We start from the raw sequence: 72,089 nt of genomic DNA, 5'->3' as shown, positions 1-72,089 counted from the left end.
GTGCGTACTGCCCGGGAAAAGCCCCGCCCTCAACTTTTAACTACGCGAAAACAGTTCGAGCTTGTTCGTTCTATATAAATACAGTGCTTACTGTATGTTTATTCACCCGTGGGGGTTGTTCAATGAATGGAGGGCGGGGAGCATAAGTGAACAATACTGTAGTACTACCAGTAGTAAGTAGGAGTCATACGGTAGTCACCTTAAATAGAGAGTTTCTTTTCTTTAATGCCACGTACACAAATTAAAACGCTTGTTGTGGAGAGAAAAAAGATAATCACTCCACTATATATGGACGCAGGGGCCTGAGCGCTTGCTTTACTAGGGTTGCTCTCTTCATTCTCTCATCCTCTCCAGATATAAACAAGACAGCGGTAGCGACATTTTCTCTCTGCTCACCGCTGGTCACAGATCCGGTCGGATCCCTTCGGCCAGTGTGTGTAGAGGACTAAAAGGTGCATCGTTCACGCGGTCATCGCCGCCGAGGGAGGAAACCCACAGCTGCCGGAGGGGCCCGATCCTCTGCCCGTGTCGTTCTCTCCGACACATGGCCAGCTCGGGAGGTCCTCTGACCCTTCTTCCTCCCTGCCGTATTGTCCGCAGATCCGACCTGCCGCCGCCGACATCCCGGCGACCCTCAAGTATAAGTTCTTCGAAAGCGGCCTTGCTCTACTGCCCCAGCTCCCCACGTCTCTGCATGTGCATCTTTTTCTACTCCCATCAGCTCTTCCAAAGCCACCTAAATTTTTAGTATTATTAGAGGTAAAGCTACTTCATGCATTCGAATCTAGGGCTTTGTTCAAACAACGAAGAAAGGGAGGAAAGTTGTAGCATGAATCTAGGACTTGATTCAAAGAGGAAATAATATGGTGAAAGTAGTAGAGACCGGATACCCAACCGGTCTTTTGGTTGAAAAGGGAAATAATGGGAAAACATAGTACAAACTGGATAAGGAACAGATCTATTATTGGTTGAAAAAAGGATAGAAAGTGGTGGCTGGTGGACAAGTCAACAGAGTATGTCTAGGATTAGATTTGCTACCATCACATAGTAGAAGGTCTCCTGGATTAGATTTGCTGCCCTCACATAGTAAAAGGTCTCAGGATTAGATTTGCTGCCCTCACATAGTAAAAGGTCTCCAGGATTAGATTTACTGCCCTCACATAGTACAATGGCACTCCTACTGTTTTCCCAGTATGATAAGTAAGTTCCTCCTTTACGCTGCTGAGTGTCCTGGTGTCCCCACGGTCCCATGCCCTTAAACCAACTCTTTAGCTGTTGTTGATTTACTGTGTCTGGTAAACAAGCAATGCCACCATTAAAGTAATCCCATATTTGAGGAATCTCATTGTTGATTGTAATGCTTCTTGTAACATGAAGCATCGCTGACGTTTTAAAATTTCTATTGTCCTTGCTTGATTGCCATGAACATAATTAAGATGCTTCTTTTCATTTTGTATATGTTTCGTATATTCTTATTGACCAGCAACTATTTACTTTCTATCTTTTTGTGCAGATAGGGATATCCATTTCACCTTATTGCTATTGTGACCTTTTGGTGAACTGCAGAAAACACTTTTTTGGAATGAGTGTCTTGTGCAGTTCAACTAAAATGTCACGTGGGCAACATCTCTCAATTTTGGTGGAACTGCACAAAATGGTGATTGGAGTTTCCAAAATCTCCGTCAAGTTCTGCTGGTAATCTCGTGCAACATTTTATTAGCCTTTGCAAGATGGAGCCGTCACTGTCACCACAATGGCACTTTATTTTAGTGGAACTGCACAAAAGGATAAGAAAATTATAGTTGCACCTTACATGAGCCGGACAGCCAACCTTAATGTTCCTCAATTCTAGTGCAACTACTAAAGAAGAACCTGCCAGCTCACAAGAGCAAGTACTTCTTGCTAGCTGAATGATGCAATCTTTGCTTCATTTCAGGTGAACTGCAGACAAAGGCGCATGAATTGAATCATGGAACTCCAGGCAGACCTCATCCAAGTAGAGCTGGAGGTTGAGTTCAAGGAGGCCGCTATTAAAGCGAAATCATGCTCTCCTGTCTCCTTGTTTGTGTTGTGCAAACATGTTGTGCAAACAAGAATACTCAACTACAGATGTTGTGACGGTCAAGAGCATTCGCCAAGTTCTTCGATTGTATGACATGGCTAGCCAAGATAGATTTAATCCCGATATTCACTTTATCAAAAGGCTCTAATGGGTTGGTTCTGAATCTTGCAAGCTGGGAATCAGTGAGATGTGTAGGCATCTTTGTTGTACTTATTATTTGGATCTTATTTGTTGGTTCTGAATCTTGCAAGCTGGGAATCAATGAGATGTGATTTGGATCTTATTTGTTGGTTCTGAATCTTGCAAGCTGGGAAACACGGCATGATGATGCAGAGGACAACAACCATAACAAACAGTTCAAACTCGATAGTATTATCTTTTGTGAAAGTGCGACAAATGTGATGATCGTGTGCATCCTGAGAATAATAATTCTAATTGTTGTGCATGTTGATCCTGTGGCACTGATAGAACGAGCGAATGCATTGCTTGTTTTAAGTACAAATTTCTATTAAAGCTAATTAAATTTAAGTAAAGTGACCGCTAACTCCTATTATTACAGTACCAATACAGACCCGCTCGTGAACCGACGTGTGGCCGAGGGTGCATCTTCTGCCGGGCATGCAGCGGATGAGGGAGGGGTAGTAACTGTTGTCGCCTGTACACACTCAGCTTACTGTTGAATCCAGTTCCCCAAGAGCTGAAAAACGAACTGCTGCCGCCGCCTACACACTCGTTCACTCGAAGAGACTTCAATGGTGATCCGAGGGGTGAGCCTGCTGGATATGGACTTTAGCAAGGAGTTCCCCTTTGAGTTCGCTGTTCAGTCCTATGGCTGCACCAAGTTGAATGTGATATACACCAACGATACGGACTCGGTGAAGCTCTGCCTCGCCTCAGTCCTATGGCTGCACCAGGTTCTGGAGCATTCGCCCATTTCATCGGCAGTGCCGACTGCACCTTCGCTATGGTGGAGAGAATGAAGAACGCGACGATTCGGCCATCTGGTGCAACAAGCTTGTCGACATCCAGAAGCAATACAAGATCATCAGCAACGGGCAGGAGAAGGACTCCGTGGTTGACCTCGCTGAGACCATCATCGACCCCTGATACGCCAACATGAAAGAAGACGACCTAAACACGTGGGAGGTACCTCTGAATCTAGCCTACATAACCTACGCGGCCAAGGGCGCATACGCATGCTACGACATGTACATGCAGATCTTGGACATGAGGGTGTGTCTGCTTCCCGTAACCGACGAGTACACGGACAGCCGCAGCGTCATGATCAAGCGTGCCAGGAAGGTCTAGATGTTATACTTTATCTGTTTATAAGCACCTTTATCATGTGAGTGTTTCATGCATTAGCATATGTGTCATAATTATCTGTTTTGTCCGAAATATTTCTTTTAAGAACCCATTAACCTGATTGCTGTTTTAGTGGCAATTTGCTTATGTATGTAAACTAGTTCACTTGTCCGTAAAAAAACTAGTTCACTCGGCTGCCGTGCTTTGAATCTCCTTCCTCCCAATATATTCCCCTCCTCAGGTGGACCCAGCAGGTCTCTGAATTTTCTCCCATTTTCTTTTTCGATGTAAACTGAGTTTTCTCCCAGTAATTTCCCCTAGAACCAACTCAATTGCCCACGTCTAGCCTAAAAATAATAATACCCCACGTACTATTAACTCATCAAATTAAAATGATATTTTATTTCGTAAGTTGAAAGTTCTTACAAAATAATAATAATAATTGTTTATATATAACTTGGCAAGTTAACTCCTAGTGATTGCGTACATAATCTTGCAAAGATTTTACTGACGTGCAATCATGTGTTTATGTTTTTATAACATTTCTCCGTCTAGCCCAACATGATATTTTCACCCAGCCCAGCAAGTCTGCGGCTTTCGAGAAAAATGCAAATAGGATTTAAATAGGCTGCATAGATGCTACATCATTGTTTCACCCAGCCCACCAAATGGACTAAAAAAACAAATGGACTGATAGCTGGGTCCACGGCCACAGCCCAGTTTTTTGTGATTTGCCAAGTAAGTCGCTTTGTGAGGCTTGTTGGGCTGCAAATCTTTCAGGATGAGGAGAGCTTTCATTCGGCTGGCCGAGAAAATGGCCCATCAGTAATGAGAAATGGGTTGTACATTTTTAAAATACATCAAATCGGAAATTAGTTTCAAATATCTTTTTTTCATTTTGAGATTTTAAATTACATTAATTTTTATGCGTGGAGAATTTGTTGGATTTTATATTGATATACATTTATTTTTAAAATCAGTTTGAATGTGAGTCGAAATTTCGGGATTAAAAACAGTTCGAACTGCACCGAAATATGCAAAAATTCGTATATTTTTTTAACCGTGGCCACAATATGGTTGTAATGCTAACAAAAAGAATATGGGCTCCAAAAAAACCTTAAGAATTAGCAAATGGGTTGTATGCTGTTTTCCACAGATTTGAGGCTTTCCTAAAAAAAGGTTGACGCACCAGCAGTGACTGTTGGATGGCATCCAACGGCCGTCATGCTTCTTCAATCTCTGCTCTTCTTGCTCCAGCCGCTCAAACGGGTGCCGGCGGGACTGCCTGCTCCCTCCTCCCCACGGCCGGCTCTGCTGCCGCGCAGGCCTCACCGCCCCATCGTACTCCCGTCGCTGGCCTAGCCATCCCTCTACTCACCCACACCTGTTGTTATTCTCCGGCGACGGCAGACGAACCAGTAAACCCTCGTACAGTCGTACTCCCCTCCGCGTGGGAAACAACTGCCGAGTCTTCCTTGCCTCTGTGTCGTTCCCTTCCTAGGCCTCGCCGTCGTCCACCTCCCTGGTGCTCTCGGTGCGGCCTGGTCAACGTGGTCAACGACCGACATGCATTTGAAGTGGACTTTACGTGAAGAGGCCGACAGCTGGGTCCACGGCTGCACGCAAGGAAATGCCTCCTTATTACACGCAAAATAATGATTCCTCCACCTGACATCAGGGACCCACCGAAAGGGCCTCTGTATTTCGTGAAAAAAACGTTACCGCCGCTGACAGCTCGGACCCACCAGCTATATCTTCGCACGCAAGGAAGCGCCTCCTTATTACGCACAAAAAATGAATACTCCCCTGTTAGCTAGGACCCGGTATAGTGGCAGGCTGACTTGTGGGCCTACTAAGTTGACGGGGACGGAGGGCTTTGTCAACTTAGTCAATATACACGATTCTAGCTCCAGTGACCGTACGATGTCCATCCAACGGCCGTAGTGCTTCTTCAACCTCTGGTCTTCTTGCTCCAGCCGCCCAAACCAGCGCCGGTCGTGCCTCGTGCTCCTGCCTCCCGTGGCCGGCTGCGATGCGGCGGAGGCCTCACCGCCCCCTACTACTCCCACCGCTGGCCAGGCCATCCCTCTACTCACCCACACCCCATGTTATTCTGCGGCGACGGCAGCCTCACACCGCAGCGAACCAGTGAACCCTCGTACTCCTCTACGCGTGGGCATCCACTTCCGCGTCTTCCCCGGCTCCGCGTCATCCCCTTCCCAGGCCTCGCCGTCGTCCACCGCCCTGGTGCTCTCGGCACGGCGTGGTCAATGTGGCCAAGGAACGGCTTCCATCGGACGTGGACTGTACGTGGAGAGACTGACAGCTGGGTCCACGGCCGCAGCAAGGAAGTTCCTCCTTATTACGTGCAAAATAATTATTCCTCCACCTGACAGCGGGACCCACCGGACGGGCCACCATATTTCATGAAAAAAACGTTTCCCCCTAACTGCTGGGACCCACCAGCTACATCTTCGCACGCAAGGAAGTGCGTCCGGGCAAAAAAAAACGATTCACCCCCTGACTGCTGGGACCCACCAGCTACATCTTCGCAGGCAAGGAAGTGCCGGACGGTCGGGACCCACCTGGTCGAAGCGTATGTAGCGTTGTCATTCTGGTCGCGAACGTGTACGTACATACTGGTCGATGTAGAGGCACACACGTGTCGTAGTAGAGGCGCGCACGTAGCATTTACACGTACGTACATCGGCCAGGGTGCAAGAAATAAAATACGGCCATGTATGTGTACATACGGGCGGGGTCTCGAACGCCTACTCGCGCATACGTACAGTCAAGGCTCGTGTACATGGCTGGGTCGGAACGGAGAAACAGCGTCATCGTCGTGTTCATGGGGAGGCAACGGAATGCGTCGTGTTCATCAGGAGGCAACGGAATGCGTCGTGTTCATCAGGAGGGCTTGGACGGAACAGGCGATGGAAACGAGGCCTGGCGTACCGCAGAACGGAGGAAACGGCCTTGTGTTCGACCGGCCACGTTCGAAACGGGATCCTGCTCATCGGGAGGGGTCTGGCGTACCGCAAAACAGAGGAAACGGACCTCCTACGGTCGAAACGGGGGTCCCGTTGATCGGGAGGGGTGTGGCGTACCGCAAAACGGACGAAACGGACTTGTGTTGGAGCGCTATGGTCGAAACGGGGGTCCTGTTCATCAGGAGGGGTGTGGCGTACCGCAAAAATGGACTCCACGGGATACTGTTCATCTCCACCGTCGACCTCCTCCAGCCTCCACGGGCTCCTGTTCATCCAGCCTCCACGGGCTCCTGTTCATCTAGCCTCCACCGTGCGCTACTCCACCGGCTACTGTTCAACCACCCCTCCACCATCTACTATTCATCCAGCCCTCCACACCACGGGGTCCTGTTCAACCACCCCTCCACGGGCACCCCTCCACCGTCTACTGTTCATCCAGCCCTCCACACGACGGGGTCCTGTTCAACCACACCTCCACCATCTACTGTTCATCCAGCCCTCCAGACCACGGGGTCCTGTTCATCCACCCCTCCACAGGCACCCCTCCACCGTCTACTGTTTATCCAGCCCTCCACCACACCACGGGGTCCTGTTCATCCAGAAGCAACGCCACCGCTCACTGTTCATCAACCCCCCCCCCCCCCGCAACGCTCACTGTTCATCCTGTCGATCGGCTTCAGTTAGCAGCAGTAGCGAAGGAATCGCTCAATCGGGTTCACTTAACAGCCATCGATCGATCGCTCGGGTTCAGTAACGCGTAGCCTGTAGTGCAATCGCTCAGGTTCATTTAGAGCCCAACGCCTCGCCCAGGTTCAGTTAGAGCCAACGCCTCGCACACACGCACGTACGTGTACGAGAGAAACGCGCATCGCTCGGCCCCCAACCTCCCACCGTAACCGGGAACTCCCTGAAATTTTCCTCGCCCTCGCTTCTACCACGGTTTTTTCCGTCATGGATGGCCCAAAGAATGTCATGCAGCTGCGTCTCTGGCCTGCCCAGGACGAAAAGCCCATTTTCTGTCATGATTTTTTGTCATAGAATTAGGAGACCACCACATCTATGATGATACCGGGTTTTCTCACAATTATCGTCATAGAAGTGTCATATGTATGACAGAAAAAAATTTTGTTCAGCCCAAAATGTCACGGATGTGTCTTTTTTTTAGTGTATAGACTTGCAAGATAGGATCAAGAACACACATATATTCATGAAAACATAATAGGTTCAGATCTGAAATCATGGCACTCGGGCCCTAGTGACAAGCATTAAGCATAGCAAAGTCATAGCAACATCAATCTCAGAACATAGTTGATACTAGGGATCAAACCCTAACAAAACTAACTCGATTACATGATAGATCTCATCCAACCCATCACCGTCCAGCAAGCCTACGATGGAATTACTCACGCACGGCAGTGAGCATCATGAAATTGGTGATGGAGGATGGTTGATGATGACGACGGCGATGAATCCCCCTCTCCGGAGCCCCGAACGGACTCCAAATCAGCCCTCTCGAGAGGTTTTAGGGCTTGGCGGTGGCTCCGTATCGTAAAACGCGATGATTTCTTCTCTCTGATTTTTTCTCCCCGAAAGCAAATATATAGAGTTGCAGTTGGCGTTGGAGGAGCTCCAGGGGGCCCACGAGGTAGGGGCGCGCCCTAGGGGGGGCCACCCGCGTGGACAGGGTGTGGGCCCCCTGGTCTTCATCTTTGGCAAGGATTTTTTATTATTTCTAACTAGATGTTCCGTGGAGTTTCAAGTCATTCCGAGAACTTTTGTTTTCTGCACATAAAACAACATCATGGTAATTCTGCTGAAAACAGTGTCAGTCCGGGTTAGTTCCATTTAGATCATGCAAGTTAGAGTCCAAAACAAGGGCAAAAGTGTTTGGAAAAGTAGATACAACGGAGACGTATCAGAGGCGGGCCGGCCCAAACCCTAGAAGCGCTGCCGAGGCTACCCAAATTTACCAAATTAAAAGAGCATTGTCGCTGAGGCCACCCCAAACCCTAGAAGTGTTGCCGAGGCCACTAATATGATTCCTTGTTTTGATTAGCTAGCTAGGTCTACGTTTGCCACTAATATATCCATCTGTCATGTTTGTATATTAATTGCCATGTTGTAATATTTGCAGAAACTATGGAGCACCGAGACTTGGAAGCAGAACAGGTGTTGGAGGACATAATCCTCGCTGGAGGTGATGTCTTGTCATATCTGAACGACACCGATGGTCTGGAAGGAGAAGGTGAAGCTGGCTATGGTGATCGAAGAATGGAGAATGAAGGACATGATTATGATCACTCCGGTCACCGAATGCCGGTGGAAGAAGGAGACCGTGATGACGGCTCCTGACCGAACGGAGTCCGGCCAGTTATATATTAATTAAGCCTGTGCTGACTAGCTAATTGATGCATTAGTTGTTTTGGTATGTACACATATTAAATCTCTTGAGCAAAACTTCGGTAACGAGACGAGGCCCGAAGAAAAAGTTGCGCCAGGATGAAAGGTTCACGGTCACAGCAATCGCGCGTGATGGCCAACCGATTGAACCCATCCGGACCAAGGAAGCATTTTCTACTCAGTGCAGAGTTCTTGTTAGGGACATGATCCCGATCAGCATCCACCAATGGTATAAGCCTAAGAACAAAGACTCTCAGGTGTCTTATGTCAACGATAGGCAGAAAGATGATCTTTGGACCGCGCGGAAGGCAAATTTGACCCTACCGCCAGAGGAGGATCCGGAGAAGCCAGCTATAGAAGCTATCTCGCCATCTCAGCGGAGAAGTAGCATGGCTTCCACCGAGCTCCTTCAGCATCCTGACTTCATGGCTCCTGCTAGCTACCCCGTGGATGCTATGACGGAGACTCAACATTGCCACCTTATGACGCAATGGCAGAATTTCAAAGTCAAGGCGGCTGTCGGCTCTGTTGCACCTCCTGAACCTGGCGCAACTTTTCACTGCCGTCTGATTCCAGATGGATATGTTGTTGTGATGGTGGATGAAATAACGGAGGGATTTGAGGACCTCGAGCTTGACCACCCTACCGGTGAAGGGGAGACTCGGTTGGGTCTTGATCTGAAGACTCCATGTCCATGGCGGAAGGAGCTCATCAACCTTCTGAACTGGACGCCTCCGCCTCCTCCTCCTCCGGCGAGTCAGGGAACTCCGCCTCCTCCTCCGGCGAGTGATCAGGGCACTCCGCCTCCTTCTCTGCCTGCTCCGGCGCGTGGCGGCACTCCACCTCCATCTTCGCCTATGCCGGCGCGTCCGAGCAGCCCACCTCCTCCTCCACCTTGTCAGCAAGGGCGGAAGAGAGCCGCCGCTACTCCGGCTGCTCCGGCGCGTCGTAGCACTCCGCCTCCTTCTCCGCCTTGTAAGCAACAAAGGAAGACAGCCGCCGCCGCTCCGGCGTCTAGCAATACAGCTAGAGGCGGGAGGCAATACAGATTCGGTCCATCTCTCAAGCCTCTAGAGAAGTTACCATATAAGAGGACCATGGAGGAAAACGTGAAGATCTGTCAAGCCTATGTGAAGGGCTTCTTTGAAACGCAAAGAGCTAAGAAACATCCACCTCCAGAGGAGAAGATAGATTCGGTGAAATTAAGCACACTTTGGATGCCCTAAAGCGACTGCCACCTCCTCCGCCGGATGACAACCATGTCCGCGCTCTTAAAAAGGCAGCGCAAGAAGCGCGCTGGTTGGGAACTACTTCAAGTGACAAAAGGTAAGAAGAATGAAGAAGTGGGAAAAAAATCCCCAGCTCGGTGAACAGGCAAACCAATCGTGCCCCCCGCTAAAGGTGTCTAGCAATATCGTTGCAAATCTGCTGCCCGATACCAATCCTGGTGATTACATGCCCGACAATGCACATTTTGATACAATTGAGGTGGACGAACACAAATACCGGTATGGGAAGCCTCTCGTCAAACCTGGAGCTCCTCCTCTAACAACGATGATGCGAAGATTCCATAAGTGGTACATGGACACCTACAAGTCTGGGAAGAATATTTTGACGCTGAGAGTTAAATAGGAGCATGACCTCGTTGGAATTGATCTGTTGTCTGTTCCATTTGAGGAGTTCTTCCAATTTTTCAATCAGAAGGCCCTCGATAAAATAATCATCACTTGCTAATGTCTGTAAGTACTACTTCTGTAATTAAGTCTCTATATATAGCTCAGCTCTTTCATTTCATGTATATATAATTATCCTCACTATAATATGCAGATTGAAGATCGTCAAATGCAAGAAAAGACAAATCTATGATATTGGGTTCATTAACACAAATATCATAGATGATTGGATGGTTAAACATGATCCCAAAGAAGTCGAGGCCAACTTGCTAAAATCGTTGCTTCAAAATCAAAACAAATATAAAATACTCTTTCCTTACAACTTCAAGTGAGTGTTATTGTCTTATGCATATTTGGTTTCCCTTATTACTCGAGGTTATAGTGATGTAATTGATGAGTTATGCATGCATGCGCAGCTTCCACTTTATTCTCCTAGAGATTGAGCTCGAGCAGGGACTAGTAACCGTCTTAGACTCAAGACGAAAAGATCCCAAGGAGCATGCGGCCATGACTGAAATGCTCGAGAAGTAAGTTCAATCGATCATTATCGACAACTTTGTTCATTTCCTGATATCAAGTAATAATTATTTTCTTTGTCTCGCAGGGTTTGGAAAGTGTTCACCATAGAAGCTCCGGGACTGCCGTGGGAGCTGCGATTTACACACCCGAAAGTAAGTACTACTAGCTAGTTCCGCGCATCTCCCATTGATTCTAGCTAGTTTCATCAATACCATTTATAATGCTTTATTATCAGTTTAATTGACCTATATTTCTCGTCAAGTGGTTGTGGCAGGAAGGCGGGAGTAATTTTTGTGGATACTACATTTGCGAGTACATCTACAACGCGACAACCTCTAAGCGGGGCTACTTTAAAGAAGATTTTGAAGTGTGTAAGCAATAATATTCACAATTTTATTTTATTACCATCATTTGTGTTAACTTTCATTCATATTAGCTTTGGGAGCTGCGGGAGAAACTACTACCACAAGATCGCATAATTATATATATGTATTGACCCCCTTCTTCAAATTAGCTTTGGGAGCTGCGGGAGAAACTACTATCACAAGATCGCATAAAAGAAATTCAAAAGGAATTGGCGGGATTATTTCTTCAACATGTCATAGATAAAGATGGAGAATACCATGTGGAAGTTGAGTTCAAATATTAGGGGACTGTAAGAGATCTTATATTGTATATGTGTAGCTAGTAGGGTCGGATAGATATACGAAAACTTGTTGTTCGACCAATCTCTCAGAGAAGGAGAGGTTGATCACCTCTCTCTGTATATATATGTTCATGACGATCTTCTATACTTACTGGTTTCCTTCATTTGCTTACTAGCTAGCGTGTCGAGTCCTTTCTATACGTATAGTACGTAGCGTCGACCAAGCACGGAGATAAGAGAGGACACTTCTCTCTATTAGCTAGCTAACACAATATATGAAACCCCTAAATTAAGAGAAAATTCCTTATTTGACACTATCTTAAAATCTGCTTCCTTATTTGACACTGGAAAAGTTTTTCTTCCTTATTTGACACAAGTTCTAAATTTTATTCCTTATATGACATTTCCTTCATTTTGAGCCTAAATGACACCTGAAAAGACTCTTTTGCCCCTCATGTGATATGTGTGTGGGGGGGCAATAGCGCACACACGCAGCATCAGTGCGAGGGCAGGAGCACACACGCAACAACACATACACATGCACCAACACACACGCACGCGCACACACACGCAACAACACGCACGTGCACACACACACGCACACATGCAACAACACACATGCACGCACACACACACGCAGCACACACACACATACACACACACACGCAGGCAGCACATAGGCACGCAACAGCGCACACACACACGCGCGCGCACGTACACACGCGGTAGCAAACACACACGCAGCAGCACACATGCAGCAGTAGCACACATGTGTGCGTGCACCCACACACGCAACAGCACACACGTGCGCACACACATACCGCATGAAGGGCAAAATCGTCTTTTCAGGTGTCATTTAGGTTCAAAATGGACGGAAGTGCCGTATAAGGAATAAAATTTAGGACTAGTGTCAAATAGGGAAGAAAAACTTTTCTAGTGTCAAATAAGGAACCTGATTTTAAGACAATGTCAAACAAGGAATTTTCTCCTAAATTAACCCTACAAAACCCCCCAACCCCCCCTCCCCCCCTTTTAAAAAAACAAAAACCCTAGCCCCTGAACTGCTGACGCGTAGACGCTTATTGGTCTCGGTTGGTGCTACCAATCGGGACAAAAGCCCCCCCCTCCCCCCCCCCCCCCCCCCCCCCCCCGCGCCGCCTAGGCAAGCCGCAGCGGCCACGTGAAGCCTCATCTGTCCCGGTTGGTATAAGAACCGAGACTAAAGGTATAGGGCTTTAGTACCGATCCTTTAGTCCCGATTCGCGAACCGGGACAAATGGGCCTTATGAACCGGGACAAATGGCCCTTTTTCTACTAGTGTCATCTTCAAGTACCTTGTATCAAACCGTAAATCGGGGTATCTTGCAGTAATGTTTCCCTGATTTGAATCGGTCCACCTAAATTGAGTCCCAAATTTGTCTGATCCCCTTCCAGGGCCTCATAACGGTATCAGGGCGCAGTCGTTTCTCGGCAGCGATGGATGATCGGTGGCGATTAGAGCAGAGGCGGAGCGGAGGTTGAGTTCACTCATAAAATCCTTCCCATCCCTCCCTGTTCGCGGTGACGGCGTGAGCTTCCACAACGGCAGCGTGTGGCAGCGGCGATTTCCAATTTGGGCACAGATCGACGAGACTGTAGAGGTTCTTAGAGAAAAGTTCTCTTGAGGTAAACTTCCTTCTACTGTCATTGCTTCGTGCGTTGTGGGTGGCGATCCAAGCGTGTTAGTTCGTCAGGTTGGTTCGCTGTAAAATTCATGTTGAATTACAGGAGCTCAGAGGAGTTGGATCTAGATCGGGAAGATGGCAGCAGACACGCGTGCTAAAGTGCAGATTACGGTGGACCGATTGGAAAGAGAGGTGTCTGAATTTCGGGAAGAATTATCTGAGTTGAAGGAAGTAAAAGAAAAAGTCACCAAACTACGCACAGAGATGGTAACAATGCCTCATGTAGAACAGAAGCTAGCCGAGATGAATGAGGGCATTCAACAAACATTGCAGTTGATCTTGCAAAATATATGAGGAGCTAGCTCAAGTGCACCTCCACCTTAGGTATCAACTCCCGCAGGCACTAGTGTTTCTATTGTTGGGTCACAATCTCCTATCATCATTCCTGAAATTGTTCCACCAGCTAATCATGTACCTATATCAACTGTACCTGCTAAAACTAAAGTTCTCACTCCTAGAGCAACACTTAAGGGTCCAGGCATACAAACAACTTTCTCTTCAGCGCCCTTGTTTACAGACATCACCATTTGTACTACTGAAACACTGAAACATGTGCAACATCAACAACCGTTCAGAATGTCTATGGCAAATACTACTGCACAGTTACAACATCATACACTGGGTTTTGCTGGTAACGGTGGTTATTTTGCCCCAGTTATTGCTCCTTTATATTCTCCACCACAGACATATAATACAATGACAGGGTAGTATATAAATGCCCCCCCTCCTGCAAATACCTTGCCTCATACAGCAAATCAAAAGGCTGTACATCAAGCTACTACTCACTTATTTGAAGCTTAGAGAAATTAAATTGCTACTCAGTTAGGAGGGCCATCTTACTTTGCAGAAGCAACTTTAAAAGGCCCAAGATTGCAAATACCTTTGTTCAGTGGTGAGGACCCAATTGGGTGGTTAATTGCTTGTGAAAGTTTTATGATATGGCAAGCACTCCATGTGAGCAGTGGGTGAACTTAGCTACTGGTCATTTCCAAGGAAGAGATGTTAACTAGTTAAAGAACATATGTGTACCTTGGCAAATGGTGACTTGGCAACAGTTTTGTAACATTGTGGCTGCTAGATTTTCTGAGGCTACTATGCATGATGAAGTGGAAATGTTAAAGAATATACAACAAACCTCTCTGTAGCACAATACATTGATAATTTGAACAGTGTGTTGCTTTGGTTAAGAGAGATCATCCATTTTGCAAGAAAATTTTCTCCTTGGCTGTTTCATTGGGGACTTGGGGGCTGATATTAAATATGATGCATGTGGCCAAAGGCCTGCTAGAATTATTGAGGCTTATTGGTTTGCAAAAAAATATGAAGAGATGCAAGTGCAAGGAAAGCTCAAAACTCATACCAATACAGATCTAGGCTCATCCCTTCAGTTCCTTTCAATACTTTAAAAATTGTGATGACAACTTGCCATGTACTTGCTCTCCCTGATTTTCAACATCCTTTCACCATTGAGGCAGATGCTTGTGGGACGGGAATTGGGGCAGTTCTCATGCAAAGCGGCAAACCGGTGGCATTTTTGAGCAAGAGTTTGGGGCCTAAAGCAACAAGCTCAATCGGTTTATGAGAAAGAAGTGATGATCATATTAGAAAGTTTAAAGAAATGGAGACATTACATCTTGGGAAATCCATTGATCATCAAAACAAATCAGCAAAGTCTGAAATACATGGCATCTCAAAGATTAACTGAGGGCATTCAGCACAAACTGTTAGTAAAATTACTAGAATTTTATTATCAAATTGAGTATAAGAAAGGAAAGAAGAACCTAGCTGCAGTTGCTTTGTCTAGAAGAGATGTGGTGGAACAAAATCATGGTCATCTTGCAACACAAGTAGTTCCAGAATGGTTACAAGAAGTAAATCTCAGTTATATAGGTGATACTTCTAGCTGATAACTCCTGCAAAAAGCGAATCATAATCCTAGATCAATTAAGGATATCTCATGTAGGGTAATATCTTGATCTCAACACCCTAGCACAAAGAGAATCATAATTGCCAATGAATTTCCAACATTACTTCACAAGCATAGCTAAGTCGAAACTATGGGTATCACGAAAACCCATTCTTCCTTTATCTTTGCGTACACACATCTTCCACCAAGCAAACCAGTGCATCCGGCGTTAGTTTTCACCATCACCCCACCAATACTGCGAAATTGTGTAAGTGATCCACTTGCAAACTTTCTTCAGGACGTAAGTAGGGATAGCTTGGGCCACCGCTTTCAACAAAGCTTCTTTACCTCTGCCATTACATTTCGGTTGGGAGCAAATACCCTACTTGATCTCGTAATTTTATACACGGACCAAAATGCCCTCGCTCTGCAACCCATGAGCTTTGCAGCCGATCCCTGGTCTCGCGAGTTCAATGAGCTCTGCTTCTCCCCGCCGCCGCCGCCTCCGGCCCCGTCCCTGGTTGCCTCCTACGCTGCTTTGCTTCTCCCGCCACCGCCACCTCCCCTGCTGCTTGGCTTCTCTCTCGGCTGTTGCATCCTCCTCTGCTGGCCCCAGCCGCGACCTCCCCTTTTTTTAGAAAAGGAGGATGACCCCCGGCCTCTGCATTTGGGCGATGCATACGGCCACTTTATTAATTATTATCACAAGACCTTATACAGTCATACAACAGTATGGCTAAAAGCCGCCGTCTAAGCAACAAACTGTCGCTACACCTCTCCAGTTGATGAAGGGGCGCAGATAGCCTAGGCCTAATACCAAACACACATCATAGCCAAAGCTAAACATCTAAGACCTAAGGTCCCAACCAGGACGCCTGCCGGGTCTGGGGCACCTACGAGTCCGGCGAACTCCTCAACCAGGACGCCTGCCGGGTATGAGGCCGCCGCAGCCACCTGCCACTAATCCATCTTCAGAGTCGTACTGTTGCATCAACCGTGCTAGGTCTCTCTGCCATCGACGCCACCACGACGCCAAACAGCGTCGTCCTCCTGCGCGAGTCCATCCTCGCACATCAAACTCCGAATCTGCACTGCGCCACGTCGTCGAGATCCGTCGCCATCAATGTGAAGGATGAAGCACCGCTCCACCAAAGATATCGTCCGCTAGTCCCGCGAAGCCGAGTGCACCTTCAAGAATGCCGCCCCCAAGGGGGGTAACGACACATGCTTGTCGCCAACATCCGATCAGCTGATCTAGGGTTTCCCCCGGAGGTATTGAGTGGAGTTGGGAGCTTCACCTCGATGATGCCTTCATGAAGGAAACGATGATAAGGATATCATCATCACCGGCTCCGACCATCGGCCGAAAACCAGGTTTTCACCCGGATCCGTCCCAAGAAATCCACCCGACAACATGTGCATCATCTCGACTGCCTTCAAAGCCCCAGATCCAGCCGCCTAGATCCGGCGGCCACCCGCAGCAACTGTGCCACCGTTGGAGCCCTGGCGCTCCGGCCACAGCCTGAGTATGCCACCACTGGAGCCTAGGAGGAGGGCTCTCACCCTGCCTCGCCAAGCCGCGAGTCACCGAGATGGATCCCGCGTGCTCGTCACCGTCTCTGATCCAAACCAATCCAAAGCAGATCGCCATCATAGATCCGCCTTGGACAGGGACTGCACCACGCCATGCCGCCGCGGGAAGCCCTAGCTTCACGAGCCGCCACCCTCTAGGGCTGCCGCCCCGGGATCCAGGCAGGACATCGCCGCTGCCACCGGCCATGTTCCGCCGCCGCCGAGCGGCCGAGACGCTGGCCACTACGACCTACGCCGCCATGACCAAGCACGCCCACCGAGCAGCCGGCACCACCAGATCTTCCACGAAGCCCGCCGCTCCGCCGCCTCCCCCCATCACCACACCGCCAAAGCACCGTCGGCGGTCAGATCGGTCGCGCCGCCGCGACGACGGCTTAGATCGGGGAGGAGGGCCCCTGCGCCCCGGGTCACCCGCCTCACCCAAAGGAACGTGGGAGGGAAGGGGGCCTCCACCGCCGCTGTCAGCCGCCCGGGGCTTTGCCCGGCGGCCTCCTCCAACGGCGGCGGAGGGGAGGGGAGGGAGGGGTTGGGAGTCCGGCGGTGGAGGGGCTGGGGTTCCGCCCGAGCCGCCCTAGCAGGGGGGGGGGGGCGACGCGGGGGACGGGACTAGCCGCGGCCTCCCTTGCCGCTGTGCTTCTCCCGGCTGCCGCCTGCACTGCTCCTGCCCTCCCCTCCCCTCCGCTTATCCCAACTCTCTCCGACCAGCCTCCCCAATTCTTCTACCTGAACCCCCACTGCTCTTCCTGGTTGCCTCTACGCCCATGCTGGTCCATTAACCTGGTGTCTAGCCCATTTTCTACCCTCCCATATTGCAATTTTAGCATGTTCGTACCAATCTTGTTTGACTGTCAACAGAGTTCAAATACTTCATCAATGAGTAATTTGCAGTTCAGAAGCATGACAAATGTTTAAAGTGTGAGCACATATATGATTCAGCTTTGGGAGAAATGATATTGTAGAGTGGAAATGCACAGCCAGATGTTCCTATTTGACCAACTGGTATTGGATATGTGGTCAGCTCTATATATATTATTTTTTACAAACACTAAATGCTAGGGCCTGATACGTACGGAGTAGTGTGATGTCTATCTTTTGAAATCTGTTCTACTTCAGAAAGTTTTAAATATGGAGTCCCGTTGTGTTTCATAGTTTTGGTGAATATCAACCAGCAGTTAACACTGGCATACACCATAGTTTGGTTTAAATATATCTGATGCATGGTTTTGGGTACCGGGCGGTAAATTCGGTTACCGCCCAGTAACCGCGTTTCCCGGTACCCTACGATAATTCTGTATCTCGAGCAAAAAAAATTGAACTTTTTGAATTTAACGTCTAGTTAAATATGTGCGTGCGAGGATCGAACTCGCGACCTGCATGTGTGTGAGTAGGGAAGACCTGTTTACCACTGCGCTAGTACCAGCGCACAGCATATTTAGTGTTCCAAACTTATGTATTCTGTTCTTAAAAAATTTGAATTCAAATTTGAATTCTAAATTGCGCTCGAATTTTTTTCGGTATTTCGTGGTTACCGTGGTAACCGAGTTTACCCCCCCCCCCCCCCCCCCCCCTCGAGAAAAATGTTCCATTCCAAATCCAAAACCTTGATCTGATGTATTAACTACTTTCTTACAATGCCATCGGAGTACGAGGATGATGCACTGAAAACCCAACGTAGTCTCGCCTACCTGAAATTTTGGCAAAGTGTTATATTTGGCTCGGCATTATCCACAGCAATGATTTTGAGATCATATGGTGTAATGGGTGGTGATCTGACTGTCTGTGAATTGGTAATTCTTTGTATCAACCATTTTTATTTCATTTCTTCTGAGGTTTCATTTCTTATTTTCTTCTGACACATTTTCATAGCAGCACGTGCACATCAAGCAGAAAATTTGCATCACTGGGAAATCTGTCCCCTTTGTGACCAAGAATCGAAGTCAATGTACCACATCCTAACTGAATATGTCTTTGCCAGGGGGCGTTGGCAAACGTGTCCTTAGCAAACGGTCGCTTCAGCCACTGCGTCCGCAGTAGGGAGACACCTTCAGTTTATGGTTTCTATCAGCTGAAGAGCAAGCCGGCGCTGGCAAGATCAAGGGTTTGCGCTCCCTGATCCTGCCTACCGTGTTGCGTCTTGGAGATTATGACACTGGTGGGCGAAATAACCATTGAAGAAGCTCTGGATGCTCGCTGGCGCAAAAGCAATACTCCGCTAGACTCTGCACGCGCGCCCTCCTGGTGCTTGATCGCAGGCGTGTATTGTCACTTACAGTCCATTTGTTTATTGAGTTTGCTAGGCTTTTTTGTTCTGGTTTTAGATCTTTTCAGCTTTATGTTCTTTGGTTGTAGAACCTGTGCAATGTGGTTGCTTTCTTGTAATAAAAGATACACACACTTCGGTGTGTGTTCAAGAGGGGGCAAAAGTATGCTAACGTTTGTATCATCCTGGGATCTTGTGATATTTAAGTAAACCATCTGTGTCATTTGTTTTATCATACACTTTGTGACAAGACTTGAATGTATGCAGCAAAGAGCCACGCACAATCTCACTGAAAAGTTGACGATTTTGCACTCTCACTATGAATGCCATCGATCAAAGAAAGTAAACCGAGTGCAGGTTTACTCTGAAATCTGGAGCCAGCTTCGTATTGTTTGTTCCATACTACTCCTACATCATATCTGTAGACTGTAGTTCGGTTACTTATATTTAGTGTGATTTTTTAGTGCACCATGCCCTGCTACTGCTTGACCTCGTGCAATGTGTGCAGTTATATGATTATCATTAAACTGATATTTCATCTACAGAAAATTGTGAGCATAGAACCTATGATGTTCTTAAAAACGATTCCTGATTGCGGTGTCATCTTGATGTCAACAGACTGAAACTTCTTATCATAAAACCTATGATGCCCGGATAATATTTTCGAAGCTTCTTACGATTCTATCATAAAATCACTGCATTTTCCAGTTATGCAAAATACATGATTTAAAGAAACTGAATGATCACCGAATCATTGCAAAAAAAAAACTAAGTTCAAATGTTTCGTCCACAACTCACATTACAGAGATGAATGTCAGAAGAGCGACTACGTCCAACGTCAACAGTTTCAGTAGTGCTGAATCATAGGACAGCGAGGCCAAAACACATGTTCTGCCGACGGAACGAAGCGAGTTTAATCGAGATCTACTGTTTGCATTTTTCTAGACCTATATCTATCTTTCCTATAGGCAAAAGTAGGCGTCCAGTTCTGCTGTCATTGTATCCAGTACTTGTGAAGAACTCCCATTCAGATCTTCCTCTACTCTGCGTCGACATCCGGGTATCGCAGCTCATCCTAGGCTGAATTAGAGGAAATTATAGGCATCAGACATAATCAATAACAAGATCAAGAAGGAAATATCTTAAAACAATATAATGCGCAAGGAACTAAGCTTTTATGCACTATTGTAAGAGACTACCTGAATTTAATTCAGACGTTTAGAAAATTGATATCTTATCTGCAAAGGTGAAATGAGATGACTGAACTTAATTTACCTATCTATCTATAGGCAAATGTTCCGAAACTGAATCAAGGACTGACCAAATCCAAAATGGCGCCCCGCACCTACTATGTTCATCCTACTACTTTTACTCAACAGACAATGGCAACAGTTTCAGACAACTACCAGATCCTAAGAGAACGTATCGTAATATCCTTTTTCCAAGCAAGATCAGATTAGCACACAAGTGAAGTAAAATCTACATATCAGAATTTTGTAAGAAAAAAAAAACAAGACCAAAGTTAGAGCTCATGTACAAAACCTGAAAACAGCTCATGTGCAGAAACCGGATTCATTTAATTTAGCATTGTTGGAATCTGAATTTTGTTCACATATTTATCTGAGGCAAGTAAAATGGGCTAAATCAAATGGATATCACCATCTTCTATGCAAAGGCCAAAAGGAGATGAATCAACTGATTTGGAGTTTTAAGTTCCATAATGATTTATCCCCCCAATAACACATATTCTTTTACTTATCTGCAAAATTAGAACAGTTGCAGACAATTCCCAACACGATCAGATTAGCACTCAACTAAAGTAAGATTCTAAATGTATTTTTATGCAGTAAAATAGTATCTACACTAACATCTGTACATTGTGCATAACAGATTGAAGACCAGGGGTACATTCTCACGAAAGAAGATCAGCAGGAGGCAGATGAACAATCTAAATCTCGGAATTTTGTGAAATAAAATAAAATAACAAGACCAAGATTACAGTTAATGTGCATAAATAAGATTCATTTAATTTTAATTGTTGGAACCTGAATTTTTTTCACAGAGTTATTCGGCGCAATTAAAATGAGCTAAATCAAACGAATATCACACTCTTCTATGTTAAAGCCGAATGGAGATGGGTCACCTGATTTGGAGTTTTAAGTTCCATGATGATTTATTCCCTGAATAACAGATCTTCTTTTACTTACCTACAATATTTACAACAGTTCCAGAAAATTTCCAATACCTATCAGACTACAAGGGTTCCAGTTAACTGTTTCTTTTTTTTCAGACTAGAGCATTTTCAGTAAACTGTTTATGCAACTATAACAGTTTCAGTAAACTGTTTCAGGTACCAAAATAAAGCCCAAAAGCTGAATGTGAGGCAGCAAATAGTATCTGCACCAAAATGTGAACATTGTGCATGACAAATTTAATCAAAGGACGCCATTAATTAGTACTAAATCACTCCCAACATAGAGTTCAGCAAGGAGCAGATCAACTAAATCACTGGAGTTTCTGAATGCAGGAATCAACACGAGCTACATGGACGAACACGATTACGCCACCGAATCCCGAATCTAACTACACAAGTATTTGCATAGAACGAACACGATTGCATCCCAAAATCTATTGCAAGTAGGAGTACAGCAGGAACATAGTTTCTCGATTAGTTGGCTTGAATCCCAAACGTACCTTCAGAAAGGCGAGGGAACCCAGCCGGCGCAGCACGGACACGAGATGCGGCGCTTGTAGCACGGGCGGCAGAGGAAGACGTGGCCGCACGGAAACGGCCGCTCCGCCGACCGGGCCTGGCAATCCCAACACGTGCTGCCGGCTTCGCCAACAGGCGGCGCAGGAGGATAGGTATGGTAGCCCTGCACGGCCGCCACCTGTGGGTGGAAGGACGGCAGCGGAAGCGTCGGAGCGTAGTCGTCGTACCTCTCGAAGGCGGCGTGTAGGAGTAGGCGCGTATGTCGACGAACAGCGACGGGCGCCCTGGCGCGTAGAGGTGGAACCTCATGTGCTGCGGCGGCGCCGCGAACTGCATCGGGCGCGTCGCGTTGCCATAGTGGGCGAGGCGCGGCGCCACGAACTGGGGCGGCGGCCCCTGGAGCGGAACCAGAGCCGTAGGCACCAGGCTGAGGTCGCGGGGCGGCGACGGCTGATAGCAGAGTTTTGGATTTCGTCCTAAAAAACGAAATTCCGGCGAAATTCGCCCGTTTCGTTCAGGCCCAGGAAAAAACTTTAAAGCCGTGTACCCAAAGAACTCGACTTATGTCGATATAAACTCGGTTTATATGTAAGCCGAGTCAAACTCCCGGCTTTTATAACACGGTTTACACTTGATCAGCTTATACACTATAAGCCGAGTGCCAGTGGGAAAACACTCGGTTTACATATAAGCCGTGTGTTTATACGAGGCTCTCGGCTTACTAAAGTAACATGACGGCAGCCGAGAGATAACGGCCACGTGTCACCGTTAGTATAAACCGAGTACCCTCAAACGCTACACGGTTTAAATATAAACCAAGTCCTAACTGAGCCGCACGGTTTAAATATAAACCAAGTGCCCGCACGGTTTAAATATAAACCGAGTGCCTAAGCGAGCCGCAAGGTTTAAATATAAACCTTGTGTCTGCACAAGCTGCACGGTTTAAATATAAGTTGGGTGCCTTTGTACACGGCTTATAAGACATCCACTCTTAAACACATCCTATAAGCCGGGTGCCTGCATCTGGAACACTCGGCTTATAAAGCTTCCCGTGGCATAATATGCCTATAAGCCGGGTGCCATGTCCCTGGGACACTCGGTTTATATGCCAAATAGCATTTTTTTCCTGCATGCTTCAGCGAGCAGCAGCAAGATGGCTTATATATCCAGCAATATATTGATCGATCCAGCAAGCAAAATGACCAACAATATATATCCAGCAATATATTGATCCAGCAAGCAAGATGACCAACAATATATATCCAGCAATATATTGATCCAGCAAGCAAAATGACCAACAATATATATATGCAGCAATATATAGATCCAGCAAGCAATATATATCCAACGAAAGTCCACACATGCGTACATATGCAACAATAGTTCGCAAACAAAAGGACCATAAGTTCCGAGTCCACACATGCGTACATATCCAACAAGGTTCACAAACAAAAGCACGAGTTCCAAGTTCACACAAAGCATGAAGCTCAAAGATGCAATGAGCTCCACTATAGCATGTATGCCCACCGTCAACGGCATCCACGATGCAAACCTATAAGTCCATTACCAAACGCATGAGTTTCCAAAGTCAAGTTTCAAATGATCGATAAGGCATAAGAGTCAACAAGCAACAACATATAAGGTTCAAATTGAAGCTAAGAAGTATGAACAATATAAGCATCAACACGTGTGGGCTCTACTATCAACAAGTAGGTAGAAAATGCGACTTGCCGCACCCGACAGCGGTGCTGTCGGGTATAGTCATATCCCACCCGATAATACAATCATTGAAGCATTGTAAATATAAAAAATAACATAATGCAGTTGTGTTTATCAATCTAAAACACGCATTCGCACGCGGTGCCTGGCTCAAGTAAACAAAGTACATATTGTTGCAAGAATAGTTGCCAAGAATAGATCATTTTAATGCATGAAAGCATGAAATTGCTTTTATAGATAACATAATTGTATCCAATATAGGGAGTTTGCCCTGTCCAACCCTATGTTTGAGCACACATATATAAAATTATGCATCTGTGACATAGCCACAGCAACGTAATACTACTTTGGGGCGCGCTGCCTGTCTCGGGCTGATCCAACATTTGATATTTTGTAATGAAAGAGGTAGGAACAAGCAGAATACATGCATCTCATAGAAAATGGTACCGTAGTACCAAGTCGATTACATATGGTGATAGGTTTTCTTCATCCAGTTCAAAAATACACTGATACACCAAAAGCAAGCCAATGGCAGTCCAGGATAACAGATTTATATGGTTCTTCTATGTCATATAGTGATAGCAGTACATTATATAGTAGACTAAATAAAAATATGGCTTTGTTTGAACGCCATGCCATCTGGCTCACCCTGCGTGTTGCGCTGCAAGGATCTGCTGATGGAGATTCATATAACACTGTGTTTAATTGGACAGCGAGGATATAATTTATGACCTCAAAACTTATGAATAGAATTTACGCACCACATGTCCTCATCACGGGTGTTATAAAATAAAATGTCTATCATGTAAGTTATTATTCCTAATTGAGCAATCGATTCAAAAGAAATTCACAGGATTCTGCCCTCATGAGTAAATCTACATACTTTTTAGCGCACATTCAATATTCTGCGAGCAAAAGTTTGATCTTAAACTGCAAATTTTGAGCTTTCTCAATAGAATCAGAAAACAGAACAACAAGTGCTGATTACTTACTCTTATGATAACTTCAATTAGAGCCAAGTCTGGTGGGATTTTGTCCTGAAAATAAGTAAGAAAAACATAGAAAATGGCATTAGATACAAACAGAATCATAAGACCATTGCTCTAAGAAAAAACTGGACAGCAAATGAGAAGGATGAGACATCACTGAAATTATAATTTATAAATTGCATGGAATCTCTAAAAGGCTTATATTCAAGAACGGAGTGAATATATCCACAAGCATGGCCCAAAAAACACAACATTACTAAAATGTCTTTCTAATTTTGATGGAGGTACTGCCAAAAGTACGGCAAGAAATCACAAATTAGAACACCAGGAAGCGAACCTTTAAAATGAATATTTATATTGGAACAGAGAAAATAACATAAAACAGACCTGATAAATAAGCCACTCGATGCAAGGGTGAAAAATAAAAAGGAAAAATATGCAACAAACATGTCTCAATAATGATCTGCGATCAAGTAATTTTAGAGATATCAGTTTGAAGAGAATATCTTAAGTAGAGCACCTATTTCTCATACTACGTGAAAAGAAAAGGCCATACTATGCAAACTACATATGGGCATATTTTTAGAAGGAAACTTTCTCAGGTTCAAGCAGACATAATTTCATTTTGTTCTTAAGACGACATATGGATATATTTTAGAAGTAAACTTTCTCAGGTTCGACCAGTCATAATTTCATTTTGTTCTTAAGACGACTTCCATTCCAGCAAAAAAATTGGCGACAAAAGAGACCTTATTTTGGTTCTAAAATACACACAGAAATATCAAGTATATAGCAGCTGAAGTGCTCCTTACCTCCTCCCAGTAGCTATTCAGAAATACATCGGCGGCGATTGCAGCTTCGAGTATCACAAGCAAACTATTATTAGGAGTCAACAGTTCCAGTTCAAAACTTAACTGCTAGAGACGTGACCCTCTTTTTGAAATATCATTTATATTTTTGAAATGGATATATCTGGGAAAAAGCACGCAAGGTTTGGTCTTTATGTGACAACGCAAAAGGCTTTGAGGAATTTTGTTAAACCAGTAGCAGCTGCCATGTAAGCACACTTAAATAGGCTAACGCAACTCCTAGTATCAGACGCTTCCAAGGATACACAAGACAGGCAGGGGCTGTTTGCAGTTTCAGCGGCGATGTGGCCAGAGCAGGTCAGCAAGCACATGATGATTCCCAGGCTAAGAAGAGTGTAGATAAAACTGCATAAAAATTGATCTCTTAATCAAAATGGCCATCCCATATTACATACAGTATATTCATAAGAAATCCCTAGAATACTCTTGGCATGGCAAAGAGGCATGAATTCTCTAGTTTCTCAGACCCAACATAAAAAACATGGTAATAGTATAAATCATCCGGTCCGTAGCCCCTCGTCGACATCTTAACAGCGAAGCAAGAGGAAGATGCTGATCACCACAAATATTTTTACCCCAGCCATAAGTTTTGTTCGACCTACACCATTTGGATTGGATAAACTATCTTCGGCTGTAAGCTAACTTGCTGGAATGCAACAACAGAAGATTGTCTTGAACACTAATTTGTAAAAGTAATAAGCAAGATACAATGAAAAATAAGATATCTAATTTAACTGCCCTGCCAGCAAGTTGCACCCAGATAGTAGTTATTCTGATTTCTGAACCAGTGTACTATTCTGATATCTGAAGCTAATTTACTCTGAGATAAGAGTCCAATTGCCAGCATCAACCAGCTTCTACGCCTACATGTTCTTCTATTGCCAATTTACCATCTTTCGTAGATTTCTTCTTACTCTTCCTTTTCGTATGAGCATCACATCACAGATGAGAAAAGGGGAATCAGGAAACATGCATAAATATGAAAAGAGCATTCAAGGAAAGGCAAAAGCTGATCTAAACCACAATGGATGAGCTCAGTGCACTTGACCATGGTACAGTGCTAGTTTCCCCACGCACAACGGCGACAGCGCTGCCCAGGCAGTACGGTGGGAATTCGGTCGGCGGTGTGTGCGGGGTGCGGTGTTCCCCTTTTTATGAACCCTGAGCACTTTGTGTATGTGTGTGATGCAGGTGTTCTGAAGATGCAATTGTGGGAGGGAGGGGAACCAAAACCAGATGCAGCATGTGTTCCTGCTGATGCAGTTGTTCCACGAGCAGGAGATCAGCAGGGGCACGCCGGAGCACCTTGCCGCCTGAGGAGCCGGGCCCTGGTCAACAGAGAAAGATGCTGTCAGAGAGAGAGAGAGAGAGAGAGAGAGACTTGCCGGCGGAGGGAGGGTGGGGCAGCCGAGATGGCCGGACGACCTCAACCCTATAGAACGGGGAGAGGCGGCGGCGCCGATGGGAGGGTCAGCTCGGGGCTCCCCATGCTCGGGGAGGGGCGGGGTGGATCTGTGCGCCGGCGGAGGGAGGGTGGGGCAGCGGAGATGGCCGGACGGCCTGAACCCTAGCGAACGGGGAGGGGCGGCGGCGCCGATGGGAGGGCCGGCTCGGGGCTCCCCATGCTCGGGGATGGAGAGGAGGCGGGGGGATCTGTGCGCCGAGGAGAGGGCGGCGCCGGGCGGGGTGACGGCGAGGCGGCCGGTGGATGGAGGGTGGGCGGCGGCGCGAGGAGAGGAGCGGCGCGTGGGGGCAGACAGGGGAGGGCGCGGGGTTGAGACAGGGGAGGCGCGGGGAAGAGATAGTGGGCGGGTCGATTTGGGCCAAAATGAGGTCCCCGCGCGTTTATTTTGGCTAAGTCCCGCGCTCACTGATAAGCCTGGTGTAGAAGGGTAAGCCTAGTGCCATAGGAAAAAACACACGGTTTATAAAAAATATTTTTTTATTTTTCTTTTACTTCAATACAAAAAGTTTATTAATTTTACTTTTAATAATTTATGTGTTTCAATTTATTGTATTTTTACGATACTTATTTTAGTTTTCTTTTTATTGTATTCTTATTTTTTTATTTCATTGTTTTTATAAATGATACCCTCTCCCCTTATTTCATTATTTCCGCTCTTTAAAATATCGGTCAATATTCTGGTAAAAGTTTGGGCGTGTTTCAAGTAGACCGCACCTGTGGCCGCTTGTAAACCACACCATCTCCGATGTAGTCTCTAGGTATCGAGAGGGAACGAGTCGGGTTTGTGAAGGAAGTGTGGGCCCTATTGCTCAGTTGGCCTCGAAACTTCTCGTGCTCCCAAAGAAGGCCATCGAATGACACGTGTCAGGCCCCGTATTTTTTGGACCCTCCTAGAATATTTGAGACATTTATTGCACTGTTAGGGTTTTGGAGCCGGAAATTGCAGATCTGCAAGGCGGAACATGAAATCATGCCCAGAAGCGGAATATAAAATCCTATGTGATGTCTTTGCGACATGCGTAAGCCTTTTGCAGGCGAGGGAGGGGCAGGCCCAGCCACCGGGGGGCAAAATTACCTCAGCTCCATGCCTGATCCAACCGCTTAAATCCTCGGAAAATTATATAATGCCGGAAACCCTCGGGAGCTGGCACGGTGTCATCACATGGCCCCTGTAGGGTGTGGTAAAAGTTTGGGCCTGTTTCGAGTAGGCCTCACCTGAGGCCACTTGTAAACCACGACATCTCTGATGTAATCTCTAGGTACCGAGAGGGAACAAGTCGGGGTTGTGAAAGTAGTGCGGGCCCTGTTACTCCGTTGGCCTCGGAACTTCTTATGCTCTCAAGGAAGGCCATCGAATGACACGTGTCAGGCCCACGCATTTTTCGGACCCGCCTAGAATATTTGAGACATTTATTGCACTGCTAGTGTTTCGGCACCGGAGTGTGACCCCCTTCATGGACGGCGCCCCCGTCGGCACCTGGAGGGGGGTAACGGCCGCAATGGGTTTGGCCCGGACCTTGTTCCGAAGTGTTCCTATGGGCTGACCTACCACAACCGGGTGGAGAGGTCCATTCGTCAAAGTCCGTCCGATGAAAGCCAAAGGGTTAGATCTCTTGGTTAATTCCTGCAGGGTTTGGCAGGACGGGGGCCTTGGGGGTAGCAATGCCACTCGAGCATCACGCGGGGCCCTCATACATGCCTTAAGCTGTGGTGGCATGTCTGAAGAGGCAGCACGCGGCTCCGGGTGTGGCCCCCCTCACGGACGACGATGACACGGTATAGTAAACGTTCTGCGGTAGCGGTGCGGCGTGAATATTATTGAATACTTGGAGCGCGATAAAATCATGATTTTCTTACACGGCGTGGGCACATGTCATATAGGACAAATGGTAATTTTTCATAATTTTTGGTGATGCAGAAGTATCTGAACACTTCCCTCTACGCGGTTTGCTCTTGCGTGTCTACGATTGTGGCCTGCGGCCTCCGGGGGCTAGCCATGCCGCCAAATCTTGCGTCGGGGCCTCTTAGATGTCTAGAAGTGTGGTGACGGGTGCCAACACGACGCACGCGTCTCCGGAGTGTGACCCCCTTCACGGACGGCGCCGCCGCTGGCACCGGGAGGGGGGAAACGGCCGCGTCCAGTCGACACGGAGGGAATCTTGCGGTGGGTTTGGCGCGGACCTTGTTCCGAAGTGTTTCTATGGGCTGACCTACCACAACCAGGTGGAGAGGTCCGTTGGTCAAAGCCCTTCCTGCGAAAGTCAAAGGGTTAGATCTCCTGGTCAACCGCTCCAGGGGTTTGGCGGGACGGGGGCCTTGTGGGGTAGCAATGCCACCGGAGCATCGTGCGGGGCCCTCATACATGTCTTAAGGTGTGGTGGCATGTCTGAAGAGGTAGCACGCAGCTCCTGGGTGTGGCCCCCCTCACGGACGACGATGACACGATATAGTAAACGTTCTGCGGTAACGGTGCAGCGTGAATATTATTGAATACTCGGAGCATGATAAAATCATGATTTTCTTACACGGCATGGGCACATGTGATATAGGACGGATGGTAATTTTTCATAATTTCTGGTGATGCAGAAGTATTTGAACGCTTCCCTCTACGCGTATTGCTCTTGCATGTCTATGATTGTGGCCGGCGGCCTTCGGGGGTTAGCCATGCCGCCAAATCTTGCGTTGGGGCCTCTTACATGTCTAGAAGTGTGGTGGCGGGTGCCAACACCTGGCACGCGTCTTCGAAGTGTGACCCCCTTCACGGACGGCGCCGCCGCCGGCACCTGGAGGGGGGTAACGGCCGCGTCGGGTCGACACGGAGGGAATCTTGCGGTGGGTTTGGCCCGGACCTTGTTCCGAAGTGTTCCTATGGGCTGACCTACCACAACCGGGTGGGGAGGTCCGTTGGTCAAAGCTCGTCCGGTGAAAGTCAAAGGGTTAGATCTCCTGGTCAACTACTGCAGGGTTTGGCGGGACGGGGCCTTGGAGGGTAGCAATGCCACAGGAGCATCGCGCGGGGCCCTCATACATGCCTTAAGGTGTGGTGGCATGTCTGAAGAGGTAGCACGCGACTCCGGGGTGTGGCCCCCCTCACGGACGACGATGACACGGTATAGTAAACGTTCCGCGGTAACGGTGCGGCGTGAATATTATTGAATACTTGGAGCACGATAAAATCATGGTTTTCATACATGCCGTGGAAACATGTGATATTGGATGGATGGTAATTTTTCATAATTTTGGTGATGCAGAAGTATCTGAACACTTCCATCCACGCGGATTGCTCTTGCGTGTCTACGATTGTGGCCGGCGGCCTTCGGGGGCTTGCCAAGCCGCCAAATCTTGCGTCGGAGTCTCTTACATGTCTAGAAGTGTGGTGGCGGGTGCCAACACCCGGCACACATCATCGGACTGTGACCCCCTTCACGGACGGCGCCGCCGCCGGCACCTGGAGGGGGGTAACATCCGCGTCGGGTCGACACGGAGGGAATCTTGCAGCGGGTTTGGCCCGGACCTTGTTCCGAAGTGTTCCTATGGGCTGACCTACCACAATCGGGTATAGAGGTCCATTGGTCAAAACCCGTCTGACGAAAGTCAAAGGGTTAGATCTCCTGGTCAATCGCTGCAGGGTTTGGCGGGACGAGGGCCTTGGGGTGTAGCAATGCCACTAGAGCATCGCGCATGGCCCTCATACATGCCTTAAGGTGTGGTGGCATGTCTGAAGAGGTAGCATGCGGCTCCGGGGTGTGGCCCCCCTCACGGACGACGATGACATGGTATAGTAAACATTTTGCGGTAACGGTGCGGCGTGAATATTATTGAATACTCTCGGAGCGCGATAAAATCATGATTTTCTTACACGGCGTGAGCACATGTGATATAGTACGGATGGTAATTTTTCATAATTTTTGGTGATGCAGAAGTATCTGAACACTTCCCTCTACGCGGATTGCTCTTGCCTGTCTACCATTGTGGTCGGCGGCCTCCGGGGGCTAGCCATGCCGCCAAATCTTGCGTCGGGGCCTCTTACATGTCTAGAAGTGTGGTGGCGGGTGCCAACACCCGGCACACGTCTCCGGAGTGTGACCCCTTCACGGACGGCGGCGTCGCCGGCACCTGGAGGGGGGAAACGGCCGTGTCGGGTCGACACTAAGGGAATCTTGGAGTGGGTTTGTCCCGGACCTTGTTCCGAAGTGTTCCTATGGACTGACCTACCACAACCGGGTGGAGAGGTCCATTAGTCAAAGCCCATCTGGTGAAAGTTAAAGGGTAAGATCTCCTGGTCAACCGCTTTAGGGTTGGGCGGGAAAGGGGCCTTGGGGGGTAGCAATGCCACCGGATCATTACACAGGGCCCTCATAGACGCCTTAAGGTGTGGCGGTGGCATGTCTGAGGAGGCAGCACACGGTTCCGGGTGTGGCCCCCCTCAAAGACAGCGATGACAGGGTATAGTAAACGTTCTGCGATAACAGTGCGGCATGAATATTATTTAACACTCGGAGCGCGATAAAATCATGATTTTCTTACACGGCGTGGGCACATGTGATATAGGACGGATGGTAATTTTTCATAATTTTTTTATGATGCAGAAATATCTGAACACTTTATTCGGCGTGGACACTTTATGCGGATTGATCTTCGCGTGTCTACGATTGTGACCGGCGGCTTCCGGGGGCTAGACATGCCGCCAAATCTTGCATTGGGGCCTCTTAGACGTCTAGAAGTGTGGTGACGGGTGCCAACATGAGGCACGCGTCTCCGGAGTGTGACCCCCTTCACGGACGGCGCCGCCGCTGGCACCTGGAGGGGGCAAACGGCCGCGTCCGGTCGACACGGAGGGAATCTTGCGGTGGGTTTGGCGCGGACCTTTGTTCCGAAGTGTTTCTATGGGCTGACCTACCACAACCAGGTGGAGAGGTCCGTTGGTCAAAGCCCTTCCTGTGAAAGTCAAAGGGTTAGATCTCCTGGTCAACCGCTCCAGGGGTTTGGCGGGACGGGGGCCTTGTGGGGTAGCAATGCCACCGGAGCATCGTGCGGGGCCCTCATACATGTCTTAAGGTGTGGTGGCATGTCTGAAGAGGTAGCACGCAGCTCCTGGGTGTGGCCCCCCTCACGGACGACGATGACACGGTATAGTAAACGTTCTGCGGTAACGGTGCAGCGTGAATATTATTGAATACTCGGAGCATGATAAAATCATGATTTTCTTACACGGCATGGGCACATGTGATATAGGACGGATGGTAATTTTTCATAATTTCTGGTGATGCAGAAGTATTTGAACACTTCCCTCTACGCGTATTGCTCTTGCATGTCTATGATTGTGGCCGGCGGCCTTCGGGGGTTAGCCATGCCGCCAAATCTTGCGTTGGGGCCTCTTACATGTCTAGAAGTGTGGTGGCGGGTGCCAACACCTGGCACGCGTCTTCGAAGTGTGACCCCCTTCACGGACGGCGCCGCCGCCGGCACCTGGAGGGGGGTAACGGCCGCGTCGGGTCGACACGGAGGGAATCTTGCGGTGGGTTTGGCCCGGACCTTGTTCCGAAGTGTTCCTATGGGCTGACCTACCACAACCGGGTGGGGAGGTCCGTTGGTCAAAGCTCGTCCGGTGAAAGTCAAAGGGTTAGATCTCCTGGTCAACTACTGCAGGGTTTGGCGGGACGGGGCCTTGGAGGGTAGCAATGCCACAGGAGCATCGCGCGGGGCCCTCATACATGCCTTAAGGTGTGGTGGCATGTCTGAAGAGGTAGCACGCGACTCCGGGGTGTGGCCCCCCTCACGGACGACGATGACACGGTATAGTAAACGTTCCGCGGTAACGGTGCGGCGTGAATATTATTGAATACTTGGAGCACGATAAAATCATGGTTTTCATACATGCCGTGGAAACATGTGATATTGGATGGATGGTAATTTTTCATAATTTTGGTGATGCAGAAGTATCTGAACACTTCCATCCACGCGGATTGCTCTTGCGTGTCTACGATTGTGGCCGGCGGCCTTCGGGGGCTTGCCAAGCCGCCAAATCTTGCGTCGGAGTCTCTCACATGTCTAGAAGTGTGGTGGCGGGTGCCAACACCCGGCACACATCATCGGACTGTGACCCCCTTCACGGACGGCGCCGCCGCCGGCACCTGGAGGGGGGTAACATCCGCGTCGGGTCGACACGGAGGGAATCTTGCAGCGGGTTTGGCCCGGACCTTGTTCCGAAGTGTTCCTATGGGCTGACCTACCACAATCGGGTATAGAGGTCCATTGGTCAAAACCCGTCTGACGAAAGTCAAAGGGTTAGATCTCCTGGTCAATCGCTGCAGGGTTTGGCGGGACGAGGGCCTTGGGGTGTAGCAATGCCACTAGAGCATCGCGCATGGCCCTCATACATGCCTTAAGGTGTGGTGGCATGTCTGAAGAGGTAGCATGCGGCTCCGGGGTGTGGCCCCCCTCACGGACGACGATGACATGGTATAGTAAACATTTTGCGGTAACGGTGCGGCGTGAATATTATTGAATACTCTCGGAGCGTGATAAAATCATGATTTTCTTACACGGCGTGAGCACATGTGATATAGTACGGATGGTAATTTTTCATAATTTTTGGTGATGCAGAAGTATCTGAACACTTCCCTCTACGCGGATTGCTCTTGCCTGTCTACCATTATGGTCGGCGGCCTCCGGGGGCTAGCCATGCCGCCAAATCTTGCGTCGGGGCCTCTTACATGTCTAGAAGTGTGGTGGCGGGTGCCAACACCCGGCACACGTCTCTGGAGTGTGACCCCTTCACGGACGGCGGCGCCGCGGGCACCTGGAGGGGGGAAACGGCCGTGTCGGGTCGACACTAAGGGAATCTTGGAGTGGGTTTGGCCCGGACCTTGTTCCGAAGTGTTCCTATGGACTGACCTACCACAACCGGGTGGAGAGGTCCATTAGTCAAAGCCCGTCTGGTGAAAGTTAAAGGGTAAGATCTCCTGGTCAACCGCTTCAGGGTTGGGCGGGAAAGGGGCCTTGGGGGGTAGCAATGCCACCGGATCATTACACGGGGCCCTCATAGACGCCTTAAGGTGTGGCGGTGGCATGTCTGAGGAGGCAGCACATGGCTCTGGGTGTGGCCCCCCTCAAAGACAGCGATGACAGGGTATAGTAAACGTTCTGCGATAACGGTGCGGCACGAATATTATTTAACACTCGGAGCGCGATAAAATCATGATTTTCTTACACGGCGTGGGCACATGTGATATAGGACGGATGGTAATTTTTCATAATTTTTTATGATGCAGAAATATCTGAACACTTTATGCGGCGTGGGCACTTTATGCGGATTGATCTTCGCGTGTCTACGATTGTGACCGGCGGCTTCCGCGGGCTAGCCATGCCGCCAAATCTTGCATTGGGGCCTCTTAGACGTCTAGAAGTGTGGTGACGGGTGCCAACACGAGGCACGCGTCTCCAGAGTGTGCCCCCCTTCATGGACGGCGCCGCCGCTGGCACCGGGAGGGGGGAAACGGCCGCGTCCAGTCGACACGGAGGGAATCTTGCGGTGGGTTTGGCGTGGACCTTGTTCCGAAGTGTTTCTATGGGCTGACCTACCACAACCAGGTGGAGAGGTCCGTTGGTCAAAGCCCTTCCTGCGAAAGTCAAAGGGTTAGATCTCCTGGTCAACCGCTCCAGGGGTTTGGCGGGACGGGGGCCTTGTGGGGTAGCAATGCCACCGGAGCATCGTGCGGGGCCCTCATACATGTCTTAAGGTGTGGTGGCATGTCTGAAGAGGTAGCACGCAGCTCCTGGGTGTGGCCCCCCTCACGGACGACGATGACACGGTATAGTAAACATTCTGCGGTAACGGTGCAGCGTGAATATTATTGAATACTCGGAGCATGATAAAATCATGATTTTCTTACACGGCATGGGCACATGTGATATAGGACGGATGGTAATTTTTCATAATTTCTGGTGATGCAGAAGTATTTGAACACTTCCCTCTACGCGTATTGCTCTTGCATGTCTATGATTGTGGCCGGCGGCCTTCGGGGGCTAGCCATGCCGCCAAATCTTGTGTTGGGGCCTCTTACATGTCTAGAAGTGTGGTGGCGGGTGCCAACACCTGGCACGCGTCTTCGAAGTGTGACCCCCTTCACGGACGGCGCCGCCGCCGGCACCTGGAGGGGGGTAACGGCCGCGTCGGGTCGACACGGAGGGAATCTTGCGGTGGGTTTGGCCCGGACCTTGTTCCGAAGTGTTCCTATGGGCTGACCTACCACAACCGGGTGGGGAGGTCCGTTGGTCAAAGCTCGTCCGGTGAAAGTCAAAGGGTTAGATCTCCTGGTCAACTACTGCAGGGTTTGGCGGGACGGGGCCTTGGAGGGTAGCAATGCCACAGGAGCATCGCGCAGGGGCCTCATACATGCCTTAAGGTGTGGTGGCATGTCTGAAGAGGTAGCACGCGACTCCGGGGTGTGGCCCCCCTCACGGACGACGATGACACGGTATAGTAAACGTTCCGCGGTAACGGTGCGGCGTGAATATTATTGAATACTTGGAGCACGATAAAATCATGATTTTCATACATGCCGTGGAAACATGTGATATTGGATGGATGGTAATTTTTCATAATTTTGGTGATGCAGAAGTATCTGAACACTTCCATCCACGCGGATTGCTCTTGCGTGTCTACGATTGTGGCCGGCGGCCTTCGGGGGCTAGCCAAGCCGCCAAATCTTGCGTCGGAGTCTCTTACATGTCTAGAAGTGTGGTGGCGGGTGCCAACACCCGGCACACATCATCGGACTGGGACCCCCTTCACGGACGGCGCCGCCGCCGGCACCTGGAGGGGGGTAACATCCGCGTCGGGTCGACACGGAGGGAATCTTGCGGCGGGTTTGGCCCGGACCTTGTTCCGAAGTGTTCCTATGGGCTGACCTACCACAATCGGGTATAGAGGTCCATTGGTCAAAACCCGTCCGACGAAAGTCAAAGGGTTAGATCTCCTGGTCAATCGCTGCAGGGTTTGGCGGGACGAGGGCCTTGGGGTGTAGCATTGCCACTGGAGCATCGCGCATGGCCCTCATACATGCCTTAAGGTGTGGTGGCATGTCTGAAGACGTAGCATGCGGCTCCGGGGTGTGGCCCCCCTCACGGACGACGATGACATGGTATAGTAAACATTTTGCGGTAACGGTGCGGCGTGAATATTATTGAATACTCTCGGAGCGCGATAAAATCATGATTTTGTTACACGGCGTGAGCACATGTGATATAGTACGGATGGTAATTTTTCATAATTTTTGGTGATGCAGAAGTATCTGAACACTTCCCTCTACACGGATTGCTCTTGCCTGTCTACCATTGTGGTCGGCGGCCTCCGGGGGCTAGCCATGCCGCCAAATCTTGCGTCGGGGCCTCTTACATGTCTAGAAGTGTGGTGGCGGGTGCCAACACCCGGCACACGTCTCCGGAGTGTGACCCCTTCACGGACGGCGGCGCCGCCGGCACCTGGAGGGGGGAAACGGCCGTGTCGGGTGGACACTAAGGGAATCTTGGAGTGGGTTTGGCCCGGACCTTGTTCCGAAGTGTTCCTATGGACTGACCTACCACAACCGGGTGGAGAGGTCCATTAGTCAAAGCCCATCTGGTGAAAGTTAAAGGGTAAGATCTCCTGGTCAACCGCTTCAGGGTTGGGCGGGAAAGGGGCCTTGGGGGGTAGCAATGCCACCGGATCATTACACGGGGCCCTCATAGACGCCTTAAGGTGTGGCGGTGGCATGTCTGAGGAGGCAGCACACGGCTCCGGGTGTGGCCCCCCTCAAAGACAGCGATGACAGGGTATAGTAAACGTTCTGCGATAACGGTGCGGCATGAATATTATTTAACACTCGGAGCGCGATAAAATCATGATTTTCTTACACGGCGTGGGCACATGTGATATAGGACGGATGGTAATTTTTCATAATTTTTTTATGATGCAGAAATATCTGAACACTTTATGCGGCGTGGGCACTTTATGCGGATTGATCTTCGCGTGTCTACGATTGTGACCGGCGGCTTCCGGGGGCTAGACATGCCGCCAAATCTTGCATTGGGGCCTCTTAGACGTCTAGAAGTGTGGTGACGGGTGCCAACATGAGGCACGCGTCTCCGGAGTGTGACCCCCTTCACGGACGGCGCCGCCGCTGGCACCTGGAGGGGGCAAACGGCCGCGTCCGGTCGACACGGAGGGAATCTTGCGGTGGGTTTGGCGCGGACCTTTGTTCCGAAGTGTTTCTATGGGCTGACCTACCACAACCAGGTGGAGAGGTCCGTTGGTCAAAGCCCTTCCTGCGAAAGTCAAAGGGTTAGATCTCCTGGTCAACCGCTCCAGGGGTTTGGCGGGACGGGGGCCTTGTGGGGTAGCAATGCCACCGGAGCATCGTGCGGGGCCCTCATACATGTCTTAAGGTGTGGTGGCATGTCTGAAGAGGTAGCACGCAGCTCCTGGGTGTGGCCCCCCTCACGGACGACGATGACACGATATAGTAAACGTTCTGCGGTAACGGTGCAGCGTGAATATTATTGAATACTCGGAGCATGATAAAATCATGATTTTCTTACACGGCATGGGCACATGTGATATAGGACGGATGGTAATTTTTCATAATTTCTGGTGATGCAGAAGTATTTGAACACTTCCCTCTACGCGTATTGCTCTTGCATGTCTATGATTGTGGCCGGCGGCCTTCGGGGGTTAGCCATGCCGCCAAATCTTGCGTTGGGGCCTCTTACATGTCTAGAGGTGTGGTGGCGGGTGCCAACACCTGGCACGCGTCTTCGAAGTGTGACCCCCTTCACGGACGGCGCCGCCGCCGGCACCTGGAGGGGGGTAACGGCCGCGTCGGGTCGACACGGAGGGAATCTTGCGGTGGGTTTGGCCCGGACCTTGTTCCGAAGTGTTCCTATGGGCTGACCTACCACAACCGGGTGGGGAGGTCCGTTGGTCAAAGCTCGTCCGGTGAAAGTCAAAGGGTTAGATCTCCTGGTCAACTACTGCAGGGTTTGGCGGGACGGGGCCTTGGAGGGTAGCAATGCCACAGGAGCATCGCGCGGGGCCCTCATACATGCCTTAAGGTGTGGTGGCATGTCTGAAGAGGTAGCACGCGACTCCGGGGTGTGGCCCCCCTCACGGACGACGATGACACGGTATAGTAAACGTTCCGCGGTAACGGTGCGGCGTGAATATTATTGAATACTTGGAGCACGATAAAATCATGGTTTTCATACATGCCGTGGAAACATGTGATATTGGATGGATGGTAATTTTTCATAATTTTGGTGATGCAGAAGTATCTGAACACTTCCATCCACGCGGATTGCTCTTGCGTGTCTACGATTGTGGCCGGCGGCCTTCGGGGGCTTGCCAAGCCGCCAAATCTTGCGTCGGAGTCTCTTACATGTCTAGAAGTGTGGTGGCGGGTGCCAACACCCGGCACACATCATCGGACTGTGACCCCCTTCACGGACGGCGCCGCCGCCGGCACCTGGAGGGGGGTAACATCCGCGTCGGGTCGACACGGAGGGAATCTTGCAGCGGGTTTGGCCCGGACCTTGTTCCGAAGTGTTCCTATGGGCTGACCTACCACAATCGGGTATAGAGGTCCATTGGTCAAAACCCGTCTGACGAAAGTCAAAGGGTTAGATCTCCTGGTCAATCGCTGCAGGGTTTGGCGGGACGAGGGCCTTGGGGTGTAGCAATGCCACTAGAGCATCGCGCATGGCCCTCATACATGCCTTAAGGTGTGGTGGCATGTCTGAAGAGGTAGCATGCGGCTCCGGGGTGTGGCCCCCCTCACGGACGACGATGACATGGTATAGTAAACATTTTGCGGTAACGGTGCGGCGTGAATATTATTGAATACTCTCGGAGCGCGATAAAATCATGATTTTCTTACACGGCGTGAGCACATGTGATATAGTACGGATGGTAATTTTTCATAATTTTTGGTGATGCAGAAGTATCTGAACACTTCCCTCTACGCGGATTGCTCTTGCCTGTCTACCATTATGGTCGGCGGCCTCCGGGGGCTAGCCATGCCGCCAAATCTTGCGTCGGGGCCTCTTACATGTCTAGAAGTGTGGTGGCGGGTGCCAACACCCGGCACACGTCTCCGGAGTGTGACCCCTTCACGGACGGCGGCGCCGCGGGCACCTGGAGGGGGGAAACGGCCGTGTCGGGTCGACACTAAGGGAATCTTGGAGTGGGTTTGGCCCGGACCTTGTTCCGAAGTGTTCCTATGGACTGACCTACCACAACCGGGTGGAGAGGTCCATTAGTCAAAGCCCGTCTGGTGAAAGTTAAAGGGTAAGATCTCCTGGTCAACCGCTTCAGGGTTGGGCGGGAAAGGGGCCTTGGGGGGTAGCAATGCCACCGGATCATTACACGGGGCCCTCATAGACGCCTTAAGGTGTGGCGGTGGCATGTCTGAGGAGGCAGCACACGGCTCTGGGTGTGGCCCCCCTCAAAGACAACGATGACATGGTATAGTAAACGTTCTGCGATAACGGTGCGGCACGAATATTATTTAACACTCGGAGCGCGATAAAATCATGATTTTCTTACACGGCGTGGGCACATGTGATATAGGACGGATGGTAATTTTTCATAATTTTTTTATGATGCAGAAATATCTGAACACTTTATGCGGCGTGGGCACTTTATGCGGATTGATCTTCGCGTGTCTACGATTGTGACCGGCGGCTTCCGGGGGCTAGACATGCCGCCAAATCTTGCATTGGGGCCTCTTAGACGTCTAGAAGTGTGGTGACGGGTGCCAACATGAGGCACGCGTCTCCGGAGTGTGACCCCCTTCACGGACGGCGCCGCCGCTGGCACCTGGAGGGGGCAAACGGCCGCGTCCGGTCGACACGGAGGGAATCTTGCGGTGGGTTTGGCGTGGACCTTGTTCCGAAGTGTTTCTATGGGCTGACCTACCACAACCAGGTGGAGAGGTCCGTTGGTCAAAGCCCTTCCTGCGAAAGTCAAAGGGTTAGATCTCCTGGTCAACCGCTCCAGGGGTTTGGCGGGACGGGGGGCTTGTGGGGTAGCAATGCCACCGGAGCATCGTGCGGGGCCCTCATACATGTCTTAAGGTGTGGTGGCATGTCTGAAGAGGTAGCACGCAGCTCCTGGGTGTGGCCCCCCTCACGGACGACGATGACACGGTATACTAAACGTTCTGCGGTAACGGTGCAGCGTGAATATTATTGAAAACTCGGAGCATGATAAAATCATGATTTTCTTACACGCATGGGCACATGTGATATAGGACGGATGGTAATTTTTCATAATTTCTGGTGATGCAGAAGTATTTGAACACTTCCCTCTACGCGTATTGCTCTTGCATGTCTATGATTGTGGTCGGCGGCCTTCGGGGGCTAGCCATGCCGCCAAATCGTGCGTTGGGGCCTCTTACATGTCTAGAAGTGTGGTGGCGGGTGCCAACACCTGGCACGCGTCTTCGAAGTTTGACCCCCTTCACGGACGGCGCCGCCGCCGGCACCTGGAGGGGGGTAACGGCCGCATTGGGTCGACACGGAGGGAATCTTGCGGTGGGTTTGGCCCGGACCTTGTTCCGAAGTGTTCCTATGGGCTGACCTACCACAATCGGGTGGGGAGGTCCGTTGGTCAAAGCTCGTCCGGTGAAAGTCAAAGGGTTAGATCTCCTGGTCAACTACTGCAGGGTTTGGCGGGACGGGGCCTTGGAGGGTAGCAATGCCACAGGAGCATCGCGCGGGGCCCTCATACATGCCTTAAGGTGTGGTGGCATGTCTGAAGAGGTAGCACGCGACTCCGGGGTGTGGCCCCCCTCACGGACGAGATGACACGGTATAGTAAACGTTCCGCGGTAACGGTGCGGCGTGAATATTATTGAATACTTGGAGCACGATAAAATCATGGTTTTCATACATGCCGTGGAAACATGTGATATTGGATGGATGGTAATTTTTCATAATTTTGGTGATGCAGAAGTATCTGAACACTTCCATCCACGCGGATTGCTCTTGCGTGTCTACGATTGTGGCCGGCGGCCTTCGGGGGCTAGCCAAGCCGCCAAATCTTGCGTCGGAGTCTCTTACATGTCTAGAAGTGTGGTGGCGGGTGCCAACACGCGGCACACATCATCGGACTGTGACCCCCTTCACGGACGGCGCCGCCGCCGGCACCTGGAGGGGGGTAACATCCGCGTCGGGTCGACACGGAGGGAATCTTGCGGCGGGCTTGGCCCAGACCTTGTTCCGAAGTGTTCCTATGGGCTGACCTACCACAATCAGGTGGAGAGGTCCATTGGTCACAACCCGTCCGACGAAAGTCGAAGGGTTAGATCTCCTGGTCAATCGCTGCAGGGTTTGGCGGGACGAGGGCCTTGGGGTGTAGCAATGCCACTTGAGCATCGCGCGGGGCCCTCATACATGCCTTAAGGTGTGGTGGCATGTCTGAAGAGGTAGCATGCGGCTCCGGGGTGTGGCCCCCCTCACGGACGACGATGACATGGTATAGTAAACATTTTGCGGTAACGGTGCGGCGTGAATATTATTGAATACTCTCGGAGCGCGATAAAATCATGATTTTCTTACACGGCGTGAGCACATGTGATATAGTACGGATGGTAATTTTTCATAATTTTTGGTGATGCAGAAGTATCTGAACACTTCCCTCTACGCGGATTGCTCTTGCATGTCTACCATTGTGGCCGGCGGCCTCCGGGGGCTAGCCATGCCGCCAAATCTTTCGTCGGGGCCTCTTACATGTCTAGAAGTGTGGTGGCGGGTGCCAACACCCGGCACACGTCTCCGGAGTGTGACCACTTCACGGACGGCGCCGCCGCCGACACCTGGAGGGGGGAAACGGCCGTGTCGGGTCGACACTAAGGGAATCTTGCAGTGGGTTTGGCCCGGACCTTGTTCCGAAGTGTTCCTATGGACTGGCCTACCACAACCGGGTGGAGAGGTCCATTAGTCAAAGCCCGTCTGGTGAAAGTTAAAGGGTAAGATCTCTTGGTCAACCGCTTCAGGGTTGGGCGGGATAGGGGCCTTGGGGGGTAGCAATGCCACCGGATCATTACACGGGGCCCTCATACACGCCTTAAGGTGTGGCGGTGGCATGTCTGAGGAGGCAGCACACGGCTCTGGGTGTGGCCCCCCTCAAAGACAACGATGACACGGTATAGTAAACGTTCTGCGATAACGGTGCGGCACGAATATTATTTAACACTCGGAGCGCGATAAAATCATGATTTTCTTACACGGCGTGGGCACATGTGATATAGGACGGATGGTAATTTTTCATAATTTTTTATGATGCAGAAATATCTGAACACTTTATGCGGCGTGGGCACTTTATGCGGATTGATCTTCGCGTGTCTACGATTGTGATCGGCGGCTTCCGGGGGCTAGCCATGCCGCCAAATCTTGCATTGGGGCCTCTTAGACGTCTAGAAGTGTGGTGACGGGTGCCAACACGAGGCACGCGTATCCAGAGTGTGCCCCCCTTCATGGACGGCGCCGCCGCTGGCACCTGGAGGGGGGAAACGGCCGCGTCCGGTCGACACGGAGGGAATCTTGTGGTGGGTTTGGCGCGGACCTTGTTCCGAAGTGTTTCTATGGGCTGACCTACCACAACCAGGTGGAGAGGTCCGTTGGTCAAAGCCCTTCCTGCGAAAGTCAAAGGGTTAGATCTCCTGGTCAACCGCTTCAGGAGTTTGGCGGGACGGGAGGCTTGTGGGGTAGCAATGCCACCGGAGCATCGTGCGGGGCCCTCATACATGTCTTAAGGTGTGGTGGCATGTCTGAAGAGGTAGCACGCAGCTCCTGGGTGTGGCCCCCCTCACGGACGACGATGACACGGTATACTAAACGTTCTGCGGTAACGGTGCACCGTGAATATTATTGAATACTCGGAGCATGATAAAATCATGATTTTCTTACACGGCATGGGCACGTGTGCTAAAGGACGGATGGTAATTTTTCATAATTTCTGGTGATGCAGATGTATCTGAACACTTCACTCTATGCGGATTGCTCTTGCATGTCTACGATTGTGGCCGGCGGCCTTCGGGGGCTAGCCATGCCGCCAAATCTTGCGTTGGGGCCTCTTACATGTCTAGAAGTGTGGTGGCGGGTGCCAACACCTGGCACGCGTCATCGAAGTGTGACCCCCTTCACGGACGGCGCCGCCGCCGGCACCTGGAGGGGGGTAACGGCCGCGTCGGGTCGACACGGAGGGAATCTTGCGGTGGGTTTGGCCCGGACCTTGTTCCGAAGTGTTCCTATGGGCGGACCTACCACAACCGGGTGGGGAGGTCCGTTGGTCAAAGCTCGTCCGGTGAAAGTCAAAGGGTTAGATCTCCTGGTCAACTACTGCAGGGTTTTGCGGGACGGGGCCTTGGAGGGTAGCAATGCCACAGGAGCATCGCGCGGGGCCCTCATACATGCCTTAAGTTGTGGTGGCAAGTCTGAAGAGGTAGCACGCGACTCCGGGGTGTGGCCCCCCTCACGGACGACGATGACATGGTATAGTAAACGTTCCACGGTAACGGTGCGGCGTGAATATTGAATACTTGGAGCACGATAAAATCATGATTTTCATACATGCCGTGGAAACATGTGATATAGGATGGATGGTAATTTTTCATAATTTTGGTGATGCAGAAGTATCTGAACACTTCCCTCTACGCGGATTGTTGTTGCGTGTCTACGATTGTGGCCGACAGCCTTCGGGGGCTAGCCAAGCCGCCAAATCTTGCGTCGGGGTCTCTTACATGTCTAGAAGTGTGGTGGCGGGTGCCAACACCCGGCACACATCATCGGAGTGTGACCCCCTTCAGGGACGGCGCCGCCGCCGACACCTGGAGGGGGGTAACGTCCGCGTCGGGTCGACACGGAGGGAATCTTGCGGCGGGTTTCGCCCGGACCTTGTTCCGAAGTGTTCCTATGGGCTGACCTACCACAATCGGGTGGAGAGGTCCATTGGTCAAAACCCGTCCGACGAAAGTCGAAGGGTTAGATCTCCTGGTCAATCGCTGCAGGGTTTGGCGGGACGAGGGCCTTGGGGTGTAGAAATGCCACTGGAGCATCGCGCGGGGCCCTCATACATGCCTTAAGGTGTGGTGGCATGTCTGAAGAGGTAGCATGCGGCTCCGGGGTGTGGCCCCCCTCACGGACGATGATGACATGGTATAGTAAACATTTTGCGATAACGGTGCGGCGTGAATATTATTGAATACTCTCGGAGCGCGATAAAATCATGATTTTCTTACACGGCGTGAGCACATGTGATATAGTACGGATGGTAATTTTTCATAATTTTTGGTGATGCAGAAGTATCTGAACACTTCCCTCTACGCGGATTGCTCTTGCCTGTCTACCATTGTGGCCGGCGGCCTCCGGGGGCTAGCCATGCCGCCAAATCTTGCGTCGGGGCCTCTCACATGTCTAGAAGTGTGGTGGCGGGTGCCAACACCCGGCACACGTCTTCGGAGTGTGACCCCTTCACGGACGGCGGCGCCGCCGGCACCTGGAGGGGGGAAACGGCCGTGTCGGGTCGACACTAAGGGAATCTTGCAGTGGGTTTGGCCCGGACCTTGTTCCGAAGTGTTCCTATGGACTAACCTACCACAACCGGGTGGAGAGGTCCATTAGTCAAAGCCCGTCTGGTGAAAGTTAAAGGGTAAGATCTCCTGGTCAACCGCTTCAGGGTTGGGCGGGATAGGGGCCTTGGGGGGTAGCAATGCCACCGGATCATTACACGGGGCCCTCATAGACGCCTTAAGGTGTGGCGGTGGCATGTCTGAGGAGGCAGCACACGGCTCCGGGTGTGGCCCCCCTCAAAGACAGCGATGACAGGGTATAGTAAACGTTCTGCGATAACGGTGCGGCATGAATATTATTTAACACTCGGAGCGCGATAAAATCATGATTTTCTTACACGGCGTGGGCACATGTGATATAGGACGGATGGTAATTTTTCATAATTTTTTTATGATGCAGAAATATCTGAACACTTTATGCGGCGTGGGCACTTTATGCGGATTGATCTTCGCGTGTCTACGATTGTGACCGGCGGCTTCCGGGGGCTAGACATGCCGCCAAATCTTGCATTGGGGCCTCTTAGACGTCTAGAAGTGTGGTGACGGGTGCAAACACGAGGCACGCGTCTTCGGAGTGTGACCCCCTTCACGGATGGCGCCGCCGCTGGCACCTGGAGGGGGGAAACGGCCGCGTCCGGTCGACACGGAGGGAATCTTGCGGTGGGTTTGGCGCGGACCTTTGTTCCGAAGTGTTTCTATGGGCTGACCTACCACAACTAGGTGGAGAGGTCCGTTGGTCAAAGCCCTTCCTGCGAAAGTCAAAGGGTTAGATCTCCTGGTCAACCGCTCCAGGGGTTTGGCGGGACGGGGGCCTTGTGGGGTAGCAATGCTACCGGAGCATCGTGCGGGGCCCTCATACATGTCTTAAGGTGTGGTGGCATGTCTGAAGAGGTAGCACGCAGCTCCTGGGTGTAGCCCCCCTCACGGACGATGATGACACGGTATAGTAAACGTTCTGCGGTAACGGTGCAGCGTGAATATTATTGAATACTCGGAGCATGATAAAATCATGATTTTCTTACACGGCATGGGCACATGTGATATAGGACGGATGGTAATTTTTCATAATTTCTGGTGATGCAGAAGTATCTGAACACTTCCCTCTACGCGGATTGCTCTTGCATGTCTACGATTGTGGCCGGCGGCCTTCGGGGGCTAGCCATGCCGCCAAATCTTGTGCTGGGGCCTCTTACATGTCTAGAAGTGTGGTGGCGGGTGCCAACACCTAGCACGCGTCTTCGAAGTGTGACCCCCTTCACGGACGGCGCCGCCGCCGGCACCTCACTAGTGCAGAACCGGGCAATAGCACCGGTTTGTAAGGCCCTTCAGTGCCGGTTTCGGAACCGGCACTAACATTTCGGCACTAAAGGCCCCCCCCCCTTTAGTACCGGTTCAGCACGAACCGGTGCTAAAGGGCAACCACGTGGCACGAGCCAGCTCCGGGGGCCGGGAGCCCTTTAGTACCGGTTGGTAACACCAACCGGTACTAAAATGTTTGGGGGATTTTTGGTTTTATGATTTCTTTTTCATTTAATTTTGTGTTTTCCATTTTAATTCTTTTTCGTTTGCTGGTATTTTACGGTACTACACTTTGTACACGTTATGCATATATATATAAATAGAATTTCTAGTAGAACCAATCATATATATATCATCAATGTCTCACAAACCACCATATTAATTTACACATATACACATGTATAGCTATATACAATTTCTCCTACATATGCATGTTGCCTTCGGAGCCAGTGGCATTAGCCTAATTGGTGCCTTCGGAGCACGATGACAATTGGAAGTGGTTCATGACCTGTTCGATGGGGGCGGTAGCGGGTAATAGTATTCTCCCTTCGGATTTATGACCTGGTCGAGCAAAAATCCCGCTATTTCCTCTTGAAGTGCTTCTACGCGCTCCGTTTCTAGGAGCTTGTCCCGCACCTCTTTGAACTGTTAAGAAGGAGATCAATATGCATGTGTATTAGTTGTGTGACTAGATATCGATAATGGTGTAAAAATTGTGAATAGTGTTCTGACAAGCGTACCCATTCCCATCTTTGAGATCTGCTCCTTTCGGACGCCATCATGCGAATGTTCTCGCAAACGCAGTATGCACACAGATTAGTCCCCTGCGCCTGCTTCAGGGCCTTTATTACGAGAATGGAATTTAATTTGATCAGATAATAATTAATCAAGCATGATAATTAAAGAGATGGCAGCTAGCTAGCTAGTACTACTTAATTACTTACCTTGGATCGAAACCATTTCAGCTGTGGTTTCCATTCGCCTTCCGTGACGCTGATGAACCTTGCCCAAGCCCTGCCCGCCGACAAAGAAAATGAATAAAGGGGTTATTAAATAGTTCATATCATGAAATGACGAACTAAATAGGCCGAGATATATAGTTAATAATGATTGAAATTACCTGTTGACTATCCCATACAAGATGTTGTAGTCACTATTTGCTTTGAGTAGCGAGTCCAGTATTTCAACTGTTCTGGCGTCAACTTTAATGATACACAAGATCCAGTGAAATCTGCATGCACACACGTTTGCATGTCTTAATTAAGCGGGCATATGTAAGCAAAAACATGTAGCTAGCTAGTAGGAAAAAACAGAGAATTTGTAGTACAAGAAACTGTGACTCACTCGAAGTTGTAAGGAAGTAGTATATCTTCGTTGTATTTGAGGCGCTTCAAGAACTCTAGCATGCTGTCCTCTACCTGCTTTTCATAATACTTGCTTATTTTCCATGTGTATTGATTAACGGTGTTTGGGTCAATGAACCCAATGCCATAGCGTCCACCTTTTCTCATTTCATACATCTTCATCCTGCATAATACCACAGAAAAGAATATAGTGAGGATAATTACAGGTAATGATTGATCAAAAGGATCACTACAGCTAGCTTGAGACTTAAATTACAGAAAGAAATCACTTACAGACAATAGCAACTGACGATAGATTTGTCGAGTGCGTCTTGATTGTATAACTGAAACAGTTCAGAATACTCAACGGCCACAACTTTCTCATGGTAGTAATGATCCTTCTTGACATACACCATGAGGGACTCTCGATCGGATCTCTTGATAATGTCCATGTACCATTGATGCAATTCATACATTCTCGTTGGGAGCTTCTTGACATCTTCTGGCTCGACCAAAGGTTGGCCCCAGACATATTTCCGTTTTATTTCCTCCTCTGTAATCCCAGGCATGTCCTCGATCTCGAGGAGTTGTCCAACAGTGATCTTGAGTTCTTCAGCCTGCATTATATGCTCCTGGGTTATTACCACATCGCCCACCTCGGGAACGTAAACTGTTTGGCCACAATAATATTGGGCGCGCGTACTGTCACGTGTTGTTGGCGGCACAACAAGCGGGGGGGGGGGGGGGGGTCGATTGCGCCGCCTGTTCTCCCAGCTGGGCAACGGTTTTCCCGCATTTTTTGACAGCTGCTTGTTGTTTGCTCGAGCTCGAGCTCGCCTCCTTCTGTAGACGTTGTCGATGTAACTTCCTGATGTGGCGCTCATAGTCTGTGTCAACAGGCTTAGGAGCTGGTGGTTGAGCCATACGAATGAAGTGGTCAACTACTTCCACATGCACTTTATCCCTTGGCGGCGGTGGTGGTTTCGGTCCAAAATGGGCGTCGACTTCTGCCCGCACTATGGCATTGGTTTGCTCCTCGGTCCTGTCGTAAGCCCTCACAGGAAGAGGAGTAGTGAGGTTTGGACCATATTTATATCGCTTGCCTCCGCCTGTACTTCCTGTACCATGACCTCGACTGGTACCGCTACGCACCATAGCTGCGGGGTGTCTCTTCTGCGATTGCTGAGGCGGCGGAGACGGCTGACGGGGCTGAGTTGGACGAGGAGGAGTGGCCTGAAGCTGTGCCGGACTTGGAGGATGAGTGGCCTGAGGTTGTGCCGGACTTGGAGGAGGAGTGGACGTCTGACGCTGTGTCGGACTTGGAGGAGGAGTGGCTTGACACTTTGCCGGACTTGGAGGAGGAGGAGTGGCCTCACGCGTTGGTGGACTTGGAGGAGCGGGAGTCTGTTGACTCGGTGGCGGACTTCGACGAGGAATCGGGTGACGCGGTGTCGGTGGCCTTCGAAAAATGATGCAATCCTTTCTCCATAGGATGATACGATGTTTGGCATCTCCGAGTGTGTGCTCCTCATCACCTCCAGGAATGTCAAGCTCTAGCCCCGAATATTGGTCCACCACCTCATCAACCAAGACACGAGCATAGCCCGCTGGAATCGGGTTGCAATGGAAGGTTGCCTCGGGGGAATTTGAAAAAGCAACGGCGTCCGCCACCTTCATGGATATGTTCTTCATTTTGATGTGTAGCTCGCAGTTAGTGTTCTCCGTGATGTCATCCACGGGGTATCTATCCAGCACTACTGCGTTGCCCGGGGCGGAACCCATGCTGCTTCTCGGCATGGATGGGGCGGTGGTATCCAATGCTGGATCATCCTCTAGCTGCTGCAGCTGCTGAGACCCCCTCTGCTGGCTAAGTGAGTCGATCTGCTCCTGCTGCCGCTGGAATTTAGCTGCCAATTCCGCTTGACTTGCTTCTAGGCCTTGAAGGCGTTCATAGTCGAGCTTCCTTTGCTCCTCCTCCATCTTCCTCTTCTTCTCCTCCGCAATCTTCTTTCTCGCACGGGTTCTGTAGTCGGCGTTCCAATCCGAAAACCCCTCATACCACGGAATAGCGCCCTTGCCTCGTGTTCTTCCCGGGTGTTCAGGATTTCCCAGGGCACGCGTAAGCTCGTCGTTCTCTCTGTTGGGCTGGAACACCCCCGATCGAGCCTCTTCTATTGCAACAAGTAGCGCATCGTCGGCTCCGTTCAGACATGCCTTCGTCGAAACATTGCCTGTCTTCGGGTCCAACTCCCCCCATGCGCATAGAACCAAGTCCTGCACCTGGGGGGCCAGCTCTTAGTAACTGGAGTGACACCTGCATCCTCCATCTCTTTCTCAGACTTATCCCATGTAGGCATTGCCACCGCGTAGCCACCTGGCCCCAGCTTATGGAACTTATCCTTCTTTTCGACATTCTTCTTGTTTATTCTCGACCGTTCCTTAGCTAATTCTGAATCCTTGAATTTCATGAAATCGTCCCAATGAGCACTTTGATTCTCTAGTATCCCCTCGAATACTGGAGTCTTCCTTCCTCCCTTGACGTACTTCTCCCACGTCATTCTCTTGTGGTTCTTGAATGCAACCGCCATCTTCCTAAAAGCAGCATCCTTGACTTTCCGCACGTCTGCTTCTGTGAAATTATCTGGTAGGGTGAAATGTTCCATGAGAGTATCCCAAAGCAGATTTTTTTGATTCTCGTCGACAAAAGTAACATCTGGACGTGGATTTGCCGGCTTTCTCCATTCTTGAAGGGAGATCGGGAGTTGGTCCTTCACAAGAACTCCGCATTGACAAACGAACTTGTCCGCAATCTTCTTAGGCGCTAATGGTTCGCCATTAGGTTTGAATGCCTCGATATTGTACTTTACGCCCTCCTTCAACTTTTTATTCGGGCCTCGTTTTGTCCTTTTGCCTGAAGATTTGCTCGATCCGGATGGCTGAAAGAAGAAAGATCGATTCGTTAATATATCTTCAACTCATTTAAAACATGCGATGATCACCAGATTCCTGCTTATATAAATATATATACCTCGCCGGTGTTTGTTGTTTCAGGATCAACATGTTCTTCGTCGTAGTTCATGACTTCATCTTCTCGGTCGTCGCGATCGAATATCATATCACCCTCTCCGGTGTTGTTTAGAAATTCGGAGCTGTCAAAATCTTCTTCATTCTGATCATCATCTGGCCCGCGTATGATATCGAACATGGTCTGTTCTCTCTCTCTGTCGGTATTGTCCGCCATAGCTTTTATTTAACTATGCCAAAAGAAATATAAAACAATTTAGTATAATCTCGAATAATAGATATAATCTCGAATACATCGTCTCGAACAATAGATATAATCTCGAATACATCATCTCGAATAATAGATATAATATTGAATACATCACTAGCTAGCTAGCTAGCAAGCTAATAAAGATCGAATACTACAGAGTAATCTAGGCCACTCGCGGTTCCTGAGGTGCGGGCGATGGACACCCAAAGAGAAGGAACCATCACTGGATCATAGCTCGGGTGATCTCCCCAAAGAACCTGCCAGGTATTAGAGAACCTGACGTCCATAGCAGCCATGTAGCGATGGACGTGCTCGTCCTCCTCCCTGACATGGCGACGTACCACCTCCGGCGGGGCCGGCTCCCTCCGCACCGAAAGTGGCCCACGCGAATGCCACCAAAGGAGATGAGGGTCGACGACGGGACCCGGGGCCGGGTTCCTCACCAAGCGTCGCGCCCCTGAAGGTAGCACCTCCCAGTGCCAGCCCGGCGGAGCCCAGTCCCGGACATGGGTCCTCTGAAGCAGGACGTCGTCGCGGACGTGTCGACGGCGAGGATGCGGGCCGGGCATCGTCGACAACAAAATACTATATGCCGCAAAAGTAAAGTAACATTTTTTAACTGATGGATTGTGATGATTTCATATATGCAAATTCTAAATTTTATAACTAAAAATATAAGAAACTAAAAAAACATCGATCATCGTCTAACAATTTGAAATTAATCTAATTCATCTAGCTAGCTAAAACTAACATTTCCAAAATTTCTAACATTTCTATATAACTAACATTTCTATAACATTTGACATTATATATATTATAACTAACATTTCTACATACTATTTGACATTAATCTAATCTAATTCATTAATTCATCTAAAACTTTGTATGAAAAACAGAAAAATAGAAAAAACTAAAAGCTAAAAACAGAAAAATTGTGTGTGTGTGCGCGTCTAGTGTGTGTGTAGTGTGTGTGTGTGTGTGTGCATGTAGTGTGTGTGTGTGCGCGCGCGTGTGGGTGCGCTACGGTCGGCGCCGGCGCCGGTGTGCGCTACGATCGATTAGAGGGAGGAGAGGGGCCGGGGGAGGGGCTCACAGCGCGCGCGGGCAAGGTCGAGGCGACGGCGACGGCGAGGGCGAGGTCGATCCAAAGGCGACGGCGACGGCGAAGCGAGGGGATCGGCGACCGGGACGGCGACGGGGGTGCCGCGGAGTCGACGGGGACGACGCGATGAGGACGGGGGCGTCGCGGAGTCGACGGGGACGGCGACGGCGCGGGACGGGGCGGCGGCAGAGAGAAGTGGAAGATGAGAAACTGAAAATTTTCGAAGTGTTTCTTATATAGGGGACACCTTTAGTACCGGTTGGAGCCACCAACCGGTACTAAAGGCCTGTTTTGGCCATGCCAAGAGGGGGGAAGCACCCCCCTTTAGTACCGGTTCCTGGCTCCAACCGGTACTAAAGGCCCCCCCTTTAGTACCGGTTGGTGCCACGACCCGGTACTAAAGGGGGTGCGCTGCCAGGCGAGGGGCGCAGAAGTTTAGTCCCACCTCGCTAGCCGAAGGGCGCTCACACCTGCTTATAAGCCCCGCTGTCGCTGCTGTCTCGAGCTCCTCTCTAAAGCAGGCCTTCTGGGCCTACCTCTGCTACTCTGCCCTATGGGGCCTATTGGGCTTGCGGGCCTGCATCCTGGACCAACAACAGGTTGGGTTTCTAGTCGTATGCAGGCCGCTGTGGCCCGGTAGGTGGGCTTTTTTCATTTAGTTTTTTCTTTTCTGCTTTATTTATTTTGTTTTATTTATTTTTAGTTGTTTTTTGCTGTATTTAGAGTTTCTTTGTGAATATTTTTGATAGTTTTTAGAAACTTTCAGTTAGTGCCGGTAGTTTTTAAATTTGAATAGTTTAAATTTTGAATTATTTGAAATTTGTGTGAATCACTAGTTTGTGAATAACTTAACTTTAAAAATACATTTTCCAGTGATTCTTTTTTCTTATGTTTAATATTAGTGTGTTTTATCATTATATTCAATTTGGTAATGCTTAAGTTATTTAAAAATGAAATGCCTTTGTAACGGATGAGTTTTCATCCGAAACCTTGATACTTCGAAACAGATTGTCCATTTTGTACACGAAGTGCATCCAGTTTTTGCGGTAACCCTCTCTACTTTTTTGCACATGCTATGTGGGTGAAATTATGATACCATGCCAACTTTCATCCTTTTCTGAGTTCATTTGAAATGCTTTTCAATTTCAGGGTCATTTAGCTGAAAAAAATCAATAAATGCATGAAAGAATTTGCTTGTACATAAAATTTCTTCGCGTTTCAAATGCCAAAACACATAACTAGCTACCCTAACTATTACAGAGATTCCCTCCTGGGTGTGAAACACAGAAGAAAGTGATGATAGTTAAGCCGATCACATCCCAGATCTTTGGGTGTGAAACTTTTTCTTCGCGTGTGTCCCTTTGCGTCGTAGCCATGGAAAATCTTCATCATTTAACGGGATGCTCGGGTCAATATTCACTGTGAATGGAGCAATTTCATCAAACTTTTCATAATCTTCTGACTTGTCTGTCTTGTCATCCACTCCCACGATGTTTCTCTTCCCGGAAAGAACTATGTGCCGCTTTGACTCATCGTACGATGCATTCGCTTCCTTATCTTTTCTTTTTCTTGGCTTGGTAGACATGTCCTTCACATAGAAAACCTATGCCACATCATTGGCTAGGACGAATGGTTCGTCTGCATACGCAAGATTGTTGAGATCCACTGTTGTCATTCCGTACTGCGGGTCTTCCGTTACCCCGCCTCGTGTCATATTGACCCATTTGCACCGAAACAAAGGGACCTTCAAACCACGTCGATAGTCAAGTTCCCATATGTCCTGTATATAACCATAATATGTTTCCTTTCCCGTCTTGGTTTCTGCATCAAAGCGGACACCACTGTTTTGGTTGGTGCTCTTCTTATCTTGGGCGATCGTGTAAAATGTATTACCATTTATCTCGTACCCTTTGAAAGTCATTATATTCGAAGATGGTAACTGGGACAGCAAGTACATGTCATCTTCAATAGAGGTGTCATGCATGGTACGTGCTTGCAACCAGCTGGCGAAACTCCTGGTTTGTTCACGTGTAATCCAGTCATCAGACCGCTCCGGGTGTTTGGAGCGTAGCAAATTCTTGTGTTCATCCATATACGGAGCCACCAAGGCGGAATTCTGTAGAACTGTGTAGTGTGCTTCAGTGAGAGAATGTCCGTCCATACATATTATTTGTTCCCCTCCTAGCGTGCCTTTTCCATCCAGTCTGCCCTTATGCCGCGATTCAGGAACACCAATCGGCTTAAGGTCAGGAATAAAGTCAATACAAAACTCAATGACCTCCTCATTTTGACGGCCCTTGGAGATGCTTCCTTCTGGCCTAGCACGGTTATGAACATATTTCTTTAAGACTCCCATGAACCTCTCAAAGGGGAACATATTGTGTAGACATACAGGACCCAAAACGTTAATCTCTTCGCATAGGTGAACTAGGACGTGCGTCATGATGTTGAAGAAGGATGGTGGGAACACCAACTCGAAACTGACAAGACATTGCACCAAATCATTCTGTAACCTTGGTATGATTTCTGGATCGATTACCTTCTAAGAGATTGCATTGAGAAATGCACATAGCTTCACAATGGCTAATCGAACGTTTTCCGGTAGAAGCCCCCTCAATGCAATCGGAAGTAGTTGCGTCATAATCACGTGGCAGTCATGAGACTTTAGGTTCTGGAACTTTTTCTCTGCCATGTTTATTATTCCCTTTATATTCGACGAGAAGCCAGACGGTACCTTAATACTGAGCAGGCATTCAAAGAAGATTTCCTTCTCTTCTTTGGTAAGAGCATAGCTTGCATGACCCTGATGTATGCCGTCTTTTCCGTGCATATGTTGCTGGTCCTCCCGTGCCTCAGGTGTATCTTTTGTCTTCCCATACACGCCCAAGAAGCCAAGCAGGGTCACACAAAGATTCTTCGTCACGTGCATCACGTCGATTGCGGAGCGGACCTCGAGGTCTTTCCAATAGGGCAGGTCCCAAAATATAGATTTCTTCTTCCACATGGGTGCGCGTCCGTCAGCGTCATTCGGAACAGGTTGTCCACCAGGACCCTTTCCAAAGACCACCTTCAAATCATTGACCATATCATGTACATCAGCACCAGTACGGTGGCGAGGCTTCGTCCGGTGATCCGCCTCACCTTTGAAATGCTTGCCTTTCTTTCTTACGGGATGCCTGCTCGGAAGAAATCGACGATGTCCCAGGTACACATTCTTATTAGCCAAATATATACTGCCAGTACCGTCCAAACAGTGCGTGCATGCGCGGTATCCCTTGTTTGTCTGTCCTGAAAGGTTACTGAGAGCAGGCCAATCATTGATGGTCACGAACAGCAACGCCTTTAGGTCAAATTATTCCCCCATGTGCTCATCCCACGCACGTACACCTGTTCCATTCCACAGTTGTAAGAGTTCTTCAACTAATGGCCTTAGGTACACATCAATGTCGTTGCCGAGTTTCTTAGGGCCTTGGATGAGCACTGGCATCATAATGAACTTCCGCTTCATGCACAACCAAGGAGGAAGGTTATACAAACATAGAGTCACAGGCCAGGTGCTATGGTTGCTACTCTGCTCCCCAAAAGGATTAATGCCATCTGCGCTTAGACCAAACCATACGCTCCTTGCGTCATCTGCAAACTCCTTCCCGTACTTTCTTTCGATTTTTCTCCACTGCGACCCGTCAGCGGGTACTCTCAACTTTCCGTCTTTCTTACGGTCTTCTCTGTGCCATCGCATCGCCTTGGCATGCTCTTTGTTTCGGGCAATTCGTTGTCCTTTGGAAGCATATCCTTTATCATTACCAGCAACTTTCCAAATCCCCTGTCAGATACACCATTCTCTGCCTTCCATTGCAGCAATTCCAGTGTGGTGCCCAGCTTTTTCTTGTCACCTACGCAATTCGGGTACAACAATTTTTTGTGATCCTCTAACATGCGCTACAACTTCTTCTTCTCCAAATCACTTGCGCAGTTTCTCTTTGCATCGGCAATGGCCCGACCTAGATCATCAACGGGCTCATCTGATGCCTCTTCTTCAGCTTCTTCCCGCATTGCCGGCTCAGCTTCTTCCCGCATTACCGGCTCAGCTTCTTCCCCCATTGTTGTATCATCGTATTCAGGGAACCCATGGCTAGGATAGTTGTCGTCGTCCTCTTCTTCTTCATTGTCTTCCATCATAACCCCTCTTTCTCCGTGCTTGGTCCAAACATTATAATGGGGCATGAAACCGGTCTTAAACAGGTGGACGTGAATGGTTCTTGACGTAGAGTAATTGTGACCATTCTTACAGCGAGCACATGGACAAGGCATAAAACCATCCGCCCGCTTGTTTGCCTCAGCCGCAAGCAGAAAAGTACGCACGCCCTCAACGAACTGGGGAGAGCATCGGTCATCGTACATCCATTGCCGGCTCATCTTCATTACACAACACCGAATAGACCAAATTAATACAAGTTCATACATAAAGTTCATACAACACTTAAATGCAACAAACAAATAACTCTCTAGCTAAAGCATTTAAATGCAACAACAAATACGATCAAGATCGCAACTAAGGTAACAATGGATCCAACAGCATAATGATACCAAGCCTCACTATCGATGGCATATTTTCTAATCTTTCTAATCTTCAAGCGCATTTTCTCCATCTTGATCTTGTGATCATCAACGACATCAGCAACATGCAACTCCAATTCCATCTTCTCCCCCTCAATTCTTTTCAATTTTTCTTTCAAGTACTCGTTTTCTCTTTCAACTAAATTTAACCTCTCGGCAATAGGGTCGGTTGGAATTTCCAGTTCAGATACCTCCTAGAAAAAATTTCTATGTCAACTTGATGGGCATAATTTGTCATAAAAACGAAATGCAACTAGTTTTAAAAGAGAATATACATACCACATCCGAATCATAACAACGACTAGGGCCGACGGGGACGGATATCAAAACCATGGCACTATATGTATAACAAACAACGTACGGGTAAGATAATTATACGAGTAACTATATATCCAAATCACACAAACATCAATTTTTATATAAAATTTCAGCGACGGGACGGTGCGGGCGATCGACGGTGGCTACGATGGAGATTTAGAAGGCACTAAGTAAACCACACCTACATATGCAAACTAAGTGTTATTTTTGACCTCAAATTGCATATAAATCAAATACTAGCACATATATATATATCCTCCCAAATTACTAAACTCACAAATTAATCACTATATAAACCAATGCAAGAGCTAATCTAGCAATGAGAGATGAAAGGACAAAGTTGCTAACCTTTGTGATCATTTGAATGGATGAGGGCCTTCAAATCTTGACAAATTTTGGGCAAATTTTGTGATGAACTCGAGAGGAAGAAGGGAAGAACAGAGGAGAGGGCCGGAGAGGGGAAAGGGGGAAGAACAGAGTGCTGGTGGACGAAGGGTTTATATAGGACGACCTTTAGTACTGGTTCGTGGCACGAACCGGTACTAAAGGTGCTGGAGGGGCCCCACTCTGACAACATCCTGCCACCACTCTCATTAGTACCGGTTCGTAGCACGAACCGGTGCTAAAGGTTCGCCACGAACCGGTACTAATGAAAGCGGCCCGGCTATCCGTTGGAACCGACACTAATGAACCGGCACTAATGTGCTTCACGTTTGACCATTTTTCTACTAGTGCCTAGAGGGGGGTAACGGCCGCGTCGGGTCGACATGAAGGGAATCTTGCGGTGGTTTTGGCCCGGACCTTGTTCCGAAATGTTCGTATGGGCTGACCTACCACAACAGGGTGGGGAGGTCCGTTGGTCAAAGCTCGTCTGGTGAAAGTCAAAGGGTTAGATCTCCTGGTCAACTACTGCAGGGTTTGGCGGGACAGGGCCTTGGAGGGTAGCAATGCCACAGGAGCATCGTGCGGGGCCCTCATACATGCCTTAAGGTGTGGTGGCATGTCTGAAGAGGTAGCACGCGACTCCGGGGTGTGGCCCCCCTCACGGACGACGATGACACGGTATAGTAAACGTTCCGCGGTAACGGTGCGGCGTGAATATTATTGAATACTTGGAGCACGATAAAATCATGATTTTCATACATGCCGTGGAAACATGTGATATAGGATGGATGGTAATTTTTCATAATTTTGGTGATGCAGAAGTATCTGAACACTTCCCTCCACGCGGATTGTTGTTGCGTGTCTACGATTGTGGCCGGCGGCCTTCGGAGGCTAGCCAAGACGCCAAATCTTGCGTCGGGGTCTCTTACATGTCTAGAAGTGTGGTGGCGGGTGTCAACACCCGGCACACATCATCGGACTATGACCCCCTTCACGGACGGCGCCGCCGCCGGCACCTGGAGGAGGGTAACGTCCGCGTCGGGTCGACACGGAGGGAATCTTGCGGCGGGTTTGGCCCGGACCTTGTTCCGAAGTGTTCCTATGGACTGACCTACCACAATCGGGTGGAGAGGTCCATTGGTCAAAACCCGTCCGACGAAAGTCAAAGGGTTAGATCTCCTGGTCAATCGCTGCAGGGTTTGGCGGGACGAGGGCCTTGGGGTGTAGCAATGCCACTGGAGCATCGCGCAGGGCCCTCATACATGCCTTAAGGTGTGGTGGCATGTCTGAAGAGGTAGCATGCGGCTCCGGGGTGTGGCCCCTCTCACGGACGACGATGACATGGTATAGTAAACATTTTGCGGTAACGGTGCGGCGTGAATATTATTGAATACTCTCGGAGCGCGATAAAATCATGATTTTCTTACACGGTGTGAGCACATGTGATATAGTACGGATGGTAATTTTTCATAATTTTTGGTGATGCAGAAGTATCTGAACACTTCCCTCTACGCGGATTGCTCTTGCCTGTCTACCATTGTGGCCGGCGGCCTCCGGGGGCTAGCCATGCCGCCAAATCTTGCGTCGGGGCCTCTCACATGTCTAGAAGTGTGGTGGCGGGTGCCAACACCCGGCACACGTCTTCGGAGTGTGACCCCTTCACGGACGGCGGCGCCGCCGGCACCTGGAGGGGGGAAACGGCCGTGTCGGGTCGACACTAAGGGAATCTTGCAGTGGGTTTGGCCCGGACCTTGTTCCGAAGTGTTCCTATGGACTAACCTACCACAACCGGGTGGAGAGGTCCATTAGTCAAAGCCCGTCTGGTGAAAGTTAAAGGGTAAGATCTCCTGGTCAACCGCTTCAGGGTTGGGCGGGATAGGGGCCTTGGGGGGTAGCAATGCCACCGGATCATTACATGGGGCCCTCATACACGCCTTAAGGTGTTGCGGTGGCATGTCTGAGGAGGCAGCACACGGCTCCGGGTGTGGCCCCCCTCAAAGACAGCGATGACAGGGTATAGTAAACGTTCTGCGATAACGGTGCGGCATGATTATTATTGAACACTCGGAGCGCGATAAAATCATGATTTTCTTACACGGCGTGGGCACATGTGATATAGGACGGATGGTAATTTTTCATAATTTTTTATGATGCAGAAATATCTGAACACTTTATGCGGCGTGGGCACTTTATGCGGATTGATCTTCGCGTGTCTACGATTGTGACCGGCGGCTTCCGGGGGCTAGCCATGCCGCCAAATCTTGCATTGGGGCCTCTTAGACGTCTAGAAGTGTGGTGGCGGGTACGCTAGGGTGTCGAAAGAGTCATGAAAATATTAAAGTGGCGTTAAATTAAGAATTTCACAAATAAAATCCATGAAAACTAGTTTTCAAAAAATAGTTTAGAATAATAATACTAATTAAGTAGTAAATATAAATGCAATGAAAACCATCTTAAACTAATTTCACACAAATGTTACGCGTCGAAAAAAATGCATAAAAATATAAGCCTAGTGCTTTCATCGGGCACACGGCTTATATATCCTATAAGCCGAGTGCCTGCTTCGGACACACGGCTTATATGTCCTATAAGCCGAGTGCTTGTTTTGGCACACGGCTTATAGGCTGCTCCGTGACGGCACCGTCAACCACTGCCGTTGCAGACACGTGGCAGATGTCTTTGCCGAGTGTGTGAGCCGGGTGCCTTTTCCCATAGATATCGTGTGTTTCATATAAGCCGTGAGCTTTTTTGCGAAACTTGGCTTATAGATGACCATAAGCCGAGTTCCTCGTATTTACCGGGTGTTTTTTTCTCGAGACTCGGCTTAGAGGAACATAAGTCGGGTGCCCGAAAAAAAGCACTCGGTCTATAGGCTAAGGGCATCTCCAGCCGCGCCCCCAGGATGGCCTCCCCAGGCGTTTTTTTGCGCCGGTGCTGAAAAATCGGCCCAGTCGCGCCCCCAGGAGCCCGATTTTCGCCGGCTTGGGCCGAAAACAGCGCCGGCGGACCCAGGCCGAACCCGGCGCGCTGGGGGGCGCCCGGGGGCGCCGGGGCGAACTATTTTGGCGCGAAACAGCCGCGGGCCCGCCGCGTCAGCGACTCTACTCTCTTCTCGGCCCTTCGTCGTCCTCATCGCCTCGTTTCCTGCGGCGAATCAATGCCAAAGCTGCCGCGCCGGTCAGCCTGCGCCATTGATGCCTCACGGGCGGCGCAGTGAAGACCGGATGACGCGCGTCCCTCGCCCTCCCTCGCCCACCACGCGTACTCACGGCGGCTCGCGCACGGGCGGCGCCTCGGTCTATATAAGACGCGCCCCAGAGCACTCGGCGACTCGTACTCTCTCGCTGTCGCCGTTCCTCCCTCGCCTCTCTCTCGCCGTCGTCGTTCTTCCTTCTCCTCTCCCTCGCCGTCTCCAGCACCCATGGCCGAGCGCTTCCCAGGCGATGGCGCGGCGGCGAACGGCTTCGGCCGCCGCCATCTTCACGAGAGCGAGGCTCGCCTCCTTTTCGAGGCCGAGTACCCGGTCCCGCCGGACATGCGGGTACCCGGGGCGTGGAGGATCAGCGCCGGCGGCGTGCCGGTGCCCCCGATACCCACCGGCGTGGCGCAGCGTGCGGAGATCGCACGCATCCGCTTGTCCCTGCCGCGTGCGGCGAGGGAGGGGCCACGGTACGTCCCCGACAGCCCGCTCTGGGAGCCCTACTTCCGCCGCCGTCACGCCGAGCAGCTCGAGGCCACCAACAGCGTCGAGCCCTCCGGCAGGCTCAACGCTGTTGGCCGGCGTCGGTGGTGGGGCGTGCCCGGGCGCACGTTGGAGGCCGTCCTCGAGTACATCGAGGGTGGCAACACGCCGCGCCTCGAGTACCCCGCTCCCCCGTCCTTCACGCACCGCCGGGGAAGCTCCTGGACCCCGAGGCGCATGAAGACCGGGGGGTCCTCCTCCTCGTCCGGTGGCTCCCCCTGCCTACACCTCCGCCCCGTCAAGCCGGAGCCCCAGGGCGCGCCTGTCAGCGCGCGCACCCGCAGCTCCGGCGTCCGCATCGGCGACAACGCCTCCCCCACCGGCCGCTTCGTCCTCATCGAGCCCAAGCCGGAGCCCAAGCCGGAGCCCGGCCTCCCCGTGGAGTATGAGGAGATAGCCCGGCGTGGCTTCTCCGACGAGGACGCCCTGCGGTGGGCGCGGGACGACTACCTCCGCACGAGATGGTCAGGCAGCGCCGGGCCCTGGAGGAGATCGCCGCCCGCAAGCGTGGGCGCGAGGACGAGCACGGCGTCATGGTCCTCAGCGACGACGACGACGACGCCCCCGGACCGTCCAACCCGCCGCGCCAACCGGGGGATGGATGCAGCAGGGACGGCGGAGGCGTCGGCGGGGGCGACGACGATAACGACGACGACGACGACAACGACGGCGGTGACTACACGCGGTTCTACCGCCTCCTCGGCATGTAGAACCGCGTGGGCGGGCGGCGAGGCGGGCGGCGAGGGAGACGGCAGGGGTAGCCCGCGGTAGTTTTTCCTTTTTTGTAAAGTATGTTTAAATTTGAACGAACTCGCCGAAGTTTGCGTTAAATTTGAATCGTGTTTGCGCCGTATTTGACTTTTTAAAAATTCCGTGGAGGGCCGCGACTGGGGGCATCACGCCCCCAGTGCGCGGTTTAGCGCCGGTGCGCCTCCAAGGGGTGATTTTTTGCCCCTCGTGAGGGGCCAACGGCTGGAGATGCCCAACACACGGGAAACCAGAATTTTCCTGTAGTGCGGGTAGATATGTCAGCCGGCCAAAATTTTCGGCCCTATTTGATTTTTTTGGCCCATTCCAGTGTCCGGCCCAGCCTGGATAGCCCTTCCCGCAAAGTAAAAGGCCTGAATAAGGCTCCAAAACCTAAACGTCATCACTTCTAGCGGCGGCGCCTTCCTCGCTCCCGATCCAGATGTGCTCGCGCCGCCGCCTCCTCTCGGCCACCGGGCGCTAGCTGACCGTTCCATATGCTTCTGTCCGGCAGCTTGGTGTAGCGACGAGTGCAAGTATGGCCATAGCTCGGCCGTCGGCCATAGGACTTGCGTGCGGCATCCGTGCGCTGCTGGCGGCCGGAACGGAACCACGAGTGAGCAGCGTGATTGGATTTTGCTGCAACTGAAGCGTATCATGCGTGCAAGCAATCAATTGCTAGTTGCAATTCTGTAAGATCCTTATTTGTTTCATTTGCTGCAGGATTTCAATTTTTGGTAGAATTTCGGTCGTTTTTCGTCCAAATTTCGCTCATTTTTTGTTCAAAAATTCAAATTTTGATTTAGTCTTTTCGTCCGGAATTTTCCGAAAAAATCCGAAATTACCGGATTTCTCCTATTTCGTCTAGGGACGGTAAAATTTGCAAAACGAAATCCAAATTCTTGGTAGTAGAGCGGCGGCGGCTCGACCTGGAGCGCCTCGACGTCCCGCGGCTCGCCCTGGAGCGCCTCGAGGTCCTGGAAGAAGTCGCCGAAGGTGGTCCCGAACATGTAGCCGCCGAACGCCTGCGCAGCTGGCGAAAGGGTGGGCGCCCCTGAACGAATTGCTCCAATTAGCCGGCAAGAACGCAAGAAATCAACACGAACTTCGGCTCGGCTGAACCTGAAACTGATCCGCACCTGAGAGAAGTGCCGCCGCTGCGGCGAAGCTTCCCGGAGAGGCACAGATCGGCGGCCTCGCCGAGATCGTCACCGCGGTAGAGCTCGTCTCCGGCGCGGTATCACCCGCGTCGGCCGTGGCCGAGGTCTTCTCCGCCTCGGGATCGTGCTCGTCGTCGGCGGCCGCGGTATTGCCCGCCTCGGCGTCCGCGGTCTCCGCCTCGGCATCGAGCTCCTCGTCGGAGGCCGCGGTCTCCGCCGCGGTATCGCCCCCCTCGGCCGCGTCGGCTGTGGTATCGTTCGCTCGCCCACAGAGCGAGTCAAGCGAGAGCTTGACGCTGTCCCCATCGAAGGAGTAGCTGGGAGTCTTCCCTCCTTCCCGTCGGTCCTTGGCCTTCCTCAGCGGCCGCGCAGTTCTCCCGCTCCTCGGAGGGCGCGGTGGCGTGGTACCCAGAGGCGGAAAAGCGGTGTCGTTGAGTAGGTCGGGCATCGGCGGGGCGGGGGCAGGGGCCGGCGAGGCGGGGGCGGGGGTCGGCGAGGAAGAGGCAGCGGCTGGGGCGGGGGCCGGCGAGGCGGGGGCGGGGGCCGGCGAGGAGGAGGAGGAGGACGCCATGGAAGCGGCCGTTGGGATTGGCGGGAGTCTGAAGGATTGGTGGGGGAGGCGGTTGGGCCGTTGGTAGGGGCCGGGTGGTGCCCTCCCGTATTTATGCACAGCGCAAGAATCACATAGCCACGGGCCGAATCCAGCGATGGAAGGGCATAACCTGCAGCCTGCACCATTTCTTCTTCACCTTCAGAACCGGAAATCATGCAATGGATGCACACCTTGCTAGGAGGAGCTGAAAACCAAATGTGCTTGGTTGCTGAATCTTCTGAGATGACACTAGACATCAACACATATATCTAAAGGAAAAAAAAGTTAAATATGTATTTGGAAAATGGTAAACGTGTATAAGATTTTTTTCCCCTTATGTATACGAAAAACGTCATTCTGTATGAGAAAAAGTAGACATCAAAACGATATCTGCAAAAACAAATCATGTATCTGAAAAATGTTAAACGTGTCTAAGAAAAATGTTTCTAATGTATATGAAAATTGTACAAATTGTATAAAAAATTAGCCATCAAAACAAATATATGAGAAACAATTGTTAAACATATATTACATATATTTGAAAAATGTTAAATGAGTATAAAATAATATTCCGACTATATGCAAAAATGTACAATCTGTATGAAAAAAATCTCAAAACATATATATTTTTAAAGTTAATCATGTATTTTAAAAATAATAAATGTGGATAAAAAGGGTTGCTGCTATATACAGAGAATGTACAATGCATATGAAAAAGGTACAAAAACAAAGAAAAACAAAGAGAAAAAGAAAAAAAAGAAAAACCGAAGAAACCGAAGCAAAACAGTTGAACATAGTGAAAAATAAAATAAAAACCCAAGAAAACCAAGAAAAATTGATGACAAACAATGGAACAATTGTGGAAACCAAGAAAAAAAGATAAAACCAAAAAAGAAACCCAAAGAAAACGAACAAAAATCTGGTGGAAGCTGACAAAGAAACAAATGAAAATCAAAGAAAAGGAAAGAAACCGAGAAAGAAACAAAGAAAACCGGTGAAAACCCTAGAAAACAGAAAAACGAAGATAAACCAGTGAAGAAAAAAATTAGCCATCAAAACAAATATATGAAAAAAATGTTAAACATATATTTGAAAAATGTTAAATGAGTATAAAATAATGTTCCAAATGTATGCAAAGAATGTACAATCTGTATGAAAAAACATCTCACAATATATATATTTTTAAAGTTAATCGTGTGTGTTAAAAATAATAATTGTGTATAAAAAAGGGTTCCTGCTATATACGGAGAATGTACAATGTGTATGAAAAAGGTATAAAAACAAAGAAAACCAAAGAGAAAAAGAAAACAGGAAAAAAAGAGAAACCAATGCAAAACAGTGGAACATAGTGAAAAATAATATAAAAACGAAAGAAAACCAAGAAAAACCGAAGCAAAAGAAATCGATGACAAACAGTGGAACAATTGTGAAAACCAAGAAAAACGATAAAACCAAAAAAGTAACCCAAAGAAAATGAAAAAAAATCCGATGGAAGCTGACAAAGAAACAAAAGAAAATGAAAGAAAACCGAGAAAGAAACAAATAAACCAGATGAAAAAGAAGAAGAAGAAGAAAAGAAAAACATTGAAAGAAACAAGGAAACACGGTGAAAAACCTAGAAAACTGAAAAATGGAGATAAACGAATGAAGAAACAAAAAAACAATGGATAAATTCAGTTGAGTGAGATATAGTCTTCACACTTGGGTGGTGGAAGTTATATTCTATATACCATTTCAGGAAAATTTAGATTCAGATGGTGCATGAGCCCGCCTGGTTCTCATGACATGCATTTTGGAAAGATGGTGCTGCTCTGAGAGAGGAAGCTGGATTCTGTTGGTGGGTGCCGTCACAATTTAAGAAATTTTCAACTTGGATGCCTCGTTGCTCCTGTGAGCGCCGACGATGTGGCGAACCCTCGCCTCAGCCTTCGGCGTCTCCTCTCTCCTGTCCTCCTCTCGCAGTTGCCGATGGGTTCCATCGGGCGAAGCGCAGAGGGCATTGGCGGCTAAGAGGCCTTCCCTCCCTCCTCGAAAGGGAGCGGTGTCGCCGGGTGCAATTGCCCATCGGGGCCACGACACTCCATGAGGGGTGCGGTGGCGGAGCAAAATGCAAGAACGCTGCAGGGGCGTGTGGGACGCGGTGGCTTGATGGCGTCGGATGTGCTCTATGTGGCGCATCTCGCTAGTGGTGGCAGATGGTGGCGCCCCTCCTACGTTTGCTAGCTGGCGTGCTGCAAGGGGGTTGGGCTCAGTGGATTGCGGCTTGCTTTGGATGGAGCTCCTTGTGGACGCGGAGAATTGAGCCGTAGCGAGCTTGGGGTTATAGCGAGCTCACTCATTCGTACTAGTAATCGTTCCACTCCCAGGCGAAAATTCACTAATAGAGAAAAAAAAGCATTTTCAACGGCCCTCAGAAGTGGTTGTGATCGAGCAGAACAAAGTTGCCTCTAATATTTCAGTGGAGGCGGCTATTTTCGCCACGGAGGGTTTGGAAATTTGAAACCGCCAATAATAATCCACGGAGGCGGTTTTGAATGCCTAACGGCCTCCGGTTCGTAAGTATTAGAGGAGGCTTTGTAGCTATATCCGCCTATGTGGTCGATCACTTCACTTATATCTATTTCCCTCATTCATCCCAGTCTTGGGTCACCCCTACATCTCAGATCCCTTGCGACGCCAACCCTCAAGCAGTTGTCGTGTTGTGTGTGCTCGCTGACTTGCTATGGCCGACCGTGGGCACGGCCACCACCGTTATAATCTCAACGAGTAAGGTTAGTGCTCCAAACCTCTACATCTCCTCCCAGTCCCCCCCCCCCCCCCCACGCACAAATCACCCACAAAAAAATTTCGACCTAGATAGATTGCAGTGCTTAATTATACAAATAGGTAGATGTCATTCATTAGTGCTACATCTATTCATTGGTACCACAACTACTAGAATTTGTACAAGATTAGCTAGATAAATTATTGTGCTACTCGTCGGAGGAGGAGATGTCGATGACATTGGACCCAAAGGCCTCGTGGTCGTGGGTGCCGACAGGCATACTCCCCATCAGGTGGTGCTTGTCATCGCCACCATCGTCGTCGGGTCACCGAGGTCGCGAAGCATCTCCTCTGTCTCACACCTCGTGTTGGCAGGAAACAGTTGGCAGCGACCTCACGCTAGTCCGCAATCAATTTATGCGATGGTAATGTCCTCCACAGCCAAATCAGGGACCATGAGGATGGCGGCGTTGAGACGACGTCTGCCAGCTCTGTAGCGATTTGGCCCTCGCGGCGACGTGCTTCGCCAGCACTGACGCCATCTGAAAGCCTCCGCTACCCTCCACCTCCACCTCAACCTCCATCCCCTCCTCCTCCACCTACTTTTTATTTATCAATTATGTTTCCTTAATCTAATGTGTGTGCGTGTGTGTGTCTTTGTCTCTATGTGTGAGTGTGTGTATCTCCAACCCTTTCTCCCCTAAACACAACAAATTTATTCTTTTTTTGCGAGTAACAACAAATTTATGTTACTTGGTAAATGTGTCTCTCAAGCAAGAAAATTGTTTTCTTGTAGTTCCAAGCAAGAGAACAATCATTCCTCAAAGAAAGAAAGGATGTAGATGAAAGACTGGCAAGAGAAAAGACTGGTCTTGAAAAAGAGGGCCACCACATATGTAACGAATTGCAAAAGGCAAATGAGCAAAGATAAGAACCGTGGAAAAAGCCTCTCCAAAAACAAATTTATGTTACTTGGTAAATGTGTCTCTCAAGCAAGAAAATTGTTTTCTTGTAGTTCCAAGCAAGAGAAAAATCATTCCTCAAAGAAAGAAAGGAGGTAGATGAAAGATTGGCAAGAGAAAAGACTAGCCTCGAATAAGAGGGCCACCATATATGCAACGAATTGCAAAAGGAAAATGAGAAAAGATAAGAACTGTGGAAAAAGCCTCTCCAGATGAATTCCCTAATTCAATTGTTACAAGAAAAATTGCAGCGCGAGAAAGTGCATGTTGTTGGACAAGCTGAAGAGATGCATCAAACAAATGGGAATGGTGTATTCGGCTCTAGTAGCATTGTTTCCTTAACATAGTTCACCTACACGGAGATAAAAGATGCGACAAACAACTTTCATGGCTCTAGGAAGATTGGGGATCGATGGTGGGTGCGGAACCGTCTACAAGAGACTTATCTATCACAATATTGTGCCACAAAAAAACTCAACCATGAGGATGCAACATGAGATAAAGAGTTCAATGATGAGGTAGTTTTTGTTATTCTTGCAAACATATTGTCATGGCATCATATTAGCAGTAAGAAATGTTTTCAGATTAGAAAAACTAGAATGGTGCATCTAAATGTATATGTTTCCTGCATATTACAGGTAGAAACACTTTGCAAGAAGAGACATCTGACCTTGTCACTGTAATAGGAGTGTGCAGGGACGCCTACGCATTAGTCTTTGAATTCTGGTAGAATGGAAGCCTAGAGGATTGTCTGCAGTGCAAGCACCAAACGGAGCCCCTCTTTGGAGGATGCGTATTAGAATGGTCGCCAACATCTACACGGGGCTTATCTTCCTCTACTCCAACAAACAAAAAGGAATCACCCATGGAGACCTAAAGCCTAAAAATTGCCTCATCGACACTAGCTTTGTATGCAAACTTGTATGCTTTGGGATCTCCCGTCCCTTGACGTCACAAACACTACCGTCTCCCCTTACGACAAAATTGTTGGAAATATGTCCTAAAGGCAATAATATTGTATTATTTATTTTCACATTTATAATTAAGAGTTAATATTCTATGCTGTAACTACTATGATTCTGGGATATGTGATTCAGAGAAAAACTCATAAGCATGTGTGGAATGTTAAACAGTAAAACCTGATTCTTAGTCTTGCCTCTAGGACTAGCTCAAGTGTTGTATGTTGATCATGTTTTCCTGATCTTGGGATTTCATTAAGTGTAACGATAGTCCCAAAAACAACATCCAGATTTCACAAGAGAACCAAGCACATCAAGAGACGCTTCAACTCCATCTGGGATCAAGTCCAGGTGGGATACATAGAGATTTGCAAAATACATACGAATCTGAATGTTGCAGACCCGTTGACTAAGCCTCTTCCACGAGCAAAACATGATCAGCACCAAGGCTCCATGGGTGTTAGAATCATTACTATGTAATCTAGATTATTGACTCTAGTGCAAGTGGGAGACTGAAGGAAATATGCCCTAGAGGCAATAATAAAGTTATTATTTACTTCCTTACATCATAATAAATGTTTATTATTCATGCTAGAATTGTATTAACCGGAAACATAATACTTGTGTGAATACATAGACAAACAGAGTGTCACTAGTATTCCTCTACTTGACTAGCTCGTTGATCAAAGATGGTTATGTTTCCTAGCCATAGACATGAGTTTTCATTTGATTAACAGGACCACATAATTAGGAGAATGATGTAACTGACTTGACCCATTTCGTTAGCTTAGCACTTGATCGTTTAGTATTCTGCTATTGCTTTCTTCATGACTTATACAAGTTCCTATGACTATGAGATTATGCAACTCCCGTTTACCGGAGGAACACTTTGTGTGCTACCAAACGTCACAACGTAACGGGGTGATTATAAAGGTGCTCTACAGGTGTCTCCGAAGGTACTTGTTGGTTGGCATATTTCGAGATTAGGATTTGTCACCCCGATTGTCGGAGAGGTATCTCTGGGCCCACTCGGTAATGCACATCACTATAAGCCTTGCAAGCATTGTAACTAATGAGTTAGTTGCGGGATGATGTATTATGGAACGAGTAAAGAGACTTGCCAGTAACGAGATTGAACTAGGTATTGAGATACCGACGATCGAATCTCGGGCAAGTAACATACCGATGACAAAGGGAACAACGTATGTTGTTATGCGGTTTGACCGATAAAGATCTTCATAGAATATGTGGAAGCCAATATGAGCATCTAGGTTCCGCTATTGGTTATTGACTGGAGACGTGTCTCCGTCATGTCTACATAGTTCTCAAACCCGTAGGGTCCGCACGCTTAAAGTTCGATGATGGTTATATTATCATTTTATGTGTTTTGATGTACCGAAGGTAGTTTGGAGTCCTGGATGTGATCACGGACATGACGAGGAGTCTCGAAATGGTCGAGACATAAAGATCGATATATTGGATGACTATGTTCGGACACCGGAATGGTTTCGGGGAGTTTCGGGCATATACCGGAGTACCGGGGGGGTTACCGGAACCCCCCGGGGAGACTAATGGGCCTATTGGGCCCTAGTGGAGAAGAGGAGGGGCAGCCAAGGGCAGCCGCGCGCCCCCTTCCCCCCTAGTCCGTATTGGACAAGGAGGGGGCGGCGCCCCCCCTTTCCTTTCCCCCTCTCTCTCCTTCCCTCTCCTCTCCTACTCCCACTTGGAAGGGGGGAGTCCTACTCCCGGTGGGAGTAGGACTCCGCATGGGGCGCGCCTAGGGTGGCCGGCCCCCTCCCCCTCCTCCACTCCTTTATATACGGGGAGGGAGGCACCCCTTGGAGACACAACAATTGATCTCTTGGATCTCTTAGCCATGTGCGGTGCCCCCCTCCACCATAATCCACCTCGATAATATCGTAGCGGTGCTTAGGCGAAGCCCTGCGTCGGTAGCAACATCATCATCGTCACCACACCGTCGTGCTGACGGAACTCTCCCTCAAAGCTCGGCTAGATCGGAGTTCGAGGGACGTCATCGAGTTGAACATGTGCTGAACTCGGAGATGCTGTACGTTCGGTACTTGATCGGTCGGATCGTGAAGACGTATGACTACATCAACCACGTTGTGATAACGCTTCCGCTTTCGGTCTACGAGGGTATGTAGACACACTCTCCTCTCTCGTTGCTATGCATCACCATGATCCTGTGTGTGCATAGGAATTTTTTTGAAATTACTACGTTCCCCAAAAGTGAGGAAGCTGGAGGAGCGCTTTGACGGTATCCAAGCGGAGCATGTTCCCCGAGCGGAGAACGACATCGCCGATTGCCTGTCGAAGCATGCTGCATTCAAGCTACCTGTGGAACCAGGTACCTTTTTGCTCCGGTTAACTCAGCCATCCATCGAACCGTCGACACGGTAGAACAAGCGGAGGAAATCAGGTCCTGGCAAGTACTTTCCCGCCGAGCCCCCTGGGGCTTCTGGCAAGGATGTCGCCGTGGATGCTGAGCCTGCTAAAGAGGAACTTGCTCCGGCAGGGCGTCAAGCCCTCGCCATGGAGATAGCTGCTCCCATGGCAGAGGAAATGTGTCACAGCCCTAGATTAGCCTTGTTTGTCTTTGCATCTCATCATGTCATCATCATAGTTATGTTTATGCAATTTGAATTGAGGTTAGTTGAAACCCTCATAAATCATTTCATAAATAATCAACATTAAAATCTCTTCAAAGAAGTCCAAGAAAATGTTCCTCTTAGTCTCTGAAAATATTGGCAAGAGGTAAAATTCAAACCAATATTTTTGGTATCTCAGAAACATTTATCTTGGGCCTTTGAATTAATTCAATAACTATTTGCATTGGATATTTTTATATAATTAATATATGTCCAATAATTCTAGAACATTTTATGTGGTTTTGTATATTTTAGTTCTAGCCACATAATTATTTTCAGGATTTTATAAAATGGTTTGGTGTCAAAACTAAACCCAAAACAAATTGCAGAAAACAAAATAGAAAACAGAGAAGAGAGAGAGATTTACCTGGGCTTACCTGGCCGGCCCAGTGGACAGCCAACCCACGAGGCCCAGGCGCCAGTCACCCCTAACCTCCTGCCAGTAAGCAGGAGGGCGTGTGGCCGCGGCGCACGCGCACGCGCTCGCCAGCTCCTGCTTGCCGCTACTGCTGGAGATGGCCCCGAGCGCCCCGACACCCCCTGACCGCCCCTCTCTCTCTCTCTGGACCCCCTCCTCCTCCTCTGCTCTCTCTCTCCCACGATCGACCACGAGCACCTGAGAGCGCCGACGAGCACCAGCGCGGCCATCGTCTACCCCTCGCCTCGCCAATGCTTCTAGAAGAAACGCCACACCTTCCTCTTCGTCTCCACCAACCCACGTGACGCCGGAAGCCCCGTAGCACCGTCCTCGCCATCGTCTTCTTCCTTCGGACGCCGGAGATCGGCTTCGTCGTTCCGCCCGCATCGGACCTCCCCCAAGCCGCTGACCTCTTCAACGTGATCGCTGTGAGCTTCCGCTATCGTAGTTCATTTCCTAAGAATCTCGCAACGTCATCTCGTCGGTTTGTGTTGCAAACTTCATTTTTCTCCAGACATGAGGAGTCTAAAGTATCCTGTTACCAACCAGATCTGAATCTCAGGCAGATATGATGGTTGGGCTTTTCCAAGATCTAGGATGTAGATTCCGACAAGGTCGATGTTCTGGCCGACACACCTAGTTGGAAGATCTACTATTGTAGTATCTTGATTGAGCAATTTGACCATCTTCTCCATGAGGATTTCATATGATCTATACTAAAAGTTGATCCTTATGGATGTTTGTGCTCCCGAAGTCAGACCTTTATTTGATGTTCCATATACCGAATGGTATTGAGTTAAGCTGGTACATCAAGGAGAACATTAGAAGAGGAGTGCTAAATGTATCTCGGTTGATCATCCAGATTTCGTTTCCTTGGCCTCGCCAAGGTAAAATCTGAGAAAGTGTTGTCTTCCTTTGCACCTACATCCTCCATTGTTATTCATCATGGTAGTACGAGGTGTCACCATGATCTTGGCACAGATGTTGGTAAAACCTTGATGAATATGGAGATACTCAAGTTCTTGAAAGCACGCTCAGCCACTGGGTTATACCCTCGGTATGTATTGGAATGTTCCTTCCGTTTGCCGAGTTGTCTTATAACTCTAGTTTCCTTCCCAAACTGAGTATGCCATTCTTCCGAATTCCTTCAAACGATCATTTGTGAATTGCCTCAGGCTGGAATGAAGAGTTTCAATGATATCTGTATCAAAAGTAATTCTTTTTGCCACCTAAGGGAATAATTCTATGAGTCACCTCCCCCGAGGTGTCCCATAATGGAATCATGGCAATTATTTCAT

General features: G+C 49.3%; 1 protein-coding gene and 1 long non-coding RNA gene across 3 annotated transcripts; both read right to left on the bottom strand.

The window, feature by feature from the left end:
* Positions 1-19,779: 19,779 nt before the first annotated feature.
* LOC125515901 (uncharacterized) lies at positions 19,780-64,605 on the bottom strand. The gene is made up of 7 exons (XM_087527886.1): positions 64,563-64,605; positions 62,607-63,004; positions 62,408-62,543; positions 62,188-62,322; positions 22,025-22,237; positions 21,773-21,992; positions 19,780-20,158 (listed from the first exon to the last, which is right to left on the bottom strand). The coding sequence occupies exons 1-6, from the start codon at positions 64,603-64,605 to the stop codon at positions 21,775-21,777; spliced, it is 1,143 nt and encodes a 380-aa protein (XP_087384012.1). The 3' UTR covers positions 19,780-20,158; positions 21,773-21,774.
* LOC125515902 (uncharacterized) lies at positions 23,175-27,195 on the bottom strand. 2 transcript variants are annotated; one of them, XR_015609393.1, is made up of 5 exons: positions 26,754-27,195; positions 26,417-26,696; positions 25,312-25,713; positions 24,503-24,547; positions 23,175-23,343 (listed from the first exon to the last, which is right to left on the bottom strand). It is a non-coding gene; the product is annotated as an uncharacterized LOC125515902 (long non-coding RNA). The 2 variants fall into 2 exon arrangements; XR_015609394.1 differs by lacking the exon at positions 23,175-23,343 and adding an exon at positions 23,356-24,181.
* Positions 64,606-72,089: the final 7,484 nt, after the last annotated feature.

The sequence above is a fragment of the Triticum urartu genome, chromosome 6A, assembly GCF_056163025.1.
Source record: "Triticum urartu cultivar PI428250 chromosome 6A, HENAU_Tu73, whole genome shotgun sequence".
In the NCBI taxonomy this organism is placed as follows: domain Eukaryota; kingdom Viridiplantae; phylum Streptophyta; class Magnoliopsida; order Poales; family Poaceae; genus Triticum; species Triticum urartu.
This window is presented reverse-complemented; position numbering and strand designations above follow the sequence as displayed.

What these genes read in the sequence shown, in the direction of transcription:
- LOC125515901 (XM_087527886.1), bottom strand. Translation starts at nt 64,605, where the DNA reads ATGTTTTTCTTTTCTTCTTCTTCTTCTTTTTCATCTGGTTTAT. An exon ending in ACGAGGAGCTCGATGCCGAG is followed by an intron (nt 62,544 to 62,606) that starts GCGGAGACCGCG and finishes CACGATCCCGAG; the next exon opens with GCGGAGAAGACCTCGGCCAC. An exon ending in GGCGCTCCAGGTCGAGCCGC is followed by an intron (nt 22,238 to 62,187) that starts CGCCGCTCTACT and finishes GCTATCAGCCGT; the next exon opens with CGCCGCCCCGCGACCTCAGC.